Here is a 72089-nt window from a genome sequence, read left to right on the forward strand (position 1 = left end):
CTGTGCAGGACTGGGTGGGAGTTGCGTCCCTCTGTGCAGGACTGGGTGGGAGTTGCGTCACTCTTTATTGGACTGGGCTGGGCTGGAGTTGCGTCGCTCTGTGCTGGACTGGGTGGGAGTTGTGTTGCTCTTTATTGGACTGGGCTGGGTGGGAGTTGCGTCCCTCTGCGCTGGACTGGGTGGGAGTTGCGTCACTGTGTACTGGACTGGGTTGGGGTTGGAGTTGTGTCGCTCTTTATTGGATTGGGCTGGGTTGGAGTTGTGTCGCTCTGTGCTGGGCTGGGTGGGAGTTGTGTTAATCTTTATTGGACTGGGCTGGGTGGGAGTTGTGTTGCTCTGTTCTGGACTGCGTGGGAGTTGCGTTGCTCTGTTCTGGACTGCGTGGGAGTTGCGTCACTCTGTTCCGGGCCGGGTAGGAGTTGTGTCAAAATCTTGCAAATGCAAAAATCCCGCGAACGCAAATCTGGCTCTGTGCCAAATTCCCGCGAACGCAAAAATCCCGCGAACGCAAATCTGGCTCCGTGCCAAATTCCCGCGAACGCAAAAATCCCGCGAACGCAAAATCCCGCGAACGCAAATCTGGCTCTGTGCCAAATTCCCGCGAACGCAAAAATCCCGCGAACGCAAAATCCCGCGAACGCAAATCTGGCTCTGTGCCAAATTCCCGCGAACGCAAAAATCCCGCGAACGCAAAATCCCGCGAACGCAAATCTGGCTCTGTGCCAAATTCCCGCGAACGCAAAAATCCCGCGAACGCAAATCTGGCTCCGTGCCAAATTCCCGCGAACGCAAAAATCCCGCGAACGCAAATCTGGCTCCGTGCCAAATTCCCGCGAACGCAAAAATCCCGCGAACGCAAAATCCCGCGAACGCAAATCTGGCTCCGTGCCAAATTCCCGCGAACGCAAAAATCCCGCGAACGCAAAAATCCCGCGAACGAAAATCTGGCTCCGTGCCAAATTCCCGCGAACGCAAAAATCCCGCGAACGCAAATCTGGCCCCGTGCCAAATTCCCGCGAACGCAAAAATCCCGCGAACGCAAAATCCCGCGAACGCAAATCTGGCTCTGTGCCAAATTCCCGCGAACGCAAAAATCCCGCGAACGCAAAATCCCGCGAACGCAAATCTGGCTCCGTGCCAAATTCCCGCGAACGCAAAAATCCCGCGAACGCAAATCTGGCTCCGTGCCAAATTCCCGCGAACGCAAAAATCCCGCGAACGCAAAAATCCCGCGAACGCAAATCTGGCTCCGTGCCAAATTCCCGCGAACGCAAAAATCCCGCGAACGCAAATCTGGCTCCGTGCCAAATTCCCGTGAACGCAAAAATCCCGCGAACGCAAAATCCCGCGAACGCAAATCTGGCTCCGTGCCAAATTCCCGCGAACGCAAAAATCCCGCGAACGCAAAATCCCGCGAACGCAAATCTGGCTCCGTGCCAAATTCCCGCGAACGCAAAAATCCCGCGAACGCAAAATCCCGCGAACGCAAATCTGGCTCCGTGCCAAATTCCCGCGAACGCAAAAATCCCGCGAACGCAAAAATCCCGCGAACGAAAATCTGGCTCCGTGCCAAATTCCCGCGAACGCAAAAATCCCGCGAACGCAAATCTGGCCCCGTGCCAAATTCCCGCGAACGCAAAAATCCCGCGAACGCAAATCTGGCTCCGTGCCAAATTCCCGCGAACGCAAAAATCCCGCGAACGCAAATCTGGCTCCGTGCCAAATTCCCGCGAACGCAAAAATCCCGCGAACGCAAAATCCCGCGAACGCAAAATCCCGCGAACGCAAATCTGGCTCCGTGCCAAATTCCCGCGAACGCAAAAATACCGCGAACGCAAAATCCCGCGAACGCAAATCTGGCTCTGTGCCAAATTCCCGCGAACGCAAAAATCCCGCGAACGCAAAATCCCGCGAACGCAAATCTGGCTCTGTGCCAAATTCCCGCGAACGCAAAAATCCCGCGAACGCAAATCTGGCTCCGTGCCAAATTCCCGCGAACGCAAAAATCCCGCGAACGCAAAATCCCGCGAACGCAAATCTGGCTCCGTGCCAAATTCCCGCGAACGCAAAAATCCCGCGAACGCAAATCTGGCTCCGTGCCAAATTCCCGCGAACGCAAAAATCCCGCGAACGCAAATCTGGCTCCGTGCCAAATTCCAGCAAACGCAAACACAGTGACGCAACTCCCACCCAGCCCAGTCCAATAAAGAGCGACACAACTCCCACCCAGCCCAGTCCAATAAAGAGCGACACAACACCAACCCAGTCCAGCACAGAGCGACGCAACTCCAACCCAGCCCAGTCCAATAAAGAGCGACGCAACTCCAACCCAGTCCAGCACAGAGCGACGCAACTCCCACCCAGCCCAGTCCAATAAAGAGTGACGCAACTCCCACCCAGCCCAGTCCAATAAAGAGCGACACAACTCCCACCCAGCCCAGTCCAATAAAGAGCGACGCAACTCCAACCCAGCCCAGCACAGAGCGACGCAACTCCCACCCAGTCCAGCACAGAGCGACGCAACTCCAGCCCAGCCCAGTCCAATAAAGAGCGACACAACTCCCACCCAGTCCAGTCCAATAAAGAGCGACGCAACTCCCACCCAGTCCAGCACACAGTGACGCAACTCCAGCCCAGCCCAGTCCAATAAAGAGCGACGCAACTCCAGCCCAGCCCAGTCCAATAAAGAGCGACGCAACTCCCACCCAGCCCAGTCCAATAAAGAGCGACGCAACTCCAGCCCAGCCCAGTCCAATAAAGAGCGACGCAACTCCCACCCAGCCCAGTCCAATAAAGAGCGACGCAACTCCCGCCCAGCCCAGTCCAATAAAGAGCGACGCAACTCCCACCCAGTCCAGCACACAGTGACGCAACTCCCACCCAGCCCAGTCCAATAAAGAGCGACGCAACTCCCACCCAGTCCAGCACACAGTGACGCAACTCCCACCCAGCCCAGTCCAATAAAGAGCGACACAACTCCCACCCAGCCCAGTCCAATAAAGAGCAACACAACTCCCACCCAGTCCAGCACAGAGCGACGCAACTCCAACCCAGCCCAGTCCAATAAAGAGCGACACAACTCCCACCCAGTCCAGCACAGAGTGACGCAACTCCCACCCAGCCCAGTCCAATAAAGAGCGACACAACTCCAACCCAGTCCAGCACAGAGTGACGCAACTCCCACCCAGCCCAGTCCAATAAAGAGCGACGCAACTCCAGCCCAGTCCAGCACAGAGTGACGCAACTCCCACCCAGCCCAGTCCAATAAAGAGCAACACAACTCCCACCCAGTCCAGCACAGAGCGACGCAACTCCAACCCAGCCCAGTCCAATAAAGAGCGACACAACTCCCACCCAGTCCAGCACAGAGTGACGCAACTCCCACCCAGCCCAGTCCAATAAAGAGCGACACAACTCCAACCCAGTCCAGCACAGAGTGACGCAACTCCCACCCAGCCCAGTCCAATAAAGAGCAACACAACTCCCACCCAGTCCAGCACAGAGCGACGCAACTCCAACCCAGCCCAGTCCAATAAAGAGCGACGCAACTCCAGCCCAGCCCAGTCCAATAAAGAGCGACGCAACTCCCACCCAGCCCAGTCCAATAAAGAGCGACGCAACTCCAACCCAGTCCAGCACAGAGCGACGCAACTCCAACCCAGCCCAGTCCAATAAAGAGCGACACAACTCCCACCCAGTCCAGTCCAATAAAGAGCAACACAACTCCCACCCAGTCCAGCACAGAGCGACGCAACTCCAACCCAGCCCAGTCCAATAAAGAGCGACACAACTCCCACCCAGTCCAGCACAGAGTGACGCAACTCCCACCCAGCCCAGTCCAATAAAGAGCGACACAACTCCAACCCAGTCCAGCACAGAGTGACGCAACTCCCACCCAGCCCAGTCCAATAAAGAGCGACGCAACTCCAGCCCAGCCCAGTCCAATAAAGAGCGACGCAACTCCAACCCAGTCCCGCACACAGTGACGCAACACCAACCCTGCCCAGTCCAATAAAGAGCGATGCAACTCCAGCCCAGCCCAGTCCAATAAAGAGCAACACAACTCCCTCCCAGCCCAGTCCAATAAAGAGCAACACAACTCCAACCCAGTCCAGCACAGAGTGACGAAACTCCAACCCAGTCCAGCACAGAGCGACGCAACTCCAACCCAGCCCAGTCCAATAAAGAGCGACACAACTCCCACCCAGTCCAGTCCAATAAAGAGCAACACAACTCCCACCCAGTCCAGCACAGAGCGACGCAACTCCAACCCAGCCCAGTCCAATAAAGAGCGACACAACTCCCACCCAGTCCAGCACAGAGTGACGCAACTCCCACCCAGCCCAGTCCAATAAAGAGCGACACAACTCCAACCCAGTCCAGCACAGAGTGACGCAACTCCCACCCAGTCCAGTCCAATAAAGAGCGACGCAACTCCAGCCCAGCCCAGTCCAATAAAGAGCGACGCAACTCCAACCCAGTCCCGCACACAGTGACGCAACACCAACCCTGCCCAGTCCAATAAAGAGCGATGCAACTCCAGCCCAGCCCAGTCCAATAAAGAGCAACACAACTCCCTCCCAGCCCAGTCCAATAAAGAGCAACACAACTCCAACCCAGTCCAGCACAGAGTGACGAAACTCCAACCCATTCCAGCACAGAGTGACGCAACTCCAACCCAGCCCAGTCCAATAAAGAGCGACGCAACTCCAGCCCAGCCCAGCCCAGCGTGACGCAACTCCAACCCAGTCCAGCACACAGTGACGCAACACCAACCCAGTCCCGCACACAGTGACGTAACACCAACCCTGCCCATTCCAAGAAACAGCAACACAACTCCAACCCAGTCCAGCACAGTGACGCAACACCAACCCAGTCCAGCATAGAGTGACGCAACACCAACCCAGCCCAGTACACAGTGACGCAACACCAACCCTGCCCAGTCCAATAAAGAGCGACGCAACTCCCACCCAGCCACGCAACTCCCACCCAGCCCAGTCCAATAAAGAGCGACGCAACTCCCACCCAGCCCAGTCCAATAAAGAGCGACGCAACTCCCACCCAGCCACGCAACTCCCACCCAGCCCAGTCCAATAAAGAGCGATGCAACTCCTACCCAGCCCAGTCCAATAAAGAGCAACACAACTCCCACCCAGCCCAGTCCAATAAAGAGCAACACAACTCCCACCCAGTCCAGCACACAGTGACGCAACTCCAACCCAGTCCAGCACAGAGTGACGCAACTCCCACCCAGCCCAGGCCAATAAAGAGCAACACAACTCCCACCCAGCCCAGTCCAATAAAGAGCAACACAACTCCAACCCAGCCCAGCCCAGAGTGACGCAACTCCCACCCAGCCCAGCACAGAGTGACGCAACTCCCACCCAGCCCAGTCCAATAAAGAGCGACGCAACTCCCACCCAGCCCAGCCCAGAGTGACGCAACTCCAACCCAGTCCAGCACAGAGTGACGCAACTCCCACCCAGCCCAGCCCAGAGTGACGCAACTCCCACCCAGTCCAGCACACAGTGACGCAACTCCAACCCAGTCCAGCACAGAGTGACGCAACTCCTACCCAGCCCAGTCCAATAAAGAGCGACACAACTCCCACCCAGCCCAGTCCAATAAAGAGCAACACAACTCCCACCCAGTCCAGCACACAGTGACGCAACTCCAACCCAGTCCCGTCCAATAAAGAGCGACGCAACCCCAGCCCAGCACAGTGACGCAACTCCAACCCAGTCCAGCCCAGAGTGACGCAACTCCAACCCAGTCCAGCACAGAGTGACGCAACTCCCACCCAGCCCAGCCCAGAGTGACGCAACTCCCACCCAGTCCAGCACACAGTGACGCAACTCCAACCCAGTCCAGCACAGAGTGACGCAACTCCTACCCAGCCCAGTCCAATAAAGAGCGACACAACTCCCACCCAGCCCAGTCCAATAAAGAGCGACACAACTCCCACCCAGCCCAGTCCAATAAAGAGCAACACAACTCCCACCCAGTCCAGCACAGAGTGACGCAACTCCAACCCAGCCCAGGCCAATAAAGAGAAACACAACTCCAACCCAGCCCAGTCCAATAAAGTGCAACACAACTCCAACCCAGTCCAGCACACAGTGACGCAACACCAACCCTGCCCAGTCAAATAAAGAGCGACGCTACTCCCACCCAGCCCAGCCCAGCCCAGAGTGACGCAACTCCAACCCAACCCAGCCCAGCGTGACGCAACTCCAACCCAGTCCAGCACAGAGTGACGCAACTCCAACCCAGCCCAGGCCAATAAAGAGAAACACAACTCCAACCCAGTCCAGTCCAATAAAGAGCGACGCAACCCCAACCCAGTCCAGCACACAGTGACGCAACACCAACCCTGCCCAGTCAAATAAAGAGCGACGCTACTCCCACCCAGCCCAGTCCAATAAAGAGCGACACAACTCCAACCCAGCCCAGTCCAATAAAGAGCGACGCAACTCCCACCCAGCCCAGTCCAATAAAGAGCGACGCAACTCCAACCCAGTCAAGCACACAGTGACGCAACACCAACCCTGCCCAGTCCAATAAAGAGCGATGCAACTCCAACCCAGCCCAGTCCAATAAATAGCGACGCAACTCCAACCCAGTCCAGCACACAGTGACGCAACACCAACCCTGCCCAGTCCAATAAAGAGCAACACAACTCCAACCCAGCCCAGTCCAATAAAGAGCGACGCAACTCCAACCCAGCCCAGTCCAATAAAGAGTGACACAACTCCAACCCAGTCCAATGCAACTCCAGCCCAGTCCAGTCCAACACACAGTGACGCAACTCCCACCCAGTCCAGTCCAATAAAGAGCGACACAACTCCCACCTAGCCCAGCACAGAGCGACGCAACTCCAACCCAGTCCAGCACAGAGTGACACAACTCCAACCCAGTCCAGCACAGAGTGACGCAACTCCCACCCAGTCCAGCACACAGTGACGCAACTCCCGCCCAGCCCAGTCCAATAAAGAGCGACACAACTCCCACCCAGCCCAGTCCAATAAAGAGCGACGCAACTCCCACCCAGTCCAGCACACAGTGACGCAACTCCAACCCAGCCCAGTCCAATAAAGAGCGACGCAACCCCAACCCAGCCCAGCACAGAGTGACGCAACTCCAACCCAGCCCAGTCCAATAAAGTGCAACACAACTCCAACCCAGCCCAGCACAGAGTGACACAACTCCAACCCAGCCCAGTCCACTAAAGAGCAACACAACTCCAACCCAGCCCAGCACACAGTGACACAACTCCAACCCAGTCCAGTCCAATAAAGAGCGACGCAACTCCCACCCAGCCCAGTCCAGCACAGAGTGACGCAACTCCAGCTCAGCCCAGAGTGACGCAACTCCAACCCAGCCCAGCCCAGCAAAGAGCGACACAAATTCAACCCAGCCCAGCACACAGTGACGCAACTCCAACCCAGCCCAATAAAGAGCGACGCAACTCCCACCCAGCCCAGCATATCATGATGCAACTCCAACCCAGCCCAGTCCAATAAACAGTGACGGAACTCCAGCCCAGCACAGAGTGACGCAATCCAGCCCAGCCCTGCACACAGTGACGCAACTCCAACCCAGCCCAGTCCAATAAACAGTGACGCAACTCCAACCCAGTCCAGTCCAATAAAGAGCGACGCAACTCCAACCCAGTCCAGCACACAGTGACTCAACACCAACCCAGCCCAGTCCAAGAAACAGCAACACAACTCCAACCCAGTCCAGCACACAGTGACGCAACACCAACCCTGCCCATTCCAAGAAACAGCAACACAAATCCAACCCAGTCCAGCACACAGTGACGCAACACCAACCCTGCCCAGTCCAATAAAGAGCGATGCAACTCCTACCCAGCCCAGTACACAGTGACGCAACTCCAACCCAGCCCAGTCCAATAAAGAGCGATGCAACTCCAACCCAGCCCAGCACACAGTGATGCAATCCAACCCAGTCCAGCACAGAGTGACGCAACACCAACCCAGTCCAGCATAGAGCGACGCAACTCCAACCCAGTCCCGCACACAGTGACGCAACACCAACCCTGCCCAGTCCAATAAAGAGCGATGCAACTCCTACCCAGCCCAGTACACAGTGACGCAACTCCAACCCAGCCCAGTCAAATAAAGAGCGATGCAACTCCAACCCAGCCCAGCACACAGTGATGCAATCCAACCCCGTCCAGCACAGAGTGACGCAACACCAACCCAGTCCAGTCCAATAAAGAGTGATGCAACTCCAACCAAGTCCAGTTCAGTCCAATAAAGAGCGACACAACTCCAACCCAGTCCAGCACACAGTGACTCAACACCAACCCAGTCCAAGAAACAGTAACACAACTCCAACCCAGCCCAGCACACAGTGATGCAATCCAACCCAGCCCAGCACAGAGTGAAGCAACACCAACCCAGCCCAGTACACAGCCACACAACTCCAACCCAGCCCAGCACACAGTGTCTCACCTCCAACCCAGCCCAGTCCAATAAAGAGTGACGCAACTCCAACCCACCCCAGCACACAGTGATGCAATCCAACCCAGTCCAGCACAGAGTGACGCAGCACCAACCCAGCCCAGTACACAGCCACACAACTCCAACCCAGCCCAGCACAGACTGACGCAACTCCAACCCAGCCCAGTCCAATAAAGAGCAACACAACTCCAAACCAGCCCAGTCCAATAAACAGCGGCACAACTCCAACGCAGTCCAGCACACAGTGTCTCAACTCCAACCCAGCCCAGTCCAATAAAGAGCGACATAACTCCAATGGAGTCCAGCACACAGTGTCTCAACACCAACCCAGCCCAGCTCACAGTGACCCAACTCCAACCAACCCCAACTCAAGTACTCACAGCACCCAGGGGCAGGAGGCACAGCACCCAGGCTGGCAGTCCTCAGCAGCAGGGTGAGAAAGAACCCCAGCAGAAAGCTGCCCCTCCCCAGCAAACTTCCCCCTTTATACTGCTTGTGGTGCAACAAGCACCACCTGTAGCCAACTGCAGTCACCTGTGCTGCCTGAGTCACAGCTGCTCATGGGGTCTGAAGAGCAGGGCTGGGCCCAGCCAAGCAGGACACTTAGCTGAAATCCCTACTCCTGCTTTCAGCATCTGGTGGTGGGTCCATGGCACATTGACAAGGTCAGGTTGGAGGAGGCCTTGAGCAGTCCTAGAAGGGAGTTGGAGTAGATGATGTCTGAGGTCCTTTCCAACCCAAACCGCTCTGTGATTCCAACTGCATTTGGGGGCAGATGCAGAGAACAAGAACTGAGCGTCAGGTCTATGGCTGCAGAACTTTTCAACCGTTATTGGAAGTCCAGAACCTAGAGCACCTCCTCAGCAGCAGTGCTCACTGCAGGACACTCCTGTTCAGGAGACACACCTCCCTTCCTCTGGGCTTGTGGCTCTCTGCTTCTGAGGAGACCATCAGTGATTTATATTAGGTTTTCTGCCACACGTGGAAAATGAGCCTCATGGTCAAGCACACTGAGGTGCGAAAAGGGGACAGGAGACTCCCGTGGCTATGCAACAAAACAGAAACACCAAAATGCTATCCCCAGTCCTCCTTGGCCGAATGGGAGTCGGTGCAACATGGCCCCGGTTCAAACCACTGCTTGCTTTCGGCTGCTAGCCAGAGCTCAGATGTTGTTATTGCCATCCTTCAAAAGAATGCTTCTTATTTTTCCTCTGCTTTTCTGAGCTCCTGTTCCTCTGTCTCAGGTTGCCTCTGAGATCTGCCTTCTGTGCAGTAGGAAACCAATCAATGCTTTGCCAGGATTTCCCCCCCCTAGTAAATTCAGAGTTCATTGGGTGTCACTGCCTTTCCTACACCAAAGTGTGCAGTGCAAGTCCACCGGTGTCTCTAGACTCAGTGTCTGAAGGTCTTTTACCTGGGCATAGATGGATTAAATTTTGACTTAAATGTTAGATAAATATTAAAATGTAAATATGTGGCCGTATTCAAAGTTTTCCAAAGAAAGTAAATGTTAAGTGGGAGCTGTTTTGTTCCTTAGGTGCTTTCTCACAGCGCTCTCTGTTCTGACTCCGTTCTTTCGCACTGACTCTATTCAGTAGAAAACAGAAGACTTTAATTTACTGTTTTGATATTTTTCTCCTTAAAAATGGCTTTGCGCTTTAAAATTAACTTTAGCTGAAAACAGTATGTTGCAGAGTAAACTTTATGTCCGGCGTGCGTGCATACACAATATCCAGAAACATCATTGTAATTGTTCATACAGAATTGAGGCCCTTCCACCCCATGTAAAAAAAAGGAATTCATTTTGTAGGTACTGTATGTTTATTATTGAGTTTTTTAGTAGGCGAGTTAGTCCACAGATGCTTTATTGATGATTACAAAGAAGCGTACGCAAATCCGCGCATTCGGAAAGGTGCTCGCATGCAAATTACCTCTTCCCCGAAGTTGTACGTAAGCGAACGTGATCCCTCACCTATAGTAGCTCTTAAAATTGATAATGCTTATGAACGATGGCAAAATAAACTATTACAAAGATGTATGATTGAGTGGCTCTGTCCCTATAATCATGATTAAACCTTCCTGATAAGCTAACTTATTTTTAAAAAAGAACCTTGACATCTGAGGCATCAAGATTATTTTTCTATATGAGAAGAAAGGTGTCTCTCAGCTATTAGGCACTGACAATAATGACTTGCTCATGATGGCACTGCTTTGCTAAGAGTTTTTATTCTTCAATTGGGCAACTAAGACTATAGAAAATGTTAGCTATCTTCCACTCCCTCCTCCAACTATCTCCAACTATCAGATTTAGTTTTTCCTTCTATTTACTGAATGGAAACGCTGCAGGATGCCTCTAGATACGTTAAAAGGACAATTGCATACATTTTGAAGGGGCATTATGGAATCATAACACACTGCTTGCCAGCCTGTGTTTAACTGATGTCCTAAGATCCCATGGCCTAAATATATAGGAAAAGAGTAGTCAGGACAGTATTTTGGACAGAAACACAAGCACAGCATGCTCTTCATATTACACATACGCTGATGTTTCATCTACTTAACCCATAGGCCCTTCTGAAGGTAATAACATGCTACCTCAAGAGGCTAAGGTTTCATTACATTTTTAAGGACTAACAGGTGTGCCCCTATGGCTTGCCAAAATACCTCATGATGAACTGCAAAACTAATCCTTAAAGTTGCTGCTCACCCCCTGGCTCGCACTGCACCTGGCCAGTGAAATGGCAATTGCAGAGTTTACCTGTGGTCATCCTTATTCCACCAAACAGCACCAAGGCAGGTGGCTAATTGACACATCACTAGTATAATAAAAAGGGGGGAAAAAAGTTACATGCTCTTGAATATGTATGCTATCTAAAAGTACACAATAAAGCTCCTTATCACCCTAACAGCAGTTCAGCAGGAACTGTGAAGAGCACCAGAGCAGTTGTGCTCAAGTAATGGATTAAAGTCACTATTTCAAATGTCTGTTTGACCCCTTTTATATACTGGCCCTTGCAGACCCTTTACTTTCTTATGTGCCTCGAAGGTGCCAATCAGAGCCTCCTGCCACCTGCCTACTCTCAGGTCTCTTGCCAACCTTTAATCTTGAACCCGTGCACCTGGTGACGCTGAAACATAATCTCCTTTACAAACACCTACAACATGAAAAGGGTGGCCCTGTCTTTCCTGTTCAATCCTAGTTTGCTTGCCATAGGGCACTTCTAAGCCTGGGGTCTGTAAATACGCTTTGCTAATGAGAAACAGCATTAGAAGTGGCAGCTTTTCCGGTCTAGAGTAAGGAGGCCCGCTCCTAGAGGCAGCAGCCACGGTCCAACGGCTGCACGCCGAAGCACTGAAAGCAAGCCGCAGCACCCTTCCGGCCTGGCGCCGAGCGCTCGGGGCGGTCTCTGCGCCGGCGCGGTGTCCGCGCTAGCGTCGGAGGCAGGCCGGGAGGAGCAGAGCGGAATACGGCATGGCGGTGCCCGCCTCGCTGCAAAGGAGCGTGGTGTCCCCCGCAGGCAGGCACACCGCCTCCCTCATCTTTCTGCACGGCTCAGGTGGCTGCTTTTCCCCCTCTCACTCCCCCATTCTCTCCCCTGCTACCCCGCGGCGGGGTCGGGGCTCGGCGGGACTTGCTTCCTGCTGGGGAAGGGTGCAGGGGTGCGGAAGAGACTGCCCTCTGACCGCCGGGCTGGGGTGCCTGTGGCCGCCTCCTTGTCTCTGCGCGGCGGGGCTCTCCCCGGTGCAGCGTCGGTCCCCTCAATTTCCGCGGTGCTCCGGTGCTGTGCGAGGGTGTCAGCAGGACCGGCTCGCTGCCACGGCAGTCCCCAGGCTCCGTGCGCCAGCAGAGCGAGGAGGAACGGACCCAAGATGTCCCGGTCCCGGTGGCTGTAGCCTCCCCTGGGCTGTGCGGCGCCGGCCGGGAAGGAGGAGCGTTCGTGGGCGAATCAGCGTTCGTGTGCCTAGCGTGGCTCCAGCCTTCGGGCTTCCAGGAGCCTGAGGTGTGACCCTGGAGCGTGTTTTACGGGCCCCAACCTGATGCTCTTGGCCCTGAAAATAAACGTGTTCGAGAACATACTGTAACTATTATCCCACTCGAAGCGTAGCCACCTGGAAAGCAGAGTTTTCATAATTAAAGTGGCTCTGGGAGTATTTAGAACCAGCCTGAGAAGACGCTGTGAGTAGATTGACCTCTGTTCAGTAGGTCCCAGCCCTGTCCAAACAATCTTCGTGTCGGAGGTCCCATCCGACCCAGACCATTCTATGATCTGCAGAAGATAGTTGGCTACCTGGATGAGTCTGAGGGCCAGAGGGGAGGATGCATTTTTCTGTTTGTGGTGGTTTAGGTTTTTTGTTGTTTGTGGTTTGTTGTGGGATTTTTGTTTGTTTTAATTTGTTTACTTAAAGCTTATTTCTCGTCTGTTAAATAAAATCAAAACCGTCCCTATCTCTTTCAAAAAGCCCAAATTCAAACAAAAAAACCCGACAACCAAACCCCAACCCTAAAACCTAGTAATCATAGCTCTTGGAATTAAATTCTTTTAAGGTGTCCATGTGCATGTGGCAATGTGCTCAATTCCTTCAAAGTCTTGGTCTTAGTTTTGCTTTCAGTCGATGCTGCTGTTTAATTTAACAAAGATGCACAAGCTTATTAAATTGGTTTCATTTTTATGAACTACTTTGATTTTGCTTTCCTCCAGTTCCGTGGGTTGAATGAAAGAGAGTTTGTAAGCTGTGTCCAGCTCTTCTGTTAGCACTAATGCTTTAATGCTTGAGGAAATAATTTTCTCTCATGTTGGAGGAGTAAGGGAAGATTATGGTTAGAGGCTGATTCCACATGTGGTTAAAGTACTCTACAATTTTTCATTTTTGGTATGATTTCATTCATAATGTTTGCAATGGGGAGGTATAAAGGGTATTTTTATTTGATTTTGTGTAGCAATGCAACAGAATAGCATGTAAAACAGAAGTAGCTGCAGTGCTCCAGCTGTAGACCGGCCTGTAAACCCGAATTGTGAGCTTTCTGTGCAGTGCTTGTGATGGAAAGTGGCACACAAATGATTTGAATCCATTTTGGTTTGTGCCAGACAAATTATAAGTGGAGAATGTAAATACATAATGGTATAGAAAAATACTAGAAAATGCCCAGTGCTGTCCTTCTAATACAGGTAGAGAATCAAATTTGGTAGCTCAGCAGGAAGGCAAATGAACATAACAAATGCACAATAGTTATTTAGGCCTAGGTTTACAATTTCACATGTAGTAGCATGCATAGAATCGTTTATGTTGGAAGAGACCTTTAAGACCATAGACTCCAACCATTAACCCAGCACTGCCCCAAGTCAACCACTAGACAATGTCCCTGAGCAACACAGTTACTCATCTACTACATCTTTTATGTACCTCCAGGGATAGTGACTCAGCCACTTCCCTGGGATGCCTGTTTGAATGCCTGACAACATTGTTTAAACTTTGCACAGAAAGATAATTTGGAAACTCAAACTGTATTTAAAAGGAAAATAATTCACATTTTGCTTGAGGAAGAAGGAAGAAATATTTCAGGTCTTTGAACAAGCTCAAAGCAGAATTGTCTGTGCACTGTGTACTTCTTTTTAGTAGTGTCCATATATATATGTTGTATATAGATTGTTGCAAAAATCTAACAAAACCTGACAGACAAACCTTTCAGAGGGTTGTTGGGTTTTGTTTGGTGTCTTAGTCTCCTCTCTCTCTTCTTCCCCTATGAATTCTGTTCTTACCAAATCAAAATGCATTACCTCTGCATGCAGGGGTTCACAGCCGTTGCAGGGCATTTGTACTATGGGGACTCTCGACACGCAGAAGAGCATAGCTAATTTTTTTCTTACTTAATGAATTTTCTGCGAACCTTTCATGGGCAAAGTAGTTCCATTAGCTGTAAATGTTTCTGCTGATCTTGGCAAAGCTGAAGATGTGAATAAGTTAAAAAAAAAGATGAGTCCTGCACCAGTAAGGAGTCTGTAAAGGAGTGAGTTGACCTACCTGAGGGTTTTCCTGTGCAAGTATTTGCAAAGCCTAGGCTTTTCCTTTCTAACTGGAAAAAAATAAAAAAGAAAAAAGAAAAGAAAAAAAAAGAGGAGTGTATAGAAAATAAATAAAAATTAATGTTTATTCAAGCCTCCTTAAGATGCATTGTTCATAAATTGTCAGCAACTATGAGGAAACCCTTGCTCAGGGGTGACCTCATTGCCCTCTACAACTACCTGAAAGGTGGTTGTAGCCAGGAAGCGGTTGGCCTCTTCTCCCAGGCCACCAGCACCAGAACAAGAGGACACAGTCTCAAGCTGCGCCAGGGGAGGTTTAGACTCGAGGTGAGGAGGAAGTTCTTCACCGAGCGAGTCATTCGTCACTGGAATGGGTTGCCCAGGGAGGTGGTTGAGTCATCGACCCTGGAGGCGTTCAAGAGGAGATTGGACGTGGCACTTGGTGCCATGGTCTAGTCATGGGGTCTGTGTTGATAGGTTGGACTCAATGATCCTCGAGGTCCTTTCCAACCTAAGTTATACTGTGATACTGTGATGTCAAGAGTGTCTAGTAATAACCGGAGGTGTGTTTGGACTTCGGACCGTGCTGCTCACGTAGGCAAAGTGCTTGTTGGAGATACAACTGTGATTATACTGTTTAATGGAGTGTAGGATAAGATTTTTGTCACTTTTGCAGCCTTACGGCTTACTTGTCACTGGGAGTATTTAGGGCAGAGAACTTAATGGTTATACTGTGCTCAACAGCAAAAACACAACCAAAACCAAACCTGGGTTTGGACCATTCGTGCCTTCTAATTCTGAAGATGCCTTAGTTGTATGTGTAAATTAAGATCACTGAATTTTGTTTGAGTGATAGAACAAGAACAAATCTCCATGGGGAATAATAATAATTTTACCAGTAAATTGGTATACTTATGTGATGTTGTTCAGATAAACCCGTGTGATGTGGCAGTAAGCCTGGCTTCGGGCAGTGATAATTTTTTCTTGTGGTTTGACCATTTTCTTTTTTTATAAAAAACCCCAAAACCATTCTGTAGCCTTTTCCAAAGGGAGCAGCAGGTAGTTTTTCTTACTGTTTAAGATGGCAATCAGTATTTTATTTGTCACTGTTGCCAGCAAGTAAGGTAAGGTGTGAGTAAGAGGTGCCTGATTAGGAGATGCTTAAGCTATTGGATGTAATGAAGTATTTATTAAACTTATGCTGTGGAGGTGTTCAGGGGGAGACTTGATGGGGTACTTGGTGCCATGGGTTAGCTGTTTGGGTGGGTTGGATTGGTTGATGGGTTGGACACGATGATCTTGAAGGTCTCTCCCAACCTGGTTTGGTTTATTCTAACAAAGGTTTATTCTAAAAAATAGCCTATTTGTAGGAAGTTTTGTGTCTGCCTTCACTGGAACAGGAATTAAGATTATTCTACAAACTTAGTTAGCATTTTAGAGGATTAACTTTGTAATGTAGACATTTGTGTCAATCTGAGATAGATACCGATGACTGACATTTTAGTTTTCTTTCTAAATGTGTGAAATAATTCTTCTTGTACTCTCTCTGTGGTGCAGGTGATACTGGCCTAGGAGCAAGAACATGGATCAAACAAATTTTGAATCAAGACATGTCTTTCCAACATATAAAAGTAATTTACCCAACGGCTCCTTCCAGGTATTGTTTAATATACTTCAACTGTAGGATTCATTTACTCTTTTCCAGTACTTCAAAATATGCTTGTGAATATTGGTGCAGACTGGCTTAACACTTCCTCCTCTTTTCTTATCTATATGATTTTTGGCATGACGAGCTCAGCAGTGCGTCGCTGTCCAGGATCTCTAACTTTAAGTGGTTAAGACTCTACATGCTGAAGACTTCACACAAGTTCCAGTCTCTAATTCAAATCCATCTCCTTGATATAAACATAGGATACTCCAATGTATGTTGTAATGACATTACAGAGCCACATTCGGAATCACAGTCCTACTTATATTAACTTCCATAAACTAGCTACTAAAGTATTCTATTATATTTAATGCTAGGTTTCAGTTCTGAAGGTGGTCAGTGTTCCTGGCAAGTAGAATGTGAAAGATCTTCATCCACCAGAGAAAAGACTGGGAGTTTAAAAACATGCGTTTCTCCTATGAACCCTAATCCAGCTGTTTCAAAGAGAAGTGAGTTCAACATTCACTGCAAGCAAAAAATCTCATTATTAGATCACACTGTGTGACCAGTCCTGGGGCTCCCAGCATAAGGAGGACATTGAACTGTGAGAGGCAGGTCCGCAGGTCCACAAAGATGATCAGAGCGCTGGAGTGCCTCCTTTATGGAGACAGGCTGCAAGAGTTCAGCTTGGAGAAAAGAAATCTTCAGGGAGACCTTGTAACATCCTTCCGGTGCCTCAAGGGAGCATACAAGAAAGCTGGGGAGGGACTTTTTATAAGGGCTTGTAGCGATAGGACACAGGGGAATGGATTTAAGCTTGAAGAAGGTAGCTTTAGACTGGATATTAGGAGCAAACTCTTTGAGAGTGAGAGTGATGAGAGACTGGAACAAGTTACCCAGGGAAGTTGTGAGTGGCACCTCCCAGGAAGTGTTCAAGGCCAGGTTGGACAGGGCCAAGGTGTCTCCCCATGGCAGACATTTAGAGTCCCTTCCAACACAAGCCATTCTACGATTGTATGATCAGTGGTAGACTGGAAGAGCTCATGAGGTCAAACCTAAAGGCTAAAAGTTGGACACCTACCTTCACATAAAGACATGGCCTTATATTTCAGAGATGTTTAATTTTTCTTATTTATTTTTAAGGTGTCTGCACCTCTTAAGTTAGAAAAATGCTTCCTTTCTTTCTGAGTTTGCATGTAAGTGTGGATGCATGCTGAAAGGATAAGGAAATTGTGACATTCTACGCTGACTTTCGAGGTACAGAGGTTTGAAAGTCAGAAAAAAGATTTCTTGGAGGGTATAAACAAGTATTATAGCACATTTTGTCTGGCAGTCACTAGTGTGTAAAAAACCCAAAACTTTCCTTGACCATGTATTTTTATGATCTACTTAGGCAGGAAAAGCAATTGAGAGATCGGAGTGTGAATGTGCTCACTGTGTTACAGAAAAATCAGGCTGTGAGTGGAAGTCTTTGAAGCAGTGTGTTTTGGGTTAGTAGGTGGTGAATATGATTTTCTGTAAATAATATGTTCATTACTTCACTGATGACAGGCTAAACCGATGCTAGAGTTATCAGTGGCACACCTTATATACTGATGGCCTCTATTCCTTCTCTGTCAGTGCAGCAGGTACTGGAGAAGTGCAGAGATTTTGCTTCTCTGTGAAATGATCTGTCCTCCCATGTTACATGCAGCCAGAGCACCTCAGCCCGTATCTGTTAGGCCAGTGCTTCACTTTCCTGTCCCACTGCACTTCTGGAGTCCAATCCTTTTCTTCATTCACTTTGGTGTCTTTGGATAATTAGAGATGTAAACTATGTGTGAACCATTAGCCGACTAGATCTGACTCAAATGAGTCAAGTGTGTGGCACTTACAGGGAATTTGTTGTTGTCTTCCGTATTTGGATTTCAGTACTTGGTAAACAGATACGAGAAAAGGATACTGTTGCAATTAAAAGATACAAACAAACAGCTAATTCTGCTCTTTTTAAGCTGAGTTCTCTAGAGCACGAGTTGCTTCAGAAATATTTTTTAGCAAAGCTGTGGCAAGTTATATATTCCAGAGTATAAAAAAATCCCTACCCTATTAGTCTTTGGCAATATGAAGTACGCTTGGGAATATCAGTGTACAGCCCTCTGTTGCTGATAAGCATCATTAGCTGACACAGTGAAGTAAAGCAGCTGCCCTTAACTGTAAAAACGTTTGCCACTGTTTGCAGCAATGCTGAAGTGAGGTTTGTGAAGATAGATACTGGTTGAAACAGAAATAACAGAAGCCTTTACAGCCCCATTTCACACTTTCCTATTCGTGTCCAAAACACACTGTGCTTTTTGAAACATTTGTTTTAGTTGCTCTCCATTATTCCACAGAAGAGAAAAACAAAGCCTAGAACTTCCAGACTGGGATGGCAGACATTGAATTATCTGCATTAGGAACTTCAATATATGGTTTGGTTTTATGTATGTGTGTATATGCGTGCGTTTTGATCTCCCCAGTAGCTCAATAGGATGAGAGGACATGGGCTTGTGCCAGGGGAGGTTTAGATTGGATATTGGGAAAAATTTCCTTGCTGAAAGAGTGGTCAGGCATTGGAACAGACTGCCCAGGGAGGCAGTGGAGTCACCATGCCTGGAGGTATTCAAGAAACAAGTAGATACGGCTTTTCAGGATATAATTTAGTGAGTCCTGGTAGCTGGGTTACAGTTGGACTCGATGACCTTAAAAGTCTTTTCCAACCTCAATGATTCTATAAGAATTCCAAATGCTTCTGGCACCAACAGTAGAATTTACCATCCTTGATAATGAGACGTAGAGGTGCATGGTTGTGGGTGTGCAGATAGGGTGAAGAAGGTTCTGTACCGGTATTTGGTCATATAGAGACAGAGCAAGGTGCAGGTGTAAAGCTATGTTGATGTGAGAGTCTCTGAGTGATGCGACCTGCCGCTGCCTTGTCACAGTATCACAGTATCACTTAGGTTGGAAAGGACCTCGAGGATCATCGAGTCCAACCTATCAACAAAGACCCCACGACTAGACCATGGCACCAAGTGCCACGTCCAATCTCCCCTTGAACGCCTCCAGGGTCGATGACTCAACCACCTCCCTGGGCAGCCCGTTCCAATGATGAATGACTCGCTCGGTGAAGAACTTCCTCCTCACCTCGAGTCTAAACCTCCCCTGGCGCAGCTTGAGACTGTGTCCCCTTGTTCTGGTGCTGGTTGCCTGGGAGAAGAGGCCAACCCCTTCCTGGCTACAACCACCCTTCAGGTAGTTGTAGAAGGCAATGAGGTCACCCCTGAGCCTCCTCTTCTCCAGGCTAAACAATCCCAGCTCCCTCAGCCTCTCCTTGTAGGGCTTGTGTTCAAGGCCTCTCACCAGCCTTGTTGCCCTTCTCTGGACACGCTCAAGTGTTTCGATGTCCTTCTTAAACTGAGGGGCCCAGAACTGGACACAGTACTCAAGGTGCAGCCTAACCAAAGCAGAGTACAGGGGCACAATGACCTCCCTGCTCCTGCTGGCCACACTATTCCTAATGCAGGCCAGGATGCTATTGGCCCTCCTGGCCACCTGGGCACAGTTGTCAGTTACAGGAGCAAAGTGCAAAGCTTACCAGCAGGCTTTTACACTGATGATGAAATCAAAGAAAAGCCTGAAGCTAGGCAAGACCATATCAGGATCGCTTGGCTAACATGCTCCTCTGGCAAAAGGCTGTTAATGTGGATGTAGTTCGTACTCTATAAACTTCTGTCTTTTCCAAGGAAATTTACTACATATGCATTGAACCCTCTTCATCAAAGTAGTAATGCCAGTAAAAGCAGGTTTGATGATACAACTGCAGTGCCAGAGGCTTTAGCAGGATAAACTGCAAGTCAGGAATACCTCTTCATGTTTTTGATGGCTATAATTCCACAGCTAGATCTATAGACTTGGTGCTAGGCATTCTTCACCTCTATTAAACAAGAGTGCTAAAAAGCAGCAGAATTCACGGTTTTCAACAAAACACTGAAAATTGTAATGTTTTCCTTGTAGAGGATGGATTGAATTTATGTTTTGCTAAGATTTTATCCCGGGCACTGAAACATATGCATTTTTCATTTACCAGAATGTGAGACATGTTTTCATTCAAGAGTCAGTAGGCTGGAAAATTTTGGAAAAGTAGCATGTCTTATAATCTGGAAGAATTGTAAAACATGTTCTCATCAGCGTTAATTTCAGCAAACACAAGAAAGGATGCTTCCATTCTGTGAGTAAAACCAATAGAATATTGCTGAACTACATCCTATAAAATTGTTTTTTACTATTCTCTATAGGCCTCTGTAAAAAGCGACACTTTTGTAAAGAGATTTACTTTCCTTTAGTTTTTTTGTTTGTTTGCTTTTTGTAATGTGCAGGATCTGGGTGGAGAATGATTACCAGGTAAAGTGCTGGCAGTGTTTTGTCACACTCATCCCCCCATCACTTTGGAAACTCCTATGGGTTTGTTTCCTGAGTGAGAATAGCAAAATGTAGATAATGCATTGTACTATTAAAAAAAACATAAATCCTTGCAACCTTTCTAATTAAAAAGCATAATTACATAAAAAAGGGAGAAATACAACGTGTCCAGAGAAGGACAACGAGGCTGGGGAGAAGCCTCGAGGATGAGCCCTATGAGGAGAGGCTGAGGGAGCTGGGATTGTTTAGCCTGGAAAAGAGGACGCTCAGGGGAGACCGTATTGCTCTCTACAACTACTTGAAGGGTGGTTGTAGCCAGGTGGGGGTTGGTCTCTTCTCCCAGGCAACCAGCACCAGAACAAGAGGACACAGTCTCAAGCTGTGCCAGGGGAAGTTTAGGCTCAAGGTGAGGAGAAAGTTCTTCACTGAGAGAGTTGTTAGCTGTTGGAATGGGCTGTCCAGGCATCACCGTCCTTGGAGGTGTTCAAGAGGGGACTGAATGTGGCACTTGGTGCCATGGTCTAGTGGTCATGAGGGCTTGGGTGACAGGTTGAACTTGATGATCTTTGAGGTCTTTTCCAACCTTGTTGATTCTATGATTTGAAGTCCAAATGTTCAATACGATGTAGTGAGAGGAAGTGGCACCTGAATTTGATGTGTTTGGAGATTAAGTACATGTTGCCGGTGCATGTAAATTCACTTGTAAAGTCAAACATTTCTAGATGTTGCTTAGAGAGATTTTGAGGTTTTGTGTGTAATGTAGGGCAACTGAGCTACTAAAAAATGAGCAGAGAACTTGTTTCAGTAAGTTGCTCTTTTAATGTCATATAGCTTGCTTTCAGGATCAGTGCTTCTGTGCATAGATTAAACTTGCTAAATGCAGCAGAGTTCCATCTCCCATCCCTTGTAATTCTAATACAGAACTTTAATTATTGAGGGGGAAAAAAAAAAAAGCTCAAATTGTAGTGCTAGCAGCTGATGCAATCCCTACAGCCACGTCTACATTAATAAAGGAAAGGGTTTCCTTTTTTTTTTCCTTTTTTTATTATTATTTGGGTCAGGATGGCTACAGCTTTAAATACCGTTTCAGCTGCTACAACTGTGACTTAAACATTCGGTTTCTATTGAGTTTCTAAATCAGAACTGAATACTACCCAATTTAACCTTCCCTTTTTTTTTTTTTAATAGAAAGTGATAGTTTAAATTGGCATTGCAGGAGCTAACGTGGTGAAGTTAAAACCATTTAGGCTTTACTTGTTTTAATAAGTATACCTTACCTTCTATAATTCCCTTTAAAAATCTAGGTCAAAGATTCTTTGCGTTGTCTAGCATTCCATTCTGACAGTCCTTCTGTTTTGCAAGTTAGAAAGTAAACTATAAATACTTCTCATGCTATTTTGTAGATCTTTTTGACGCTCACTCAACATACCTTTCCGTGGCCAATAAGTCTTTGTGTTGTTTGTTGGATTTTTCCCCCCCCCAATTTATTCTAATTTCCCTTGTCTCTGAGTATGTGGCTGGTAGGAACTGTTCAGCATTGTATGGCCTGGTATTCCATCCCTTCACCTAAGTTCACATCTTTCCTCAGCTCATGGGTGGAAATGAGTTTCATCTCATCGTAGTCCCCATTTGGCTATATCGCAAAACCACCAGACAGTTTGGCACCATTCAGCTGCATTGGCAGTCTCTACTTGTGAGAGGCCTCAGATTGGAAAAGCAGCAGGGGTACTGCAGGTCAGACTTGAAATGGATTGGCGGAGCTGTGTAGGGGAGCATGCAGGGTGCCTATCATACTATTTTTGGCTCAAGTAAATGTTATTAATCCTTCACTTTTGTAAGCCCTAACCTCATTCATAAATTTAGCACAAAGAAGTCTTTTTAGAGGTGGAAGTTTGAGGGACAAATGGAAAGGGTTTTCATTGGTATCGTGGGGTGGTTCTTTCATCTGCTTCTGTAAGTAGAAATGTAACATTCTGCATAATAATGATGGAAGCATGCTTGGATAAACTTCCTATTTTCCTCTTGTTTCTTCTCTTCCATCAGATGAAGGAAACATGAACACACATACATGTAATTCTTACATCATATACGAAATACCATGTGGAATGCAAGACACATTTCTCAGAGTTACTTTAGTCATACTTGGGGAAAACAGAGTGGAACATGACAGTAATAATCTTGGATTTCTAATCCGTTTAACTACATTGCTCTCTTAAGACATCCTTTCTCTTGTTTTGCTTCTCTCAACCATGTAGAGGAATTGGAGACAACGAATTTTGTATGGCCTCCCCAGCAAGCATTTGTGGGATTCTAAGCTGTGTGTCATTCTGTGCTCTTGCTTTACAATCTTTTTAGGGGTTTCTGTGCTTAGCTAGTGTCATTCATCTATCTTCAGTGTTATTTGCCACCAGCTTGTGAAAGATACCACTCTGAATCTCGGAGCATCTTTCACACCACATAATGGAAAAACAACTCAGTTCGGACCCTGTCTTGTGTCCTGCCACTTCTTTTAGTGAATTCCTAAAGCAGCCACTATAGGCGGGTTGCTGAGTGTGTAGAAAAGGTCATAGATGGTTTTCTCAACTGTAATTTTGTTACTGTTTCCTCTGATCCCTTCAAATCTCTACAATTTACACCCCTGAAAAAAAAACCCAACAATCCAACCCAGCATTATCAAAGAAATGGAAACAAACTCAGAATTCTGCTGAGCGTTATGCCAGTTTCTATTGTGGCTTCCTTTATCTTGAATTAATAAGATTTGTCCTAAGTGAAAAAAAGCTGTCAGCATCTTCAGGCAACCGTTCTATACTGGCTCAGTTAGCTCTCTGGCAACATGCATCCAGAGCAACCTTATCAAAAGGATTTGCATGTGGTTGAGTGAATAGGCACAGCCTTGTCTGAGGAACAGCTGAAACTGTTCCTCACGGAGATGACTCTCTAGGTTTTAATATTTTGATATTTTTTTTTTTAAGTTTTCTTTAGAATTTGAACTTCTCAAATTCCTGACCCATTTTCTGCTCTGTCACAGTGCTGCCAAGCTTCCTTGTTAAGATGTTGAACCTCAGTTTTGATGTAAGCTATATCTTGGACTAGAACATTGCGCTTCTGCTTTTTAGGTAGGCGGACATTGTACCTTCTCCCTCCTTGCTTCAAGCAGACAGTGGGAATTAAAAAGCAGAAGTATGAACTACTTTTTCTACTGTGATGTGCTAATACCAGCAGTGAGATCATGTTAGGAGAGAATTTGAGACTTTTAAGTAATTTGGCCTTTACTGGAAAAACTTTTCATCAGCATTAGGACAGTCAAGACTTGCTTCTAGAATCATAGCATAGTTTGGATTGGAAGGGTCCTTTGAAGGTCATGTAGTTCAGCCAGTCTGCAGTGAGCAGGAACATCTTTAATTAGATCCGTTTGCTTGGAGTCCTGTTGAATGTGACCTTTAATCTTTCTGTGAATGGGACATCTACCACTTCTCTGGGCAACCTGTTCTGTGTTTTATCACTCTCATGGTTCAAAATGTCTTCATTAGATCTAATCTAATCAAAATCTCCTGCTTCTTTAACCTCAAATCATTACCCCTTGTCATGTTGCAACAGGCCCTGCTAAAAAGACTGTCCCCATCTTTCTTACAAACACCCTTTAAGTATTGAAAGACCACAGTGAGGTCTCTTTGGAGCCTTATGTTTATGTTTTCATCATGAGGACATAACTCAAATTAGCAGAAGCTAAACTATCTAGAGTTTGTGAAAATTGGAATGATCTACATTACATCAAAACCTTGATGTCACTGCAATGAAAATGACTTCTGTTTGAAGATGTTTAACAGATTAAATACAAATACATACAGAGATAATGCAGGTTTTAGTTTCCTTTTAAGACATTCAAATATTAGGTGTGTAGAATCTTTGTGAAACTTCAGTCTCATGCAGGAAGTGTATGCACAAGGAAACAATTCTAGATCAATTCATACCATTACCAAATAAGAACAAAGTAATCAGGAAATGTGGTGTAGAGTGATTTCAGGCTGTTGAGAAGCATTTTAAGGATTCTTTTCCTCAGAGTACCGGCGGTTTCTTAAGTGCTTGATATTAGCCATATCTCAGAATCACAGATTGCATTGGATTGGAAGGGCCTCTCAAAAGGTCATCTTGTCCAACCCCCTCCGGTGAGCAGGGACATCTCCCATTAGATCAAGTTGCTCAGGGCTCTGTTATGTTTGACCTTGAATGTCTCCAGGCGTGGGGCCTCCACCACATCTCTGGGCAACCTGTTTCAGGGGTTTACCTCTCTCATTGTGAAGAACTTCTTCTTGATGTCCAATGAAGAACTTCCTCTTGATGGCCAATCTAAATCCATTACATCCTTTACATCTTCTTTTCTCTTATAGTTGAATTTCTAGGAAACTTTGTTTCATATGTCTCTTAAAAATTGGTACAGATTTGGAATTTGGGTATGCCCAGAGAGAGGGACTTAAGCTTTGATTCAACTTGAGGAAAGAAAAAATCCAAACTTGAGGCTAACCATTTGGTCTGACACTGTCCTTAACTGACCGTGCCAATGGTAATGGACGGAGTTTTCACTCCCCTCCATATTTCTTTGCTTTTGTGTATTGCAGACCAGCCTCTCATGTCACTGTAACACAGGGATTTTTCTTTTTTTTTTTTCTTTTGTGGTTTAATTGTATGAAAAAAATTTTGTGCTGTATCCTTGGACCTGTACAGATGGTTCCACGCCAAACATATTTGTTTACCGTGGTAATGTCTGAGCTGTAGTGTGCCAGCTAATAAAGGGATTTATTTAAGGAACAAGGTGAATGACTAAAACAGATGTGCCAGTTGGGTGAACCATTAAAGAATCTTGCTTCTCAGCTTTATGTAAAGGTTATTTTTAATGCATTTCTGAGAAATCAAGAGTGGTTGCAAGAATGTTTTTGAGACAGCTGAAAGCATCTTCTCCATTTCCTTGGGAGTCTTTTCCCTATGAGCATAAGATAGGCTTTATCTTACTGAAGAACTGGCAAAGGCAGCATCTAAAAGTTCTGAGTTTTGTCATCTGATCAAGTAATATCATCTCATCATGGAGTTTGTCCTGTTTATAAGTTGTATGAGTCCATTTTTTCAGTTGTGGGGAAACCTGCTTTAATATTTCTATAATGTAAATGCAAAGTTCTGTAACGTAACACAAATATGTATCTGCATTCCGTGCAACTCCTGGGTCAGTCTGCTCTATTAATACTAAAACCTTACATAGTTGTTCTCACACAAATATAGAAAACTAAGCACTCTGGCTGGCAAGCATTTTAACCAGGATTGATGCATTTGAGGAAAAAGCTAAACCTGTGAATTGAATTCTGTTTGCCCAAGTGCTTAGTCTGTTGTACATCGCATAGTCAAAGTGAATTCCATAAACTCCACTGATTCTGCTGTTGATCTTTTTGACTCCTTAGAAACTGACTTTTTTGAATTTCTAATCTTTTTTCTTAGGTGTTGATCAATTCGTTTGGGAAGAATCCTGGAGACAGTGGTAATGCTAAAGAGGAGTTAAAATCAAAACCAACACCAACCAACCAACCAAACCCCATGAAGCTCAGTTTTTAAACTTAGCTTTAGATTATTGGGTGTACAATGTATTTCCATTGAATGTCCTTTAATTTAGGAGTTACCTTATTGTAATAGATAACAAGGACATATATAAGGATAACAGATAATTAGGACAAGGAGCAATGGATGTAAGCTGCAGCAGAGGAGGTTCCATCTTGACACAAGGGGGAACTTCTTTACAGTAAGGGTCACAGACCACTGGAACAGGGTCCCCAGACAGGTTGTGGAGTCTTCTCTGGAGACTTTCAAGACCCATCTGGATACGTTCCTCTGGGACCTGAGCTAGATTGTACGGTCCTGCTCTGGCAGGGGGGTTGGACTCAATGATCTCTTTGGGTCCCTTCCAACCCCTGACATCCTGTGATCCTGTGAATAACCTGTACAATATAGTTAACGTGTTCATTCTGGTGCTTAAGTATATGGTTTGTTTTGAACTAAGCAAATGAGAGGCTACTTAAGGCAAACGCTGTACTCAACTATATACTTAGATACTGTTTTTAATAACAGAAGGTTTTAGGTGCTTGTTCCTGAATCTGTGGCTCGGGAAAACTACACCCTTTCATGTGTCTTTATACATCTGTTGCTGTTTATTACCTCTTTCTTCATATTTGGCTTCCTAGCTTTTAAGTCATGGACTTTATTTCATGTTCATGGCACCGGGCAGAACAAAACTCTGTGTTCTCTCTCATTCTTTACTTCTGAGACTGAGTAATGGAAATACTGTACTACCTCTTGTATGCTTATACTAGTGGCAGTATGTCTGGATTAGGAATAGCTATTTACATCTATGAAACTTCTCTGGTATTAATAAAGGTAGAATTTGTTCCTTCATTAAGAATAATTGAAATAGTGGCTTTCTTAGGTTAGTTGTGGTTTTATTTAATCCTAGCACTGAAAAAAACCCCAAAACCAACAAAGAGCACAGAAGTCAGTCTTAACATTTTCAGTGGGTTCACATCCAGCCGAATTTATCAAAGGCTGGCTGTTTGTAGGCAATGATTGTAAACTGATCTGAGCTCATCTGAGCCTAAGTAAAAATGAAAAATGAGTCCCTCGATTAAACATTGCAATTAAGTATTTTAGGGGGACTTGGTTTTGAGATGAAGCATTGATCTCATAACTGTACCTTTGGTATTACATTGTAGAGCCATTGCAAGGCAATTAGATCACCTTTCTGGGGATTTCAGAGCTCTATTCATCATCTTTAGTTAAAAACAAAGAAAAGGCTGCTTTGAATTGTAGCTTCCTTAATTATCTGAGATTTGGGCAGCATGTTAAAGCACTTAAAATACTAATCTGACAACACACTGTTATGGTGGAGGGGGAGTATCATGTCTCACAATCTGGCAAATGCATGGCATTTCCTTCACTTACTTTTATGAGATACCTGCTCCATTAAGGTGAGGATGGCTATATTTATTAAAGAAAAATTGACAGAGGGAAGAAGTCTTTGTGAATACCTAGAGGTTCATAATACCTCCTTTCAATTTCAAGATAGACAACTGAATCCCATACAGTTAGCTCCAGCAAGCTGTCTTGTTTCGCAGTTACTTCAGTTTGTCCTATTCCACAGTGGATTTCAGCCCTGACTTTGTTTAGGATTAAGCAGCTCTTGAATGAGTTGATTTAAAGTGTTTAGCTGACCTAATCAACCTTGACGTTAAACTGACTGAAACTTGTATTTTAACATAGCTTCCAAATGCTCTCTTCATTCTTGAAAGACCGTGTTTTGAATGCAGGGAAGTGCAGTGTGACTGGAGTTAGACCTGCAAGAGGTTCCTTCTGTCCTTTGCTGGAGAGATACTGAATTGGTTTTACTTATCATGTATGCTGAAGACTTTGCCTCTTCTGCTTGGGTAGTCATTAATTTTCTTTCCTTCCACCACTCCAGGCCATATACACCTCTGAGAGGAGCCCTTTCCACTGTGTGGTTTGACAGATACAAGATCTCTAATGACGTTCCGGAACACATTGAAAGTATTGATTCTATGTGCCAGAGCCTTACACACTTGATCAATGATGAGATTAAAAATGGCATTGCAAAGAACAGGATATTGATAGGTAAGAGAAACTTACTTTCAGTTTTTGTGGGTTTTAATTATTAAGCATCCTTGAAAGCTCTCAAGCTCAGCTGCATGCCTTGCAACTGCTGAGCCGCCTCTTCAGCAGCCAGTCCTCAGGAACCCTGTATCAGGTGAGAAGCATGGCTAACTTTAAGCAGTGTCCTCAGCAGTGTAACTTAAAACTATTTTTGTTTTCAATAGTAATTTGTAATTATTATTTGAAACACAGAGTGGGCAGTGATTTACTCTTAAAAGTACCTGGTTTGAATGTTTCCTTTTAGCCTTTTTCAGGAATGGAAAAGTAAACTTTCCCAAAACGACTTGTACTTTGGAGAGTGGAGGGATAGCTTGTGAATAACCATGAGCTTTTCCTTATTGTTCTGATAATTTGGGGTCAAGTTAATTCATGGGGGGAAAATTTGCATGTTGCACATCACTAAAGGTTAACATTTGATAATGAGTAAAGTATTAGCTGTCATAGCTCATAGGTGTCAATCCTCTTGTCCTTCTTAATTTCCCTGAATTTCCAGGAACTCTCACATTGCTTCTGTGAATTAGTGGGATATTTGGTCACAGGATTTGAGGGCAATGGGGTAGCCTGGGTTAGAAGGGGAATGAGAATTCATGAGTCCTTGGCTCCCTGTCTCATCCCTAGACCACAAACTATTTCAGGTTGGGGAAAAAACTCTTAATGTGGGAATTTATAATTTATGGCCAGCTGAGTCATGCCATCAAAATCCTGCATGGTGGAGTCACTACCATTCAGCCTACACGTTTTCTTGACCCAGCCCCACGCTGCTCTTTGAAGGTCTCTGTTTACTTTCCCTTTTTGGCTCATTGCCCTGGCTGCAGAATGCATTGTTTTGGATGGGTGTCAGCACAGTCTTTTTGATCTGTTTCCTGTAATATACCTGTTGGCTTGGAAACAGCTGAAGGAGTGCAGGTGCTTTTCTCTAGGGTGAGCTGGGAGATGTTCTGTGTACAGATCCAACTTGCTACTATAGTTTTTTCTTTCCTCTGTAGCCTTCAAAGTTAGAACTAGTGAAACTGTGGAGTATGACAGTTGTTTAACAAGTCATAGGCAGAGTAAGGAAGTTGGTATGCACTGATTGTTTCAGCCCATAGATTGTTTGGGTGTCTTCATCTCTGTATGTTTGTATTCCTCATCTGTAAGTCAGAGTAATTATATTTACTTCCTCTAGAGAGCTTTGATTTCAGGCTCCTAGAGTAAGGCACTGTTTTCTTGCCTCTCTCACAGAGACTACATGTATGCATCTTCACACTTGTAACAAAAATTCATAGAACAAGCAGAATGAGGCAACCCTAAGTTAGCTCCATCCGGAGTGGATGTGTGGCTGTTCAAGATTAAGTGTTCTTCCATGAGAACTTTATGCCTTCTCTCTGTGCTGGTTTTGGTGTTTAAACAGTGTGTGATGCAGTGGAGAATGAAGCTTAGAGATCCTGTAAGGTTTTTGTGCATAAAGCCTGGGTGTATTGTCAGTCCCAGTCAGCTGAATGTGACATTCTTAGTTGGTTTAGATGGAACTTCATGGAAATAATTGCCCATCTTCTGGCATGGATTCTTAGAGGAAATTAGGAATTCTATAAAGGTACCTGGCAGCTTTACAACAGTTTTGGTCAAAAGAGAATATGAGGCCGAGGTTTGGTAATGAAGATACAGTCAGTATTTCTGCACTGACCTGTAATGTTCACTGGAAAAGATGAAATGAATGGCCTGAAATTTTCCTGAGTTTGGGAAAAATTTATGTACAGGAACTAATGGTCACTTGCTTAGAACGTCAGACACCTAAGTCCTGTCATGTCTCTTCTGATTTCTCTTGGAAAAAGTCAGGAATATCTATCCAGTACAAGAAGAGGAGGCTAGAGGTAACAGCTGGGGAGCAGACAGTGGATTTGTGACTGCTAGTGCCATGGAGTTGGAGGAGGCAGCCTTCTTGAGGTGAAGTGAATAAAACAATTGTAGCAAAGGAATCCAGGTGAAAATTTGCTATGGCTGTTTTCTCAGTGCACTCAATGATACTGGGTCATGTTGGAGGTCCATAATGGAAATACTGGTACATATTTTGTTATGTAAAGTAGAGACAGAATAGTTGAGAGAAGAGGCTGGAGGACTAGGGAGTCTGAAGATCAGTGGGAACCTTTTCAGATAGGTCACAGAAGCCAAGAGAGCGGAGCAGTTGCACGAAGAGGTAGTGACAGGGCATGCAATAGGTTGTTAAAGGGTTAAGGAGAACTGGGTTGTAGGACTGTCTGTTTTGTAATGAGTGGGAGTTTTAATGAGTGGAAAGAAAACAAAATGAGTATGAGGAGGGTAACAACACTGAAGGTTATGGTTTTATATGGAATAACAGACTAGAAATTAGAGGCTGAGGATGAGTGTCAGATATTGTTAGATGAGGGTGAGTGAGGTGTTAGGCAAGCAGGAAGGTGGGTAGCTGCTGACAGCTCAGAGGTGTGGGCTAAGCAGGCAAGATCTGAGGGAGCACTGTGCAAAGGAGAGCGAGTGGGAAGAGAGGGGAAGCAGGAGCTGACTCTCAAGCAGTGGAAAATGAGAAGCCCAACACCTGGTGTTCTGAGGTATGATTATCCTAGAACCATTCAAACTTTCCACAAGGCTCAAGATTGTGGGTACAGTAAGATCATTTGTTCTGAAAGAAATTATAACCTGTGCTGTTTGTTTTGGTAGCACAGTTAGCACTAAAATTCACAAGTGGGTGCTTCGAGGGCAGAAGTCTAAAGGTGAGGCTGGAGTTCAGGTTTTCTGATGCCACTCCTCTTTTCTCTGTATCCCCACGACCTTGGAGGAGGAGGGAATAGAGACTTGCCTGCAATATATAATTATTAAAAAAAATAATTCTGTCATCTCTAGAATTTGATAATGAAAGCCACTTTTTAGCCAAACATTCTTGTTCAGTTACTCTTCCTAGTCTTCCTGGCTACAGCACTCCTTGCAAATAATCCTGTAAGGAGGTTCATATTGACTTTGGAGATAAAAGAGGATGATAAAATTAGTCAAATTCTCAGACTCAGAGCTTTGATAGTATCCTTTTTTTGAAAACTGTGTGTATCCCTTCTCCATAAATGCCTGGATTCATTGCTAAATTAGTTAAGCAAATAACCACCTTTTGAAACAGGGAACAGTATTTTCTTTTCTGATTGAAAACGGAGTTGGTTTTTCAAGTGGTGGTTGTTTGTTTGCTTTTTTTGTTTTGTAGGGTTTTTTGTGTAGTGTGCTATCCATATGGAAGCAGGTAAAATAACTCTGCTTAGGTGGAAATCCTGGCCTGCATTAGGAATAGTGTGGCCAGCAGGAGCAGGGAGGTCATAGTGCCCCTGTACTCTGCTTTGGTTAGGCCGCACCTTGAGTACTGTGTCCACTTCTGGGCCCCTCAGTTTAAGAAGGACATTGAAACACTTGAGCGTGTCCAGAGAAGGGCAACAAGGCTGGGGAGAGGCCTTGAACACAAGCCCTATGAGGAGAGGCTGAGGGAGCTGGGATTGTTTAGCCTGGAGAAGAGGAGGCTCAGGGGTGACCTCATTGCCATCTACAACTACCTGAAGGGTGGTTGTAGCCAGGAAGGGGTTGGCCTCTTCTGCCAGGCAACCAGCACCAGAACAAGGGGACACAGTCTCAAGCTGCGCCAGGGGAGGTTTAGACTCGAGGTGAGGAGGAAGTTCTTCACCGAGCGAGTCATTTGGCATTGGAACGGGCTGCCCAGGGAGGTGGTTGAGTCATCGACCCTGGAGGCGTTGAAGGGGAGATTGGACGTGGCACTTGGTGCCATGGTCTAGTCGTGGGGTCTGTGTTGATAGGTTGGACTCGATGATCCTCGAGGTCCTTTCCAACCTAAGTGATACTGTGATACTGTGAAATAGTCAAAGATTTCAACAGTCTTGTCCAAGAGTACGTTTGAGCCTCTTGAACAAAATGGCAAACACATTTAGAGCATTCTGATAGTGCTCACTTCAGTCAGCTACACATGAGTGAAAGGCAGTCGTCTTGTTCTCTTTTTTTGTTGTTCTTAATTTAGTGCTGCTTGCCTCCTTTTACAGGTCACTTTTTGTGTAGTGCAGAAATGCTGATCCAAGCACGTTTGTCTCTGCCACCTGTTGTCACTCGTGTATGCAGCCAGTGAAAATAAGCTTTCCATAACAGCCCTGCGGATTTGACTGTATGCCAGAGAACACATGCATGATTCCTGACCCCTTCTACTGTAACAATAACACAAAACTCACAACCGCTTTTTGTTTATTGCGAGACTTCTTACGTAGCTACTGAACCATGGTGGAAGTAACATGAAAGCTCTGTGCTTCTTGTAAATATTAGCATTTTCATCTCTCTCAGCGTGTGTGAGGATGGGATGGGGAGGAAATACTTTGGCTTCAACATCGCAGAGAAAGAGGATGCTGTAAATACGGGAAGATAAGAGAACAAGCCAGGCGAACTACTGCACTTACAGCCTTGGCGTGTTATGTCTTTTGGCTTCTAAGCCTTTTGCTGTCACTCATCCGACCTTGTATCTTCTGTCTTTCTCAGGCAAATGTTGTCTTTCATTTAGAGACACGCCCCCTTGCTCCTGCAGAGTAAATTCGTGGGTTTATATTGCCCTTTGGCACTGGAATTAAAAAGAGATTTGTTTTTTTTCCTTCCGTACCATGCATATCTTTGTGGTTTATCTAAATAATGCTCATGAGATTCTGGGCTCAAAGCAGTAGTGTTAGTCCATCTGCCCTATAATCCCAGCAAACATTTCATTCATTTTCAGTGCCCCAGTGTAAACTTGCATTGCATTTGTACTTCAGGGAAAATGTTTACTCCTGTTTGTTTGCACCCGAGCTGACCATTTGTTTTTGTTTTAGATCTCTACTACTCCTTTTACTTCTTCATGCACAAGCAAGATGTATTCATAGAATGTTTTGGGTTGGAAGTGACCTCCAATGGTCATCTAGTCCAACCCCCTCTGCAGTAATCAGGGACATCCTCAGCTAGATCTGGTTACGCAGAGCCCTGTTGAGCCTTACCTTGAATATCTCCAGGGATAGGGTCTCAACCACCTTCCTGAGCAATCTGTTCCAGTGTTCACCAACCTCTTGGTAAAGAACATTAACAAATGAATGTTTCTGTTTCCTTCATAAATCATTCAGGAGGTGGATACACCACTTGTTATTTTATTTCCCAGCTCTTCACCCAATTGGAGAATGTTAGGGTTTGGAAGCAAGCTCAAAATATCATCTAGCCCACCTTGTCCTATCATTGCCCTTGTCCTATCATTGGACATTGATTAGAAGAGCCTGGCTCCATCCTCCTGGCACTTATGCTTTACATATTTGTAAGTATTACTGAGGTTCACTCCTCAATCTTCTCTTCTCCAAGCTAAAGAGCCCCAGCTCCTACTGCTTTTCTTCATACAAGAGATGTTCCACTCCCTTAATCATCCAGGCGGCTCTGCGCTGGACTCTTTCAAGCAGCTCTCTTGGTTCTTGAACTGAGGGGCCCAGAACTGGACACAATATTCCAGATGCTCCCTCACCAGGGCGGAGTAGAGAGACAGGAGAACCTCTGTCAACCTACTAACCACACTCCTTCCAATAAACCCCAGGATACCATTTGCCTTCTTGGCCACAAGGGCACATTGCTGGCTCTTGGTTATCCTTCTGTTTACCAGCACCACCAGGTCCCTTTACCCTGGTCTGCTATCCAGCAGGTCAGTCCCCAGCCTATACATGGGGCTGTGCTTTCCCAGATGCAAGACTCTACACTTGCCCTTCTTGTATTCCATTAGATTTTTCCCTGCCCAACACTCCAGTCTGTCCAGGTCTCACTGAAGGGCAGCACAGCCTTATGGAGCATCAGCCACTCCTCCCAGATTTGGGGCATCAGCAAACTTGTTGACAGTGCCTCTGTTCCCTCATCCATGTTGTGGTGTCTTGAAGGTGTCCATATTAACATATTTAGAAATAAGGGTCTTTGGAAGGGGGCACATTCTCAGTTTCCATCTGCATGGTGAATGTCAGGCTTAGCAAACAAGAGTGATGATGAGGAATATATAAGGCTCACAGCAGTAAAACCAAAAATCATTCAACCATGATATTATCAGCATGTTATCATCAGATGGTGGCTTTGGGAAGAAAAGTAGTAAATCAAATTCTGATCTTTTCAGCCTCAGTAGAAGCTCTACTGAAAACATATGCTTACTCATCTTTAATAAATCCCTGTGTTCAGTGCAAAATTAAATGGATGGATGGGCTTTTAGCATGCCTGAGAGTTGTGTGTAGGCATGCCACAAGGTGCACATTAACCTGTACTTTCTTCAGCCTTCCCTACAGGAATGATTCATAGAAGAGTGAGGCTTAACAACATATTCTAATCCTTCTTCATCTGTCAGCTCTATTTAGGCCAATCCTTACCATTGCTTTTCTGTTGTCTTCAAAAGACCTCTATTAATTGTAGGCTTACAGCTTTCCAAGGAAGCCTGGTCGTATGCATCCCCATTCTTCATGTTAGCCTATTTTCTAGTTTCTTTTTGTGATTCAGTTTGAAATGATGAATACCATGAATAGAAAGAACAGGTTATTCTCTTTCTTCTTCCATGCTGTGCAGTTGTGCAGACAGGTAGGCACTGCAGCAGAGCTGTGCTGTCATCCTCAGAAACAAACAAGAAAGCACACTAGGTGAGTAACCTCTTAGTAAAAAGTGATTTGAGGCTTGTCATGAATTTTATCTTCCTTCTAGTACTCAGAATTATGATTCCTTAAGTACACATGTTGGGTTCCTTGCTATTACCAAAAAAAAAAACCTCAAAACAACCAAAAAACCCAACACCCAACCAACTGCTTCTGGTTTTACTGCAAGTTGATACATTAGAAACTATTGTATACTTATTTTTACAAGGAAGTGGTAAAACCTGTACCACGTAAATGTGCATTTCAAAATGTGTTCTGGCTGGTGAGAAAGTTGGATAGCAAACTGGTTCATGTTCCTAAGAAGAAGTGGTGGCTGAGCCAGACAGTGGAAGGTGCCTTTGTTCTTGTAAAGACACTCAGCTACTGAATAACAGAATAAAAAGACTATCAGAGGTGTAAACCAGTCACTGCAGTTCTGCTAGTCCCTAAGTTTAGCATTAGTGAAGTTTCATGAATAGATTAAAAGGGGAAAATCACTGCTGTGAGGAAACTTACTTGAAACAAAGTACATGTTTGACCAGTTTACACAGGAGCAGCGTTCAGGGAGTTCCATGGAGAAGAGAATTTGCTGTTGTGCTGGCATTTGTACTCTTTGCTGATGTTCATACATGAGCACTGTTACATGTATATAGTATTTCCATTCATGGACATAAAAGGAAGGTAAAAACAAAGTCAGCTTAGTTGCAGATGATGTGTAGAACAAGGTTTTGCTGTTACCATTAATAGAAGGTAAATCACAGAGGGTCCCTAGGAAGAGTGGTAAGTAAACTGAAAGCCTCAGGGGAAAATTTCTGATAACAAACTGATTAAAGTAACTCTTAGGTTGAAATGTTTAAAGAGAGGAGAAATTGAGAATGCAGTATGCTGGGAGGATGGAAAGAAAATGAGGCAAGAGTCTGTAGTGTATTGTGATGATAACAGAATATACAAAGACAATTTCTCCCTGTGCTGGTGTAGCTTTGTGCAACAGAAGAGCATTTGTCTCTCCTTGCACTGCTAGTGCAGGATTTGGCTCTTGCTATTTTGTTGTTGAAGCTGTACTGACAAATTTGAAGAAATACTGTTAAGATGAAGAGCAACTGCTAGAGAGAAACTAGTGAAGAAGTACTGCTTAAAATAAACCTCCAGTCTGAATCCTTTTCTCATCAAAGTCTGGGGTGTAGCTTCTCTTCTTCTCTTGGTTCTGTGCTGTAATGAAGCAGTTTCTACCTCTGCCACTCAAATTCATGAGAGTGCCATGGTTTAGTAGTCATGAGGTCTTGGGTGACAGGTTGGACTTGATCTTTGAGGTCTTTTCCAACCTTATTGAATCTATGATTCTATGAAGATCCCTTTCTGGAAGGAGCAGACCTATACTCCAAGCAGATGGCAGAATTAATACAATAAATGTGACAAATAAAAAATTGCTTCCTACATCTGTGATTTCTGTTGTGGAAAACGATTCTGATCACCTTTTAAAGTTATACTGTAATGACTAAAACAGGTGATCTGGTTTGTTGTTTTCTAAGTCCATTATCTGGAACAAACTAAGGTATTTTTCACAGTTAGATCTGTATGACTCAGGAAGCAATTGGCAATGTGAAGCCTCTGTTTGTTAGAGAGGCTTTGTTGGTTGGTCTGTTTTGCTTTGTGTTTTTTCTGTAAAGAAGAATGAAAAGCTGAAGAGCTTTCTTTGAGGTCTCTTCCAACCTTGGTGATTCTGTGATTCTGAACTCAGGGTGATTGCAGGCACTAAAAGGGAGCATTGGGGCAATGGTAGAGTTTCTAACATTCTCTCATGTATACAGAACACGAGGGAGAGAGAGACTAAGTAAAGAAACCATTGTAATCATAAAATCAGTCATTTTGGGAGATACAAATGAAAATATTATTAGACCAAATGCAAAGAAATTAATGAAACTGAAGTTTGACAGTAGGTAAATATTTGGTTTCCTTAGCTTAATATAATGTTGACGTGTCATCATGGACCAGATTATCATTTTGGTCAGATACAGATGAGGAGTGAGTTAATATAAATTGAGAACTTCAGCAGAAGTGAGATCAAGGTTTTATACAAACACTTGGATGTTTAAAAGGCTCTTAAGGCCATTTACAAGCTCTGGAAAGAGGGGTTTATCACTGAAAAATGGCAGCTGTGGTGAAGGTTTCTCTTTTATTCAAGATGGAATAAATTACATGGGAGAAATTCAGTCCCTGTTTACTCTGTGTTACATCATTATATGGCTGGGGTTACTTTAATGTAGTCGCTGATGATATTCCAGAAACCATATTTTGGTTTTAGTTAAGTATTGAATGCGAGTTTCTTTCCAATTCAGATTCCTTAATTTGAAAGTGTGTTGATCCTGTGACTTATGAAGGTCTTCCTCAAGTAGCAAAGCAAGTTACAAGCAACTTTCTTCTCACTGCTATTTCTAGGCTATTGCCTAGAAATCAGAACTACACAAGCAGATTTGAGGTCATAAATGTGTACTTAAGTGAAGCTTTCTTCAACTTAAAGAAAAGTGCTTTACTTATCTGAGTCTGTTTTGTGTGTGCTGACCTTTTAGCCTGCACTTAAACCTCCTTTGTAAGGCAGGAAAGTTAATGCAAATAGAGCTTTCTTGAACTGGTAGCTACTGAGCATTTTAGAACCGTTCTTTTTTTAACTGTTTGAAGCAATAATCATAGATCTCTTTAAAAACAGCTATGAGGGAAAATGAAAAATGAATGTACTTTTTATGTGAAACTCCTGGCAAATTCTGAACTTCTGTGCATGCCCTTTGTACTTCATGGAGATCACAGAATTGTCAGGGTTGGAAGGGACCGAGTTCCAAGCCCCCTGCCATGGGCAGGGACACCTCACACTAGAGCAGGTTGCCCAGAGCCCCATCCAGCCTGGCTTGAAAAACCTCCAGGGATGAGGCTTCCACCACCTCCCTGGGCAACCTGTGCCAGTGTCTCACCACCCCATGAGGAGGAACTTCTTCCTCACATCCAATCTGAATCTACCCATTTTTTTTTTTGCTCCATCCCCCACAGTCCTATCACTCCCTGACACCCTGAAAAGTCCCTCCCCAGCTTTCTTGTAGGCTCCCTTCAGATATTGGAAGGCCACAATAAGGTCTTCACAGAGCCTTCTCCTCTCCAAGCTGCACAACCCCAACACTCTCAGCCTGACCTTGTAGGAATCATAGAATCAGCCAGGTTGGAAGAGACCTCCAAGATCATCCAGTCCAACCTATCACCCAACCCTATCCAATCAACAAGACCATTAAGATCACTAAGTGCCTCATCCAGTCTTTTTGTGAAGATCTCCAGGGACAGCGACTCCACCATCTCAGCCCATTCCAATGGCAAATCACTCTCTCTGTGAAGAACTTCTTCCTAATATCCAGCCTGAACCTCCCCTGGCACAGCCCTATGTCACCTCATTCTGTTGCTGGTTGTCTGGGAGAACAGATGGACCCCCACCTGGCTACAACCTCCCTTCAGGTAGAAGGTCTCCCCTGAGCCTCCTCTTCTCCAGGCTAAACACCCCCAGCTCCCTCAGCCTTTCCTCATAGGGCTGTGCTCCAAACCCCTCCCCAGTTTCATCACCCTTCTCTAGACACGTTCCAGAATCTCAACATCTCTCTTGAATTGAGGGGCTCAGAACAGGACACAGTACTCAAGGTGTGGCCTAACCATTGCTGAGTACAGGGGAAGCATAATCTCCCTTGTCCTGCTGGCCACACTATTCCTGATACTGGCCAGGGTGCCATTGGCCTTGTTGGCCACCTGGGCACACTGCTGGTTCATGTTCAGCCTACTATCAACCAGCCACCCCAGGTCCCTTTCTTCCGGGCTGCTCCCCAGCCACTCTGTCCCCAGCCTGTAGCTCTGCTTGGGGTTGTTGTGGCCAAAGTGTAGAACCCTGCGCTTAGCCACTGAGGATGTCTTTATGTTATGTCACATTTGATTTACTCTGAAATACTTTTTGTAATCAGGAAAAAAAAATTTCTCCAACTACAAATGCTTATTCACATTGTTGTTTCTGAAGCACTTACTGTATGTTATTTATTCAGAGATTGTATCAAGTGATAAACTTCAGGTTTTCCCCTGGAAAACCCGATTCAAAGAGCTAGTCCTTTGTATTGCATTTTCTCATAGTAGTATGAGCCACATAAAAGAACCATTACCTAATATTCTTCTAAACAGAAGGTGACTGCATTGTCAAAGACTGCTGGTGAGTAATTGGAGACACTGTTGCCAGAATGTGACTAACTGGGTACAAAATTTTAGATTAAATCATTTACAAACTAGTAATGAGTTTTCAATGCAGCTTTTTTCCCCCCCCCTGTATTCTGAAATACTTAAAATAGACTTAATTTTGTATGTAGCCAGAGTATATCTGTATTTATGTAGGCAAATGCAAAATGTTGTCTTAGAATATAAATGCTACTTTTGGGGTTTGGGAGTGAAAGTATCATTCATAGAATCATAGAATCAATAAGGTTCAGAATGATCAAAGGGACATGAAGAAACAACTTATCAGATTCCACTGAAGAGAGTAAAAGAAACTTCAGCACAAGATGATCTTTGTACAGTAACTTTATGTAGCCCTTTTATATACTTTCTCAGAAGGCTCTGTTTTTATCCCTGTGATTATGGGGTCACTGATAAGTTCTTGAGATTACTATGCCACTTGTGCAATCTGTTCTTTTGGGGCTTTTTTCATTACAGAATTCTTTTGCATGTGACAAAGGAATGTGTCTGGTAGGAAATAGTGATGCAGATGAAAGGTTTGCAGTAGCATTTTCAATGTTTTTATGTTTGTGACAAGAAGTTTATTGGAAATTTCAGGTGATGTGAACTGTGGGAACTTTCAAAAGGTGTTCACTCACCTTCATTCCTACTTGTCCTTAGCTGCCTTTGTTTCTGAAGTTCCTCTGGGCACTTCAACACACTACATTTAACTTTGAACTGGTTAAAGATTGATTTGGAGAGTAAATAGCAGGGTCTGGCTTTATTTACCAAAGATAAATCAGGGTGTTATCACCCCCTTGGGTGCATAGCATAGGGATCCCAGCTATATCTCCTAGTTTGAGGGCATAGTTCTCTTAATTCAGTGAAGAGCTGTGTTTGAAGAAGTAAAACAAGACTCCAGTCTTCCACACTGTGTGGTCTTGGTGCTTCTGCCTAAAGTCCTACACACACAGAATCAAACAGGTTGGAAGAGGCCTCCAAGATGATCAAGTCCAACCAATCACCCAACCCTATCTAATCAACTAGAGCAAGGCACTAAGTGCCTCATCCAGTCTCTTCTTAAAACCCAAGTAAGTCAGGAACCTGCAGTTACCACTTTTGGCCATAATTGTGTCTTAAGACTACAAGGAAAAAAAATTTTTATAGAAGAGTAGTCAGATATTGGAATAGGCTGCCCAGGGAGGTGATTGAGTCACCATCCCTGGATGTGTTTAAAGGTCATTTAGATGTGCTGCTTAGGGATATGGTTTAGGGGTGAACTTTGTAAGGGTGAACTTTGCTGACCATAGGGTTCTTTTCCAGCCTGAATGAGCCTGTGAATTTCTATGAATAAGGCAACAGTAAGTAAGAAAGAATCATGAACTCATTAGAAAATCTGATCAGAAGCTTACCAGAAATCAAAAGATAATGTTGTGTGGGAGACAGAAAGAGGACACTTTGTGTCTGGATTAGTCTAGTGTTTTCAGGAAAAATTCCTGCACAAATCCAGCCAAATCTTTCAGTGGTAACATGGGATGGAGTGTGAGCTAGAAGGGCTTCAGCCCTGCTGGGCCTTGTAGATAAACATGCTGAAAAAGGATTCCCCATTAGGAATAGTCCATGAAGTACAGTGTTTTCTGCCTCTGAGCTTGTGTATGGCAGAGATTTCCTGTGTGGTCCCAGAATCCAGAGAGGTACCAAAGCTGAAGAGGGCTTAGTTGTGGTGCTGCAGTGGCACTGCTTCCTGGCAGGGTTTTATTTAGCATCCATGTCAAACTCTTTTGCATAGCATGGAATCAACCCCGAAGGGCTTATGTAGCCCTTGCAAATGAGCTCTTCCCATTCTGGAGCTTCATTTTAATCACTTGCAAAAGATAACAAACTGAAATGGTTTGTCTACTATTTTTGCCTTTCTTTTTAAATTCCTAATTTCATGTCTCGTGTGTGAAAACGTCTGGGCACAGAATTTTGCAACTAATTAACACCAGTTAACTACTTGGCACAAACCAATTGCATCACCAGTATTCTGGAAGCTGACACCAGTCTAAGTAGAGCTTTCAGTTCTTAACCTTTCTTCTGGTAGCCATCTCTGTGCTAGAAGAGATTTCAGCAGCCTGTCATTCTTCACCCTAGTCATTATGCTTTGGTGAGACCTCATCACCTGGAGTGCTGTGTCCAGCTCTGGGGCCCCCAACCCAGAGGAGGGCCACAAAGATTATCATGGAGCTGGAGAACCTGCTTTGTGAAGACAGGCTGAAGAATTGGGGCTGTTCATCCTGGAGAGGAGAAGGCTCTGAGCAGACCTTATAACTGCTATTCAATATCTGGAGGGTACCCTACAGGGAGGTCGGGGAAGGACTGTTTGGAGGGGCTTGTAGCAAAAGAGTGAATGGCACTGGTTTTAAACTAGAGCAAGGCAGATTTAGGTAAGACCTAAGCAGGACTTTTGTTTTTACAATGAGAGTGGTAAAATACTGGAACAGGCTGCCAAGGGATATAGTTGAGACCCCATTCCTGGAGACATGCAAGATCAGACTTGATGTGGTCTTGGGCAGCCTGATCCAGTTGGAATTGTCCCTGCGCACTGCAGAGGGTCCCTTCCAACCCCAGTGCAATCTGTGCATAGAATAGCTTGTGTACTGTGTCCGTGTGAAGTAATGCAGTAGTCTGGATTTCTTTCTTGAGATCCTGTTAGAGCTTAGGTGGACTACATTGCAATATCTCCTGATTTATTATAGATCCTAACGTGTTAACAACAAAAAACCCACCCCACAGCCCCTGTATATTAGTCTAAAGTGGTGAATATTCATTGATGATGTACAGCTCATGTGCATGCTACTAGGCTAGGTGAAAAGTATGTTGAATAAAAAAGCAATGAGAATTCTCTGTTTAGAGAGTTCATGGGACTACACACAAATGGCTTCTAAAGTAATGGCATTTTGGCTGATTTTTGTTTAATTTAATTTTATTCTTTTTCTCCTTAGCAAGAATGAATCTTCAGCAGTACTCTAGCTTTCCACTTCCTTCATTTAATCATAGTTTAAGATCACTGTAACCTTTACATCAGGAAGTTTTTTTGGTTGCCTTGTCTATAAAACAAACAAATCTGAAAAGGAAAACAAAACAGATTCTGGGTTACAAAGGTGTATAGCAACATCCAATCTTTGTTTCTTTGGTTTTGTCCTAGGTGGCTTTTCAATGGGAGGTGGAATGGCAATGCATTTAGCATATAGGTTTCATCAAGATCTGGCGGGAGTCTTTGCCCTGTCTAGTTTTCTCAATAAGGACTCTGCTGTTTACCAGGTGAGTGTGTGACTGACCTAACAGGACTGCTTAGGTAAAAGAAAAATGATAATTAAATTTGAGTATAGCATGTCAGGGGTGACCTCATTGCCCTCTACAACTACCTGAGGGGTGGTTGTGGCCAGGAGGGGGTTGGCCTCTTCTCCCAGGCAACCAGCGCCAGCGCAGGGGGACACAGTCTCAAGCTGCACCAGGGGAGGTTTGGACTCCAGGTGAGGAGGAAGTTCTTCCCCGAGCGAGTCATTCGTCATTGGAACGGGTTGCCCGGGGGGGTGGTTGAGTCATCGTCCCTGGAGGCGTTCAAGAGGAGATTGGACGTGGCACTTGGTGCCATGGTCTAGTCATGGGGTCTGTGGTGATAGGTTGGACTCGATGATCCTCGAGGTCCTTTCCAACCTAAGTTATACTGTGATACTGTGTTTATTCATCTGAGGCAATTGACTAGTAGTCAAAACTTATGACATTCAAATCATAGAATCAACAAGGTTGGAAAAGACCTCAAAGATCATCAAGTCCAACCTGTCACCCAAGACCTCATGACTAAACCATGGCACCTCCAATGATGCCGACTCCACCACCTCCCCAGGCAGCCCATTCCAATGGGCAGTCGCTCTCTCTAGGAAGAATTTCTTCCTAACATCCAATCTAAACCTCCCCTGGTGCACCCTGAGACTGTGTCCTCTTGTTCTGGTGTTGGTTGCCTGGGAGAAGAGACCAGGCCCCATCTGTCTACAACCTCCCTTCAGGTAGTTGTAGAGAGCAATAATGTATAGATCTCACAGTAAACCCTATCATTTGTCAAGAGTTTAGCACACTGAAATTTGAAGTGCAGTTTTTTCCTAGTACTTCCTTGTTTGATTTTGTAGACATAATACAGTATGACCACTAGAACACAGGCTAGTAAATGAAATGCTATATAAACTGTCGCTGCAATTATAATTATTCTTGTAAAAGGTGTAATGATGTGTCTGACTGTGTTTCTTCACCATCTAGGCTTTGAAAAAAAAGCAGACTAGTCTTCCAGAATTATTTCAGTGTCATGGAACTGCTGATGACCTAGTTCTCTACTCATGGGGCGAAGAGACCAACAAGATGCTACAGTCACTGGGAGTAACAACATCACTCCACACTTTCCCAAACCTGTATCATGAGTTGAGCCGAGCTGAAATAGAAGAGCTAAAAACCTGGATTGCAAAGAAATTACCTGTTGAAGTGGCAGAGACAAACAAATGAAGGACACAGCTTCAGTGTACTTTCTGATTTTTGTGGGTTTGAGGTCATGTATGGCATGTATATGGGTGTTCTCTATATATGCTGTATAAGCATGGCTGCAGGTAGGCACCGCTAAAGTTCACTTCAATGTTTTTAACACACATCTATGTCAGTTTATGGAAAATAATGAGTGATAACATTAAAAATTAGAATAAACCCATGGCACCAAGTACCCCATCAAGTCTCCTCCTGAACACCTTCAAATATTCTTTTAAATCATGAAAACTGTATTCAGGAATTAATTTCTTTGAATTTCCCAGGTACCTTTGTGTGTGTGTGTATGCTCAATGATGGAAAAACAAAGAGGTTGTCTTTCTAATGGCATTGCAGCAGAAAAAGGCCAATTATTAAAACAATGGACTTGTAGAGATCCATGCATATATTCACATTAGCTCACTAAGAGGAACCTTGTTGGCTTCAGATGGATTCTCAGCATGAGGGAATGAACCTGCATCAAAGCAGAGCTGTACTCCCCCTCAAAATTGTTAACCGATGGTGTTACATTTCTAAAAGTCAGAAGTAGTTGTGCCTTACTATGCCACAGACTCTTGTTACTACCTCTTCTTACTGTTTTGTTACTCAGAGATCTAGCTTTATGTGAGTTGCTTGAGTCCCATGAGGTTCATAGTGTGGGGGTAAAAAAGAGAAATAAATAAGTACCATCATGATTGTTAAGTCCTATCCTGTTTTTGAAGAAATCATTCTTTGGGCACTGTTCCTGTAGAAACTTGTTTTTGCCAACAGCTTTATTTTGGCCTACAAGATCCCATTTTAAATTAAAGGACAAAGATGCTTGACTCCTCTGTGACTATTTGAGAGCTGTAAATAATGATTCTGATATAAAGACAATTTGTATCCCTTGATTTTACTGGTGGATGATTCATCTCTGTGTCACTTTGATAAATTAAATCAGTATAAATATCTGTTCTTATGCAATTTTAATGCTGCTTTTATTTTTTTCCCCTCTGCCCCATTTTCTCCTTCCCAAATTCAGTAATTTTATTAGCATGACAAGGTATTCAGCCTTCTGCCAAAGTCAATAGATCCAAGTCTCTTGCTTAATCTTCTCCTTCCTCCTTTTCTGAAGAGTGGATCTAGGACACCGTTGTTTGCTCTGTCATAGCAGATTGCCGCCAGTATTGGCTCCCACTCCACAAGTGTCGGCCAGCTCCAGGGGACTGAGTTTTGTTCAAATCCTCATGCACCAAGACCTAAGCCAGCTTTTACCTATCTTGAAGAATAAGCAAAGGGGAAAAAATGTCACTGTTCAAGTACAAGGCATGTAATTGGCAGTAGCAAGTAACAACTTCCTGCTGCTAAAAATATTTTGCTTTATTTCATTTTGCTAGCATTAGCAAGTCAGCAGTCTGCTCTGAAAAACAGGATTTTAAATGGCACATGAAAACTCAGCTATTTGAAAGAGTAACTGAGCAGCTTTTTTTTTCCTTGGTGCCCTAGGCTCCCTAATTACTACAAATTAAATTGAAACAGGTGCGTTCAGAGGCAGCTGAGCTAACATTGCCTTAGCCCGACTCTAATTACAGTCCTTGACAAGTGATGTTGTAGCATTTTAGTAATAATACATCATTTTGAGTTTTGCACCGTGTTCTTGTCTTCCTGCAGTTCCTATCAGGAGGCTGTTTGAACCACTAATGCAAGGTGGTAATTAATTTCGATGACAAGTGCGTTCAGATGGGAGAGTGGTGGGCTCCCGGCAAGGTGGCTTTTAATAAGGTCAGAGAATAGCACAAAACAGTTGCAATAAGATCATGGAGGGAACAGAAATTATTACCAGGCCAAAACCAGTTCTCTTGATTATTTTTACAGTCTCAAAAATTGCAAGTGCAGTGGATATAGAGTTTGGTTTTGTTCCCTCGATGTAGGCTGAGAAGCAATTTACAAGGTCTACATTTCACGGTGATCTTAGAAAACGAAGCCGCCAGCTTGCATCTGTCTTCTTCCGTCTTCCTTGGCTTGTGTGTGAAATGCCAACTAATCAGGAGATGCACTGTGATACAAGATTGGAAACCTGTCAAGTACATGCTGTGAAGAGGACCCAAATCTCAAGTTTTGAGGTCACTTTTTGGGGTGCTAGGAGAATTCTCAATAGAGGTTTCCTTCAGTGTACAGAGGTAGCTACTGTGAGGACAGTGTGACTCACCTAGCAGGTTGGCTTAGTATGGTGTGGGATCTGTGTCCCAGATGGTGCCTAGCTCAGGCTGGACAAACAGATTGAAGTTTAACCCAGGAAAAGTTGGACTGCTGGCTGGTATTGAGAAGCAGCCAGAGGCAATATTAGTCCTTGAAGACAGTGGGCCTGCTGTTAGATCTCTAGTCAAATAAAAACTTTAATAGTCAAAATTAGCCCTGCTGCTTGACAGCATGCTTCAGAAGTAATCGAGGTAGGATTTGTGACTAACTGGCCCTGTTGGGTTTTTTTTTTTGACCTGGCCCCTTTTTAATACACTTTAAAACATTAAATTTCAAATTGATACTGGAGGACAGGGCAGGAGGTCATTTGCCAAAAGGGGAACTCAGCAATGCTTATAGCACTGCAGCTCCAGGATCTACCTGTTGATTGCTAGGTGGAGCTTGAAGTACTTTGCGGCATCTTCAACTTCATTCCCTTTTAACTAACTTTTCACATGGTGATGGGACAGTTACAGTAGCAGGTGACAGGGCATACAGAGCCCTAAACTGGTATGTCCTGCATATTGTATCTAGATTTAGATGAAGAGAATGGAGAAGAATGCAACTTTTCATTCATCCCTAATATTTCATTCCTGATATCCTTAGGGGTGTTTGCATAGCATGTGAAGGTGTTAAGGTGATAGGTCCCATGTACTCTGATGAGAAGCAAACTCTGGGTCTTTTTGTTTGTTTGTTTTTGCCTTGTACATGGGCTTCCTCCTATTTTTCTCTTACACATTAAAGAGGAAAAATGTGTTTAAAGATACAATCCTGTACTTTGTTTTGAGCAATACATTGCAAAATTTCAGTCTGTTCAATCTGTTTCACTTGAGCTACCAAACATAAGAGAACATAAACTAGAAGGAAGGCAACACTGTGCTGTGCTGATCTAGAAGAGGCAGAAGCATTTAGCTGACACGGTTGATACTCCTACTGTAACTCTTTCAAGGTCTTCTTTCTTTCAAGCTTAGAGAAAGAGTTTGGCATTTAAGTAGAAAAATTTAATACCATTTAAAAGTATAACCAAACTAACTGAGTAAGTCCATCCAGACTGATAGTTTGTTGGAGCTTAGATACTGTTTTGGTGAAAAGCATAATTCCATCTAATTTAAATTTTACTCTCTTGGGTTCAGTTAGTGTGTTCCATACTGCTTCAGGAGCAAACAAGCAATGGTTGGATATTTTTTTTCTTTTCATTTCCTGTTGTCATACATTTGTATTTCAGATCTTTGAAATTTATCCCTGAGGAGAGAGACTTGGGGGTGCTGGTGGACAAGAAGCTCAACATGAGCTCTCAATGTGCACTTGCAGCCCGCAAAGCCAATCAGATCCTGGGCTGCATCAGGAGAAGTGTGGCTAGCAGGTCGAGGGAGGTGATCCTCCCCCTCTACTCAGCCCTGGTGAGACCCCACCTGGAGTACTGTCTCCAGTTCTGGAGCCCCTATTACAAGAGGGATGTGGAGGTGCTGGAAGGTGTCCAGAGAAGGGCCACAAGGATGATCAGAGGGCTGGAGCACCTCTCCTATGAGGACAGACTGAAGGAGTTGGGGCTGTTCAGTCTGCAGAAGAGAAGGCTCCCAGGTGACCTAATTGTGGCCTTCCAGTATCTGAAGGGGGCCTACAGGAAGGCTGGGGAAGGACTTCTCAGGATCTCAGGTAGTGATAGGACTAGGGGGAATGGAATGAAGCTGAAGGTGGGGAGATTCAGGCTAGATGTGAGGAGGAAGTTCTTCCCCATGAGAGTGGTGAGACCCTGGAATGGGTTGTCCAGGGAGGTGGTCGAGGCCCCATCCCTGGGGGTCTTTAAGACCAGGCTGGATGAGGCTCTGGCCAGGCTGATCTAGTGTGGGATGTCCCTGCCCATGGCAGGCGGGTTGGAACTAGATGATCCTTGTGGTCCCTTCCAACCCTGGATGATACTATGATACTATGATCATTGCTGTGAATTTGGGTGCCCCTCGAGTAATTAATGTGCTAGTGCAGACATACAGACCCAGAGAACAAACGTGAATAAGGTAGACATCAGCTGATCAATGTGGGAAGCCAGAAGGTATTGGTAATGTAATTTTGTCATTAAAGTAAGAAGTTCTCTGCTTAATCTCTTCCGATGTTAAATCTTTAGCTTTTTTTAATTAATCATCTTTAAAGCCATTTAACAAGTCTCTACAGATGAAGTGAGCCAAGTGGGCACGTGTAACTTGTGCTTCTAAAGATCAGATGCAGATGGCAAAACATGGAAATGGTAACCCAGTGGGCAAGGTTGGAATGAAATTTGTTAAGATATAGATGGAGGCGAGCAATGGGAGCTTATTTTCCAATTGACACATGTTCTTGGACAGCTGAGAAGACTGTTTGGACTTGATGATCTTTGAGGCCTTTTCCAACCTTATCGATTCTATGATCTTAGAAGAAAAACCTATTCCACGTGTTCTTCAACTTGAATCAACCTTCAGTTGTGATGCAGCTAGATAAAGGTGCTCTAGAGAAAGGAAGTAACACAATTACCAATTCATGTAGTTTCCTGCTTTTTTTTCTTCTTGTTTTCCAAACCCCCTTCCATTGTGAGAAGCTGGTATCATTAGTCAGAAGAAACATCAGTTGGCAGTTCTGTTTCAAGTAGCAGATTCTCTGTGCAGTGGGACTTAACAGCATCCTGTTCATGTCTTAGTTACCAAGTGATCAGTAGCACTCGCTCAGCATGTGGGAGACAAGTGCTTTTCCTGTACAGAGCTGTGAGTGAGAATATTTGTCTTTGCAAATGACAGCCAGAAGGAAAAGGCAGTGGTTTCCCCAGCCCCATTCTGTACTTCAGTGGCTAGCATCAGCTAAAGACATGAGACACCTGGTTTTAATTCCTCTGCCCATCTGAACATGTTCCCTTGTGTTGCAAGCCTTAAAATGCTGCTTATATAGTCCATTTATTTTACATCTTTTAGTACAGACCGTATCACCATTCAAAAGAACAGAGAAGGTAGTCCAGATTTTCCTCTCCTTAGGTGAGGGCCTGCAAAGGAGGGCCTGTTCTCCATCTCTCTAAGAAGTTTCTGACTATTGTAGTTGTGAAGACAGGATATCCTAAATTAGTCTACTGCTCACTAGCTTGAGTAATTTCCTGCAAGTGTGCAATATAACCTGCACCCTCTCAGGCAGAGGTGAGAAATTACTTTGTCTGCTGTGTCTTGGGTGAACACTGTATTTACTGAACAGTTAGACTTGGGAAAAACAAATGTGGATCTAGGTCAAACCTTTTATTTGCCAGGACACAGTGGTGAGCTTGACTGCTTTAGCTAACCTGCCATAGTTGAGGTAGGTTTTGTGAGTGAAGAAATCCCACTCTTTTGTTAAGCACGCGAGGGCTGTGGACACTGGTGAGAGCTGTGTAAATCTATAAGCTGCTTTGAAAATACAAACAAGAGTTGATTGCTCCTTATTAACTTCTCTAAAAGAGAAGTAATTTCTCTAAAAGAGAAGTAACTTCTCTAAAAGAGAAGTAATGAGTTTCAAATATGATTCTTGGATCATTAATTGCTACTGACAAGGAAGTTGGAGTCCTGAGAACAAAGGCGATGAGGCTTTAAAGCCTGAGCCTTAAAACATAGTGAAAACAGTCAAAACAGACCAGAAAGTATACTTACTACTTTTTTTCACTACTTCACAGGGGCGGTATTTAGTGGTTGGTGGATATGTTACATGGGAGTCTTGAAACTGCTTATTGGTTTAAATTAAATGACACATGAAGAAGTAATAATCTAATTCTCTGAATCTCAAAATCTGCCTTGTGCTTTCTTGCTGTAATTAGAAGTGTTTGTCAGAATGTGTACTGGTAAATGTCAAGCACATCATATTGTAGTCTGCATTTAAAAAGCCACTGACAGATGTTACTGTCATGTCTACTGTAGAGAATTCATAGTAAACACGATTTCTGCTTTTTGGCCTTTAAAATGCACAGAACTAAATCAGAATGCAAGCTTACCTGCTGTCTTAGTCAATCTTACTGTAAAAATCCTTTCTGGAGTGAGTTTCAGCCAAATATTGCTGCCTTAAAGCCTATGGTTGACTTAATCCAGCCAAACCAATATTTTTCAGTATTTATGCAGAAGAAACACTGCTTAATAAATGCCCAGTGAGGCACTTGAGGTTTGGAAAGGGCATCAACCTTTTTTTTTCTTAATGCATCAGACTATTGTCCAGTTACTACCACTTTTCTCTCCCCACTAGTGTGGGGAAGGAGAGGAAGCTTGTTTAGAAATAGGTTCCCTCTCCTATTGGGCAATCAGCCTGTGGAGGAACGTTTGATCCCATGACACATCACATTGGGTTTGCACTTAGAACAATGCAGATTTGTCTTTAGAAGTAAAAGGGTGGGTTTTTTTTGCTGTGGACACCTGCAGCACGTACACAAGTGGAGCGCCGTGTGCTCATGTAAAGTGATTTCCTTGGTAATGAACTGGATCAGAAATGAGGGATGGTGCTGTCAGTATTTTGAATAACACATGGACATATTTTTTTGGCAACAGCATGGCCCGTGCTTCCGTTTGTATTTATAATTCAGCATGACTCATAATCAGAAGTCAGAACTGTCCTGGTGAAGAGAAAAGAATGGATATTAAGATTACAAGTGCCAAGGCAGACTTTGTATATCAAAAGCTGACAAAAGAGACAATTTGCAGAGGTTTCAGTAAGTGCATCGTTAAATCATCCTTGGCTCCCTCTCAATTATTTTTGTTTTAAACTGTGCTTCTCTAAGCAAAAATATAAACATGTGAAACACTTAAGGTGACTTTCTTGGAAGAACTATTTTTTTTCCCCACTGAGGAAATATATTTTTTTTCCTGAAGATGTCCAATTGATTAATGCCAGACCTCATAGAGCTGCAAAGTGAAATGCTCAAGATGTTCTATTGTTTTTATAGCACAACTCAGTCGCCAGTGTTTTTCTGTAGGTGAAAATATTTGGCAGATTTGTTGACCAGATAGGCAATGGTATATGAAATTCACATTTTTTTTATAAAGGCCCTTGGTCTTGCTTCTAGGGGGGTTGATGTTCAGGTAAAACAGTGGGTAAATGACTGCCTGTATAACTGCTGAAGAATTGTTGTGAGTAAGAAGATCACCTCGTCATGCTCCCTTCCACCAGAATTGGATGTGCATGTTTTCCTGAAAGTATTTTTGAACACAGCAAACTTTCAAGCCTGGAGTTGTATGTAATCCTCCTCACCTCAGCATCTCTCCCCATGGCCCACATGGAAACTTAGGTCTGCTCTTCCAGTGTCACAAGCAAGTTCCATCTTCACATAGTTTCATAGTTTCATTCAGGGTTGGAAGGGACCACAAGGATCATCTAGTTCCAACCCCCCTGCCATGGCCAGGGACACCCCACACTAGATCAGGCTGGCCAGAGCCTCATCCAGCCTGGGCTTAAACACCCCCCAGGGACGGGGCCTCGACCACCTCCCTGGACAACCCATTCCAGGGTTTCACCACTCTCATGGTGAAGAACCTCCTCCTCACACCCAGCCTGAATCTCCCCACCTCCAGCTTCATTCCATTCCCCCTAGTCCTATCACTACCTGACATCCTGAGAAGTCCTTCCCCAGCCTTCCTGTAGGCCCCCTTCAGATACTGGAAGGCCACAATTAGGTCACCTCGGAGCCTTCTCTTCTGCACACTGTACAGCCCCAACTCCTTCAGTCTGTCCTCACAGGAGAGGTGCTCCAGCCCTCTGATCATCCTCGTGGCCCTTCTCTGGACACATTCCAGCACCTCCAGGTCCCTCTTGTAATAGGGGCTCCAGAACTGGACACAGTACTCCAGGTGGGGTCTCACCAGGGCTGAGTAGAGGGGGAGAATCACCTTCCTCGACCTGCTAGCCACACTTCTCCTGATGCAGCCCAGGATCTGATTGGCTTTGCGGGCTGCAAGTGCACATTGAGAGCTCATGTTGAGCTTCTTGTCCACCAGCCCCCCCAAGTCTCTCTCCTCAGGGCTACTTTCCAGCCAGTCACTGCCCAGCCTGTATTTGTGCCTGGGATTGCCTCGACCCAGATGCAGGACCCTGCACTTGCTCTTATTGAACTTCATGAGGTTGGCTTGTGCCCACCTCTCCAGCCTGTCAAGGTCACACAGCAGAACCTCCTTACTATGTTTGGCATGAACAGCCCTGAGATACATACATATTGTATAAAATCCCTTCTTGAAGCACTACCAGTACTTTGGTTAAGCCACTGTAAAACTACTGGTATGCATTTGTTCATAGTTTGCAAAATGCTGTTTTCATTACAGTAAACCAACATAAACATCAGCAATATTCCTATCAAGCAAATTAGTGCTCATGTGAAATCTATGCTAAGTAAATTTTTGTGTAGCAGAATACAGTGTTATTTAATGGAATTTGATTTGCTGCCAGCCAAACATATGGATCTTTAAATGCATTCCCCTTGTGACTGTGTTGAAATCATCCACCAATAATGTGCTGAATTCTCTTCCAGACTTCAAGGCCGACTGCCCTTATTGTATAAGGTTTTGAAATGCAACAAATAGCGTTGGTGAGTGGGGGGGAGTACAACGCCACAATTTCTGTTTTGTTAGATATTTTTCAAAACAATTCTGCTTAACTGAATTTTCAATTCTCCCTTCCACCCCTCTTCCTTTCAGCCTGGAAAAGAGTTTTGGTTTCTCTTCAGAAGCCATAAAAGCTCATCATTCCTTTGATGATTTTTGTCTACGTTTCTCTTCTGTTTACTTCCTTTTTACCAAGGGAATGGATAAAAGGGGAGATAAATGGAAGATGGGGAAATAAGTATTTTTTTTTCCACCTTCCCCTTTTGGAATATTAAAATTATTACTATAAGAATATATTTTTATGAAAACAAAAAAAAAACCATCCAGAAAACACTGCCTATACTATTTATTTCTTAGCTGCAACCATCTGTGTTCTTTGACTGGAAGTTGCATTAGGAAAGTAACTTCAGCCATCACATTTTTAGCCACAGAACTTTAATGGGCTAGCACAATAAATTGCACTACTCTTGCAGCAGAAGTAATAGCATAGCTCATTGTCTATCAAATGCTTCCGTGTGCACTCCCATCAGTTGCTGTGTGTAGCGGTGTTTGAAATCAATGTGCTGTGCTTTAAAAACTACTCTGCTGTAATTACCTCAAGTCATTTAAATTTTAACTCATTGCAATTTCTTTAAAACCTTCCCTTTGTACTTAATCAAATGCTGAAGTGGTGCTAAGAAGGATGGGCCTCATTTCACTTTGCCAGATTCCCTCCAGGGCTATAACCACAAGTGAGTGTGTTATAATGATTTACATGGATAACATCTGCATGCACTGATGTCTCTCGTAGTCAAATTGTGTTTTGGCTTACTGAGAGTAAAGTGGTGCAAATTGTGTTTCCAGATTTGTGCCCAGTGTTATATCCAGAGCTTTCAATGCATTTAGCTTCTGGCAGCCTGGCCAAACTTGGTAAGGTTACCTGACAGTGGCACGCAAAACTTGCAGGCATTCAAAAACAGCTTAACATCCAGCTCCAGGCACTGGACCGAGACCACCTTGGAGGGACTTGGCTTTAGAAAGCGGTAGGAAAAGAAAATGTTCTTTCAATAAATAATTAGGAGGACCTGTTAATGCTATACAGAGTAGAGCAGAGTTGTCTGTGCCAGTTCCTTCTGTAAATTGGTGTAGCTCCTTTGGGACCAGTCAAACCGTGCCAATATACATCAACTGAGGACCTGACATGAGTGGAATTACTGGGGGTTTGACCCTGGGCCAGCTGAGGAGCTGCTTCTCCTGGATAGTACATCAAGTAGAAGAGGATGTCAAAGGGGCAATTCAGCAGAAAGATTTTTTCCCTTTCTTTTCTTTTTTTAAGCCTCACAAAAATGTAGGTAAGATTGTGGCACGATGCTGACAGCTACTAAGAGGACAGCAGAACTGCAATTAATACAGCCACCAGAGGCAAGCTGAAAGATGGTCTTACTCCCTCAAAAACAAAATTAGGGGCTAATTATAGATCTACTGATGTAATGGGAACATTCTGACCCACCATTATTGTCATAATCGTAGCTGTAAGTCTGGTAAATTAAAAGGTCTGCTTTCCTTGCTTTCTGCGGACAAATTCTGTTTCATAACATTTTGGACTATTTCAGGGAGGTTACAGGGTTCTGAAGGTGATTAAACTTAGTCATCAGCAGCTTGACTTGTAACCCACCCAAGGACTGCTTATAGTAGTATTGCTTCATTTTGTTATTGCTCTTGAAAATTTCTTAGCTGAGGGTGAGATGTGGTCTATGGAACTTCAAATGCCAGACTGAAAAATGAGAGTTCTGTGCAGCTAACGTAATCTACTGTCTATTTTGTTAACATCTTGACATTAGGGGGATAAGGAGAAGGGGAAGAAATCTAGGGGGAACTGAGTCTTGTGTGTTGTCCTGTTACAATGCAGCATGGAGCAGCGCGCGTATGGTAGCAGTGTGCACTGTGGGGCACCGTCCAGAGCAGGACCAAGAACAGAGGAGTCTGTGCAGCTCTGTGACATCACTGAGTAAACCCAAGCTCAGCCTTCACACATTTGCTGACACAGACTGTGCATTTTTTACCAGGTGAGTGCACCAAGTTTGTCTGTCACCTTATACTTAATCTCACATTTCTGTAACAAAACTGTGGCTCATGTCTTAGTCCATCTCTAGTGGCAATTGATTCTTGAACAATTTTCATGGCAAAACTTAATTTCCAGTGTAGTCTATACCATTACAGATTTGATGAACTTTGGCCTGAAATAGTTCTGAAATGCTCACCCTGTGTTCTGTGTGGTCTTATCTAGGCATAGATATCTGGTCCCTTCCCAAGGTATTTTCAGATTGGAGCCCAGCTCTCTCCATGTCTTTTTGGTGTGAGCAATGGTTTGGACTCAGAGTACAGCTCTGGAAGGGGCAGGAGGCAAATGCTGAAGAAGTTTCTTCAGTCTGCAAAGACATGTTTGGTGTATGGATGACAAGGGTATCATGTATCTAGTCAGCATCAAAGTAAAACAAGCCTGTCAACGTGCTGTTAGGTTGGTTGACTCTGCCCAGGTTATGCTCTTGCCCTTTCAGTTGCCAGATGCAGAGGTAAAACATCCAGATCTTGAGTGTGTTTGGATCTGATGTTGCAACCTGAGTGTACTGAGTGAGGTGTTGTCATAGTGGTGTGCATGGATGAGAAACACCTTCTATGAAGAAAAAATAGACATGCCCTACTGTTTTGGTTTATGGGAATTTGGTTTTGGGTTAGTTTCTTTTTTTTTTTAGGATAAATATCAATGTATAATATTGTGATCCAGGGTACTGTTTGAAGTTGATGGTGAAAACTTGAGAATCAAGTACCTCAGATATCAGAGGTACAAGCAGGATACAATCCAATGAGACGTGGTTGTAGAGGGTGAGGCAGGACACCAGGGATGGTGAATAACTTTTAGAGGAAAGACCCTAGGGGCTATAACCTCAAGTCAGAGAATACATAACACTTACAGGGGTCAAGAAGGGGGTAGGAAATGTCAGAAGCCTTTGAGAGGGGCAGCAGGTTATGATCTGTTCCCCAGCCACCACTTGGAGATAAGCTTCTCTTTAGGAAAGAATCAGCAATATTTAAAATTTATGGGATGTGCATAAAATAAAATGCTTTTGTCAGCTGATCCCTCAGCCAAGTGTAAAACAAAGTCAGAAGCTCTTCAAAGCTTCATAATCTTTCCAATTATAAATCAGTGTTTTTACACTGTGTTGAAATGACCATAAACTCCCAGCCTTTGTGATAAGCTACCACAGAGAGGACTGGAATCCAGCAAATATTTCTTGCTAAGAATCTCAGAAGACACCCGTAATTCTTTCCCAAATTCCATTCAAACTGATGTAGATAACTCTGGTACTTTGGTTGTATAGGGCAATAACTCTTTAAGTAAAGGTTAGAAGATTGCTAGTTAGAAGTCACACTGTGAAAACCAGTTATTATTCCCCTACACTTATCCTTGTTGAACTTCATTAGGTTTGACTTTACCCAGTTGTCCAGGTATTGCTGAATGGCAGCACAGACTTCTGGTGTGACAACCACCTCTCCCAGTTTTGAATCATAGAATCATAGAATGGTCCAGGCTGGAAGGGACCTCTAAAGGTCATCTAGTCCAACCTCCCTGCAGTCAACAGGGACATCCCCAACTAGACCAGGCTGCCCAGGGCCTCATCAAGTCTTACCTTGAATATCTCCAGGGAAGGGGCCTCAACTACCTCCCTGGGCAACATGTTCCAGTGTTCCACCACCCTCATAAGTAAAGAACTTGTTCTTGATATCCAATCTAAATCTGCCCTTCTCTAGTTTGAAGCCATTGCCCCTCTTCCTGTCACCACAAGCCCTTGTAAGCAGTCTCTCCTCATCCTTCCTGTAGACCCCCTTCAGGTACTGAAAGGCTGCTATCAGGTCTTCCCAGAACCTCCTCTTCTCCAGGCTGAACAATCCCAGCTCCCTCAGACTGTCGTCATAGCAGAGGTGCTCTAACCCTATGATCATTTTCATAGCCCTCCTCTGGACCCTCTCCATCATGTCCATGTCTTTCCTGTATCAGCAGATTTGCTGAGGGCACACTTCATCTGGGTCGTTGATGAATATATTGAAGACTGGACCCAACACTGACCCCTGAAGAACACCACTAGCTACAGGTCTCCAACTGGACTCCATGCCATTGATTGCAACCTTCTGGATTCTTGTTTAGCCAGTTCTCTGTTTAGCCATCTCACCATTGGCTCTTCTAAGCCACACTTCCTGAGCTTTTCCACCAGGCTATTATAGGAGGCAGTCTCAGAAGCCTTACCAAAGTCAAGGAAGACAACATCCACTGCTCTTCCTGTGTCCACCCATTCGGTCACACCATTATGTGTTATCAGATTAGTCAAACATGACTTTCCCTTGGTAAATCCATGTTGTCTTCTCCCAATAACCTTTTTTAATTCCATGTGCCTCCAGAATGAGCTGCTCCACCACCTTTCCAGGAATGGAGGTGAGGTTGATCTTCAGTAAAAAAAATTAAAGTGGGGTTTTTTTAAGCCGGTCATACAACTTCAGGGTATATATCTGAGTCCTTTATTTGAGTGAACTGTACTTGAGTGCTGTGTTCACCACCAACTTCAAAATGATTCTCCAGCTTCAAGAGAAATATTTGCTAATTAATATGACCGGCTCAGGATGAGGGTGATTCCATTGCACTACTTCACTGCCACATGAATGGAATGGAATGGAATGGAATGGAATGGAATGGAATGGAATGGAATGGAATGGAATGGAATGGAATGGAATGGAATGGAATGGAATAGAATAGAATGGAATAGAATAGACCAGACCAGACCAGACCCAACCCGTCATCCAACACCATCTAATCACTTAAACCATGCAACCAAGCACCCCATCAAGTCTCCTTCTAAACACCTCCAGTGATGGCAACTCCACCACCTCCCCGGGCAGCCCATTCCAATGGGCAATCACTCTATGAAGAATTTCTTCCTAACATCCTGTCTAAACCTCCCTGGTACAGCTTGAGAACTTACAAGACATGTAACTTCAAACTCCATTCTTGCAGATAAAGTCTTTTTTTTCCCCCCATACTCTTTATAATGTGAACCTGGAAAGCATCTGATCACTATCCTCCTTACGATTTTTTCTTCACATGGGAAAACTGTTGCCACCTATCCCTCCATATTCTGTTCCTAGATGAAACCTAAGTTCTTCAGTCTTGTGTCACATTTCTTTCAGGTCTGTACAATTTTTATTGTTCTCCTGTGGCTTACTCCTTTTTAACATGTGATACTCAGATTGGGTAGAGTCCTCTGGATGAGAACTTGCTATTGCAGAGCTGCACAGAATAACTGCTGCCCATCTCTTAGGAATCATTTTCACATTTCTTAATGTAAACCAAAAAGACCTTTGCCCTATTGCAGTGTAATGATATCGACATGTATTTGATATTTCATCTGCTGTAACCCCAGGTGCTTCTAAATGAATCTGTATTTTGTAGTAGTACAAAAAAGGACCCAAAATTATCATTTTCTGGACTGGCTTAAAATGAAGAAAATTCAATTTAAATCTCTTCCTAAAAGACAAAAAAATAGAAAGAAAGAGGGGGAGAGAATTAGGTTTTGGGTGGAGAGCTTTTATTTCTAGTTTCATCCCAAAGCAAATTTTTATGGCTGAGTTATAAACCCCTGAAAATTGCAGTTCATAATGGAAACATTGGCAGGCCCTGAACGGCGCCGCTGTAAAGTAGTATGAAGCTTTAAGTTTTTCCACTTTTAGACCCGAAATAAAACTAAATTACAACACTTTCCGTACAAGCATTTGATTTTTCCCCCCAGTAATTTCTGCTGGATCTGTCCAGTGTTTCCTGACTTCCTATGTTGCCGTTGGACTTTTTCCTATTGACTAGGCAGTTTGCTTCATTCAGTCGGTAGATTTACCAATGGAGATGCTCAAAGTGCTGTTTCCTGGGGCAGAGGATGCTAGGAAATGTAATGCTGGCCTCAGGAGAGTTACAGTGCGGATATATGGAGGGCATTTACAGCAAACAGGGCTGAAATGACTGTCAGGGGACTCACAAAACACGAAATGATAAGGGTTCCTACAAAAATGTTCTGCACAATAGAAATGTTCTTCCTGAATCCATCCAACACCATTGACAAAGTGGATGCTAAGGCACTCTCAGAAGAAAATATCAAGATTGTTTTCCTTGTCAAAGGCAGAAGAAATAGAGCAGTGATGTGATTTTAGACAGCACTGCAGTATACTAGGGTATTCCAATAGGAGCAATTTTGTTTAAAAGTGGATGTGAAGGCAAAAGGCAGAATGGATGGCAGCAAGTGGACAGGGCTTTTTTTTAATGGAATTATTCCTGAAGTCATTTCTCATAGTGGCACAGGCTGCAGGAAGCCAAAGGTCAGCATGTGGGTTATTTGTAGCCATTTGCTAAATGTCTTCAATGCAAATGTTCTGTTCAGGCCTTGGGGCAAGAGTTGCAATGCTACTTATTTGGCCCCCCATGGTATTCCTCTTACAAGTTATGGAACTAGAGCGTAAGTCAGTCATATATCTTGCTTTTCTGGTTTGGATCCCTCCTTGAAGATGCAATATTTTTTTTATTGTTCTTATTGGTTTGATTATTGTGTCTCCATGGACCTGTTATGGTTTGTGCTATGAACATCTGAGGGCTTTGATATATTCCTATCTGGTTTGTATACTGCTGCCTTTTCCAGGCAGTGTTGCCTTCAGACGTAGGACAAGTCCCCAGGTTGTCAAGGCAGCATGTAGGTGTGCTTGCTCTTTCTGGAGTTCTCCGTGGGCAGCAGGTAAATATTTTGGGGGGCCATAATGGGAATGAGTTTAACAAAAGATATGGGAGAAAGGGGCCTGAAAATTAGCCTTAAGATAATAGATAAAAAGCGATGTCTACATCCCCTGGGTGACTGAGAGTAATTTCTGAATAGTGAATTATCTTAGGATGGATTAGCATTGCTGCTGAAGATTTCATCTGTGTTGGTAGTATCTCTGTACTTGCCTTTGCCTGGATGTAGGAGCAAAACCTGCACCCCATTGTAGTGACAAACCCGACTGTTCTTTCCTAGTCTACCAGAAAACTTTGTGCATTTGTGAGGGAAGTCTAGTAATGCCACTGAGCAACTAAGAAACTGAGCAACTCTGCTTTGCTTTATTTTTGTCCTTCCTCTACTGCAAAATAAGTGAATTTCAGTATAAAGCATCTCCAAAACACAGACCCTTCTAAAAGGATTGTAGATCCATCAGAAAATGAACACCTTTACACAGATGTGGCTGAAAACTGTACCTGTCATTTGCCAGAAGTTACAGTACCTGTAGCCCTTTACTGAATGGAGGCATATGTGATGTCCACAATTTGCTGCAGCAAAAGTTAGTTCTTTAGCTTTGACTGAGGAGCTGAGCTTTTCCAGTTGACTTTGTAGGTGAATTCCAGTAGCTGTATCTGAATAACTCTGTGTAGTGTTGAGCCCCCAGCAAAGATAGTGATAAACTGGAGCAAGTCCAGAGGACAGCCACTGGGATGGTTAGGAAGCTAGAACTAGGAGGTGCTAAGGAAACAGGTATCTGAATAACTCTGTGTAGTGTTGGGCCCCCAGTAAAGATAGTGATAAACTGGAGCAAGTCCAGAGGACAGCCACTGGGATGGTTAGGAAGCTAGAACTAGGAGGTGCTAAGGAAACAGGGTCTATTTTGTCTGGAGACGGCTAGGGATGGTTGAGAGGATCCAGTTGCCATCTTCTACTATCCAAAGGGAGCTACTGGGGGAAACGAGATCAGGACATCATAGCAAAGGGACAAGAGGTGATGATCACAAATTGTGACAAGGCAAATAGCATCTGGATGTGAGGCATGTATTCCTCATCCTAAGAGTGGCTAAGCATCATGAAAAGTTCCTCCTTGGTGGTTTTCAAACCTCAGCTGAACTCACTTTGAACATTTTCAAGCTGGCACTGCTCTGAGGAGGTTGAAGCAGGTGTCCTGAGGTCCCTTCCAACCTATTTTTCCCATGAATCTGAATCCATTTCGTCAGAAGTAGTATCAGTATAGAAGAAAGAACAAAAGTTACAAGAACTGAGGATTTGAGGAGCAGCTATATTTCTGTATGACCAGCTAAGAAAAATAGGTTTTCCATTAGTGACTTGGTTTTCCTTGAGAACATAACATCAGGAATATTCTAGAGCCTGAAAGTGAGAAATCCAGTTACAATCAGAAGAGCTTAGTGTTTCTAGCTCCTGTTTTTCAGAAGTAAAGCATCATTGTAAAAGACTGTATTTCCACTGCAAATCAGATGACTGTAAGGTTTCTTAATATGCACCCACGTATGAAAGTGACATTCTCCAAATATGGTTTTGTATGTTTGTGTATATTAAAGCTACAGAGACTTTGGTTTACATTTCATGTGCATAGTTTTGCATTTTAAAAATCATGAGGATGAAGTTTTAATGTAGGAGGGTTTGGAAAACAGTACTCTCAAAAAATAGATGATGTTATGTTTTATACTTACTGCTGACTTTTTTAGTGCGTGTGTCATGTTTGTTTTGGGTTTTTTTTTTCTGTTGTTTGCTTGTTTGTTTCCTTCAGCAGAAGTACAATTATGGAAAGCAAGAAATGTGAAGGACTGGCCTTTTGCTAATATATCACCCTTACAGCAATCAAAGTCTGGCCACTTTTCACTAGCATTACTTTAAAGACTGCCACAAAGGTCACTGGCACAGTCTGACTTGAGCAGGGGATAAAGAAACCAGAGACATAGTAATTGGTGCCCCATAGTACTTGTGGAGCCTCTGTTGTGCAGGAAGCCAGGAGGCACATTTGGGCTATTCCAGCTTAGTTTTCTGTCCTGCATTTGTTGTTAATACAAGAACCAAAATCAGATAACCTTGTGTTGTAGGATCCTGATTGTTTTTAAACACTGATAAGGGCACTTTGTAAGATAAGCTTTTGATTTGTAGCTGTTTACATTTGGAAGAGACTGAGACATGCTAATGTCCTTTCTGGCATTTGTAGCTATTTTGCCTTCTGATGATTTGTGGGGGGTTTACATGGCATAAGATCAAGCAATAACAAAGATGTGACATGCAAGATTGCTGTTGAGGTACAGAATGAGTCCTTTAGCTGCAAACATGTTGCTTACTTTGCAGGTCAGTGTCTGCTCAATCCAGTGACTCCTGTTGCATAAGGGTCATCACTTTACCTGTAAATTGGGTTGCATATGTGAGTGAATGAAAGAAGGCTCTGAGCTGGGATTTCTTTTCTACTCAGGTAGGCTTTCTCCTGTGCCATAGATGTCCTCACAAGACAAGCAAACACAATCTCTGTTATGAAGCCAAAAAGGAGCAGATAAATCTGACAAATTTTGCTTTTCTGCTGTTTTTTTCTCTTCTTGGTTTATAAAAGGTCACAGTGTGAACCACTTCAATGCCTTCCACTGTTTTCTTTTCATTTTATAGAGCTTGCATGATCCCAGTGAGGGAGCATATTTATTGTGCATGCCTTTCAGTTTAGATTCAACTGCAGCACATGATTACAGCAACTTAGAGGGGAAAAAAAAACCCTAGAAAATAAGTCCCTGATGTAAAACTGGTAACTGAGCCAAAACAGTAGTGCCAGTTATTTCAATGCCTCACACAGTGATTTACGAAGTCACTACAAACACATTTAACGATTTGTTGGGACAACTGTGCATATTAACCAGCTCTCTCTTGGATGCAAACTTCTTTTGATGATAAGCTTGCCCTTTATTATTTTAAAGAGAGGCATTAGAAGGTGACATTAGGGAAAGCTTGTGTTTGCATCATGCTTTTCGGTGCCACCCATGAGTTTATCCCTCCAGTCTCCACTGTATTCTTTTATGTGGGAAAATATGTGCAATGTCTCATGGAAGAATTAATACCTACATGACTGATCTGAATCCTATAGATCTTTAATAAGCTGATGTATAACCCACTGGGTTTTTTCCACACGTGTATAGCACGTGCATGTGCCTGTGTGGCTCTTTAAGCTGCTGAAGAGAGCGAGAAGCAATTTGTAGCTGGCACCACTGGTTGTCTTCCAGCTTTTGCCTGCACTTTCCTAATTTGCCCAGGTTAAATTGGCAGGATTTACAAGGAAGGACACAGCTGAATGGAGGATGGGGGGCTGCAAGTAAGGGCAAAATAATTTTTAGGGAATCTCTGCCAACTTCCTGACCTTATAGCAGCTCACACACAGATAGGTTCCTTTTACTTTAGACAGGCTTTTACTTAGCTTGATAATATCTCCTGTCACAAGCTTCTTGTCCAAGCAACATACTTCTAAATCACACTATGGTCATGCTAAATGCAGAAGCTTTGTGAAACCTTTCAAAGCATATATAAGACGCCAAAATAACTTTTTAGTAGGGAAGGTTACAGCTGCCATCTTCCTTCTAAACCTGCAGTGAGGAATGACTAAATGCCACCTCCAAAAATTCTTATAGGTAAATTGAATTAATGAATGCTCCAGATTATTTCTTTATGCTCAGCTTGAAGCCTGAGACATGCAATCATAGAATCAATAAGGTTGGAAAAGACCTCAAAGATCATCAAGTCCAACCTGTCACCCAAGACCTCATGACTACTAAAGCATGGCACCAAGTGCCACGTCCAGTGCCCTCTTGAACACCTCCAGGGATGGTGACTCCTGATCTTTTTGATCCAATAAGGTCCCAACCCACAACCTTAGCTACATGATAGTGAGGTAACACAGAAGATAGCCAGTACCAGAACAAGAGGACACAGTCTCAGGCTGCACCAGGGGAGGTTCAGGCTGGGGGTCAGGAAGAAGTTTTACACAGAGAGAGTGATTGCCCATTGGAATGGGCTGCCCGAGGAGGTGGTGGAGTTGCCATCGCTGGAGGTGTTCAGGAGGAGACTTGACAGGGTGCTTGGTTGCATGGTTTAGTTGGTTGGGTGGTGTGGGATGATAGTTTGGACACGATGATCTTGAAGGTCTCTTCCAACCTGGTTTATTCTGTTCTATAGTGCCAGGACAAAGTAGATAGTAAGAGCAGTCAGAGGGTTGTGGGAAGAAGTTGGAAGATTTGCTTTTCACAGCGTGAAAACTTGATCTTTGTCATCCCATCTGGCTGGTTACCTGCAAATAAGGTAGATACCATTACAAAAACTTTGGAAGATGGTTTTTAAAAGGTTCAATGAGGCTTGGGTAGTGACCACAGCAGAAAAGATCTTTTTGCTCTCACTGCATCCATACTGCATATGTCTAGGCATCAAATATCTCAGTCCTGTTGCATATCTATTTTTAAAAGCTATATATATATTTTTATAGCTTACATACAGAGTCTCCAATGCATGTTTACATGCTGCAATGAGGTCATTTTTCTGGATAATTGGGAAAGTTAAGTAATTGCTTGAAAAAGTAAACATTTCTTTTAACATCAATGAAGCAAGTCTTTAGAGCTGTTTGATACCTGTGCTCCTGAAATTCAACAGTGGTTTATGTCAACATGAAATCCATCTTGAGCTATCCTATGATGTCATGTGGCACCGCCAGGGCACGTGCAGGCTACTTCAATGCCCTTCATTCATGATGGGGAGCCTCATTGTGATTTCATTTTTCCCTTAGACAGTGAAAGGCAGTATATAAAGTGCGGTATGCATACAATTTGTGTGTATTTGTAGCATACTTGTTGACAGCTTAAGACACCAGTGGGACAGATTGGCAGAGTTTTCTACTTTTCATTGCCTTTATGCTCTCCAAAGCATGACCTTGTGGCTTTAAAGTAATTTACCTGTTGGCATACTCATGTGGCAGCAAGATACTTTGAAACAACCCCTCTGTTTTGTGTGTGAGGTTGCTCTATTTATCCAGGACCAAATAGAAGAGTCTTGGTCTACATCAAGGCTTTCTAATTTTATGTGAGTCATAATTTCCCACTTGAGCCCCTGGTGGTGATTGCAGCTCCTATGCTGATATGCCTTGCTGAAGCACTTTTGTACCTTCTACAGTACAATTTCCCATAAAAGTTTCCTAATTCATCAGTCTCTGGATATGCTTTAACTATATGATCAGGATTTGACTTTACAGTTCAGAAATGTCAATTCTGGGAGTATTGCTTTTATTGAAGCACTACAATCTAATTTCTGCTTTGCTTCCAACTATTCTTTGTAGTTCTTAGTACCTGTCGTGGGGTTGGAAGGGTAAGGCCAAGAAGCCTCCTCCCTTCCCCCTTGTAAGGTAAAGGGAAAGAAAATTGAAGGGAAATGGAAAAAAACCCTCACAGCTGAATTAGCAAAGCAGTGGAGCTGTATATTTACAAAGCAATGTGGGATATGCAGGGGAATATATACAAATTTACAATATGTACAATATATACAAAGATATACAATAAAGTAACACAGAAATGAGAGTTCCCCCCCCCCCTTGCTGAGGGGGTTCCCCACCTCCGCTCTCCCCCTCTCTCCCCCTATTCCCCAGATTGGTTAGAAAAGAGAGAGAAAGAGAAAAAAGGTTAGAAGCAGTTTGTGTTAATTGGAAAGGAGTTAATACAGGCCTTTATCAGTTCTCAAGGCCGAAGCCTTGGCAGAAAGCCCAGGAGCTGCAAGATGCTGCCTGAAGGAAAAGCGGAAGCAAGACTGAAGATAGAAGTGCTGGAGTGCCCAGGATACTCCTCCTGGACTCCCAGTTCAGAAGGTGCTTCCTCCCACTTCACCAATGAGATTAGTTTAGATAGTTCTTTTCATTTACCAACTTCCGTCCACCATATTCCCTTTCTTAAAGGCACAGGCTCAAATGGTCACAGTACCTTATATAATTTGCCAAACTCTTAGACTCACTCTTCATCCGACAAGACTCCCAAGACTCCTCTTCATCATCTCATGGTTCGATGAATGGAATGGTGTGGAACAGAATGGAATGGAATAGAATAGAATTAACCAGGTTGGAAAAGACCTTCAAATCATCAAGTCCAACCTATTACCCAACACCATCTAATCAACTAAACCATGGCACAAAGCACCCCATCCAGTCTCTTCTTAAACACTTATAGCAATAAAGATGTGTGTACTACGTAAGGACAACAGGAAACAATCCGGCCTCAGAGGCTGAGGTTCTGCATAGTAGAGAAGAAAGTGGAGCTCTGAGTTACAGTATGAAGGCTGTGAAAGACATTCTAACAGTGTGGAAAAATAAGAAATACAGGATGTCTTACCCCAAAGAGCAGTGAAGGCCAACCACAGCAGCTGAGCTTGAGTAGTTGTTCTTGATAATAGGTGCAAAATGCTTTAGAGAAAACAGAAAGCAGAACACAGAATTAACCAGGTTGGAAAAGACCTTCGAGATCATCAAGTCCAACCTATCACCCAACACCATCTAATCAACTAAACCATGGCACCAAGCACCCCATCCAGTCTCTTTTTAAACACCTCCAGTGATGGTGACTCCACCACCTCCCTGGGCAGCACATTCCAATGGTCACTCACACTTTCTGTGAAGAACTTCTTCCTAACATTCAGCCTGAACCTCCCCTGGTGCAGCTTTAGACTGTGTCCTCTTGTTCTGGTGCTAGTTGCCTGGGAGAAGAGATCAACCCCCACCTGACTACAACCTCCCTTCAGGTAGTTGTAGACAGCACCAAGGTCAACAAGTGCCAAATGTGGATCCTCAGCAGAAGTCACTGATAAACCCAGTCCTCTGATGGGTGGTTAGATATCCTGTAATACTTCAGAGGATACTGACATGTCCATCAGTTCCTTATTCTCATTGATCACTTCTGAATATTTCTTAGGTCAATATTTGGAACTTTTACTTCATTTGAATTCTTATTGAAAAGCCTGGATGTAACAGACAGTTGTTGGTTTCTATGTGTGATGTAGCCTCAATTACTTTCTCCAAGTGAATCAGAACCTCCCAGAATTTCAAGAAGTCTGGGTGGATCTCTTTCACAGATCACGGGATGTTAGGATCACAGTATCACAGTATCACAGTATCGCTTAGGTTGGAAAGGACCTCGAGGATCATCGAGTCCAACCTATCAACACAGACCCCATGACTAGACCATGGCACCAAGTGCCACGTCCAATCTCCCCTTGAACGCCTCCAGTGATATTAGGTGTTGGAAGGGACCTCTGGAGATCATCGAGTCCAACCTCCCTGCCAGAGCAGGACCATAGCATAGGCTGTACAGGAATGCATCCAGATGGGTCTTGAAAGTTTCCAGAGAAGGAAACTCCATAACCTCTCTGGGGAGCCTGTTCCAGTGCTCTGTCACCCTCACAGTGAAGAAGTTTCTCTTCATGCTGAGGTGGAACCTCCTGTGCTGTAGTTTATATTCATTAGCCCTTGTCCTATCACAGTGTGCAACTGAGCAGAGCCTGTCCCCCCCCTCTTGACCCACAGCCCTCAGACATTTACAAACATTTATTAAATCCCCTCTTTGCTGGTGTTACAAGTTTTTCACCTTCATTTTGTTTTTCTGAAATATCATAAGTATCTGCAGTAGGCTAAATAAGCTTCTACTACCCTCAGAGCTACCTTATACCTGTCTGTAGTTTCTATTTCTATGCCTGTAAAAGTATGTTCATAATTCATGTGTTCATTCAGACACCAATCAAACCTGACTCACATACTGACCAAGCAGTTTTCATAAAACCTGTGCTCATGTGCACCAGAGAACCAAACTGAACACTTAGTTTGTTTTTAATAGAGGAGGGCTTTTTCTTACAGCCATTTCTAGCGGGCTAGCAAAATACTTATTGTTCCATTTAGAATAAACCAGGTTGGAAGAGACCTTCAAGATCATCGTGTCCAACCTATCACCCAACACCACCCAATCAACTAACCCATGTAACCAAGAACCCTGTCAAGTCTCCTCCTGAACACCTCCAGTGACGGCGACTCCACCACCTCCCCGGGCAGTCCATTCCAATGGGCAATCACTCTCTCTGTGTAAAACTTCCTCCTGACCTCCAGCCTGAACTTCCCCTGGCACAGCCTGAGACTGTGTCCTCTTGTTCTGGTGCTGGCTGCCTGGGAGAAGAGACCAACCTCTGCCTGTTTACAACCCCCCTTCAGGTAGTTGAAGAGTCTCCTCCTCTCCAGGCTAAGCAGCCCCAGCTCCCTCAGTCTCTCCTCATAGGGCTTGAGGACAATGTATATATTTTTTCATAAGAAGTCACACAACATATTATCTACTGGATGATGTTCTAGCTAATTTCTAATCAGATCCCTCCAAGTATTTTTACACTTCATTTGAAGACCCAGAATTAACCAAATCTTGAGACAAACTGTGTCTCCAGTTTGCTCAACAGTTACAGGCTTTGGGGCTTGGAAGAACAGCCATGTGCATGACTCATAGTAGTCAGTTCACAGATCAAAATATACATGTTTTTCCCATGCTTTCTGAGTAACCTCCCAGATATGGAGGCTGCCTGCAGAAAAAGCTGCCTCAGGTACTTTGCAAACTCCTCCAGCTGCAGAGATCTTAGTACAGGAGGGAAGTGCCTGAAGTCAAGTGCAGAATTCCAGTCACTCCCTTGGAGTTTGGTTTCTTTGCTTCACCCTCATTCTAGGTGAGCAATTGTTTGGTTTTTGTTGTGTTTAGTTTTTTTCTTGCAGGGTTGGGCTTTTTAGTTTGGTTGGTTTTGTGTGTTTGTTGTTTGCTTTGTTGTAGGTTTTGGGGGGGGTTGTGTCTTTTTCATTTCCCCCCCACACACACACACACTTTTGATCCCAAAGAGGGTAGGAATGACGCAGAAAGCATCCAAGTACTTCACTATGAACGATTTTAACTGCAGGATTCCCTTTCTGAAATGCCTTTGGTTTTCTTTCACTTTTTGAAGGGCAGGTTATTTTCACATTCTTTTTTTAATTGGCTAGCTACTTTTCAGGACTAAGCCATTATCAAGGTTCAGTTAAAATTTACCTCAGCTCTAAGCGAAAAATAATGTCTCCAAACTTAGCCAAAGCATGAATCAATGCACCTTGATTTTTGTGTGCACACAATGTTCTCAGCTGAACTTGGATTATTTTTATGAATTTTTAATTCTATTTAAGAAAAAAAAAAAAGTAAGAATAATATTAATGTTTTCTTGGAAACTGTTTGCCTTTTAACTCTTGTTTTCGTTCAGTTCAGCTGCTGACCTAAGAAGAGAGCTGGATGCAGAAAGGATTCTTGACTATTATTGTGCAACTGTCTTAACTTGGATGAACTCTGAACTTGTTGCAAACAATGCTGCTGTTGAAGCACTGCAGGATCACTCAGCAAATCTTGCCTTCCAACTCCTGGCCCCAGCAAGATGATGGGTAAAACTAGAAGTGAGTAGTAAATTACTTAGGGTGGAAGTAGTTAATCAGTTAAATATAGGTCTTCCTGGGACTATGCCTCTTTCATCTTACACAAATGGTTTTCAATAAAGTAGGGATTCATATTTCTAAACTTCCCTGGAATATAAGGGACTGCTTAGTATCCTTGTTGATAAATCCCTGGGGAAAGCTTTCAACCATACTTTTGTCACTATATTTCAATAAGAGTAGGAACAACACTCTTGTGTAGGGTGTTGGTGAGATACATCAAAACTGCAAGACACAGCTCTGGTCATCTGTGCTCTGGAAAGATTAACTAAATCAAAGCTTGCGTCTCCTGTGAAAGGAGGGCAAAATCCTGGCTGTCCAGCACAGAAAAATGAGAAAGATAACTGATCTATGTGAGCCAGTGCTGGGGATTATGGGCAAAAGAAATAAGTACTTAAAGAATACTCTTGGCCCATGAACAAATGATCTTGGACAATTCATGAATAAATGAACCTTTCAGAGGAGGCTTAAGTACAGGGTTGGGAACAGCCTTGTAGTCAGGAGCCATGGGTGAAACGCTGACCTACTTTCAGTTGGAGCATGGTTAGTTACGAAAGGAGCTTGTATAATGGAGTTATTGAGTGGCCCAGTTGAGGACCCCACGAAGCCCCTCCCCAGCCTGTAGTCCTGTATTGCAGGGAGCACAATCACAATAGCAGCATCTTAACTGGGATGTTGATGACTTATCACTTTTCTCAGTGTTTTCATTACTTTTCATAGGTATCTTTAGTCTTCTTTGATGGAACAAAGATACAAAATCCACACAGCTATCTTTCTTAAAGGCACAGCCTGAAACTGTCACACCTTCAAATATTTTTGACTCTAAAATACTTGAATCAGGAAGCAAGAAACAAAACTATCTGTTGAAAGAAGGAAAAAAAAAATACAGTAGAGGTCTCTTTCTTTTCCCCCTGAATTTTTCTATTTCTTGGGCATGTTTATCAGACCAAGAGCTTGCATTGTGGCCAAGTGTTCTCAGTTCTTAATATAGTGAAATTAAAGGAAAACAAGGAGGCAAAGATATTTGCATGAACTATCTTTTTGTAGAGATCCTGGGAATGTGAAATTAAATCTGTCTGATTTCATTATGATTGACTAATAATCAAATTTGCATTGTGGATGACAAGTATTTCCATTTATTATTGCAGGCACATTCTGCCTAAAGACCCTAATCCACTTTTTCATTGGACAAATGGCAGGATCACAAATTCACTTATCTGCAAAATGCTAATTAACACCCTTCAAAGCAATTTTAGCTGAAGCCAAGCATTATTTGGGCACAGGCAAAGATTAATAGGCACAGCTTTTTGTCTATAGTAATAAGGTCATTCAGGGGAGATCAGAAGTACAGTAGATTAGTGTCTCCATTATGTGGTTGCCTCCTGTCTGAAAAAAGCTCTGGTCAAGGCAATAAAGCGGGCTTCAGTCCCCATCTCTGCTCTGCTGAAGGCCATGTCAGGGCACATATATCAGTTCTCCAATGCAGTAACAACACATTAGCTCATTAGTAGCTTCATACAAAACAGATCTGGAGGCCCCTCAGTGAATAGTACATAGCTGCCTTTGTGTAGTTGCGATTTTGACAAAGCGCTGCAGAGTGTTTCTTAAACTCTAAGGACGAGGGAGACAGAGGCAAAAAAAAAAGAGACAATAAAACATGTGGCATATCCAGTTAGGTTCTTGCAATAAAACTTCTGGTTAAATCTCTAAAGAAAGATCCATAATGCCTGAAGAGAGGCACCCATATACTTAGTTCAATCATTTAAAGGGAAAAAAGAAATTAAAAGCATCACATCTCACTTTTCCAATTCTCTTAGACACTAGGGACTGAAATCCCATGAGCTTTCTGTGAGACTGAGGTGAAGTGTCCCTCTCCTTTTTTTTTTTTTCTCTCCTTTTTTCTCCTTTTTTTTTTTTTTTTTTGTAATAGTTAATGTAAAACAAATAAGAGCAAACATTATTTCCAGCCCAAAACTTTACCTTGCTGTCCAGAGAAGGTAGAAAATTTTGGATGAAGCAGAAGTGCAGGATATTTTGCCTATTACAAAATATCTTGAATACTTATAGATGAAGATCCAGTGGGTCCAGATTATATGGATTAAATTATGTGCTTAATCCCTGAAAGAGACAGAATTAGTGGGATCCTAATGAAACTTTCAGAGAAGTCATTCATGTATGGCTAAGCACTACTGAAAAACCTACTCAGACACATCTGCATCTTTAGAAAAAGCATCTAAACCCCTTTGAAATTTAGCTGTAATTTATTAAAAGTCTAGTTCCTAGTTTCTGTTTCCATGAAAATGTAGCATTAATTTTATGTATTACTAGAAAGCCAGATGCTTGCCATTTTCCTCTGAAGGTATACCTAAATTTGGAATAGAATAGAATAGAATAGAATAGAATAGAATAGAATAGAATAGAATAGAATAGACCAGACCAGACCAGACCAGACCAGACCAGGTTGGAAGAGACCTTTGAGATCATCACGTCCAACCCATCATCCAACAACATCTAATCAACTAAACCATGGCACCAAGCACCCCATCCATTCCCTTCCTAAACACCCCCATTGATGGTGACTCCACCACCTCCCCAGGCAGCCCATTCCAATAGCCAAGACATTTGGCACAAAACACATTTGCTGCAAGTGTGTATTTAATGCTGCAAACATAGTAGCTCTTGCAAAGCCTGTTAAAATAATGCAGCTTCACTTCCATGTAAATCTGATAGACTTGGCAGGAGTTTAGTTCTAAAATGATCTGGATGAGGGGAATGAGACCACTGTTAGTAAGTTTGTAGATGACACCATGTTGGGGTCAGGTATAGATCTCTTAGAGAGTAGGAGGGCTCTCCAGAGGGACCTTGACAGGCTGGACAGATGGGCAGAGTCCAACATGATGACGTTCAACAAGTCCAAGTGCCAGGTGCTGCACTTCAGCCACAACAATCCCATGCAGGGCTACAGGCTGGGGACTGAGTGGTTGGAGAGCAGCCAGGCAGAAAGGAACCTGGGGTTACTGGTTGACAGTAGGCTGAACATGAGGCAGCAGTGTGCCCAGGTGACCAAGAAGGCCAATGGCATCCTGGCCTGCATCAGGAATAGTGTGGCCAGCAGGAGCAGGGAAGTCATTCTGCCCTGTGCTCAGCACTGGTTAGGCCACACCTTGAGTATGGTGTCCAGTTCTGGGCCCCTCAGTTTCACAGAAAGAGTAATTTGCTATTGGAATGTGCTGCCCATGGAGGTGGTGGAGTCACTGTCC

At 43.9% G+C, this 72089-nt stretch overlaps 1 protein-coding gene across 1 annotated transcript; it reads left to right on the plus strand.

Moving 5' to 3' along the window:
- The first annotated feature begins 11906 nt into the window (after window positions 1–11906).
- Window positions 11907–45254, plus strand: LYPLAL1 (lysophospholipase like 1). Its single transcript, XM_068153494.1, has 5 exons — window positions 11907–12046; window positions 16070–16169; window positions 28087–28256; window positions 42354–42469; window positions 43463–45254. Exons 1-5 carry the CDS (start codon window positions 11962–11964, stop codon window positions 43700–43702), a joined length of 711 nt encoding a protein of 236 aa, XP_068009595.1. The 5' UTR covers window positions 11907–11961; the 3' UTR covers window positions 43703–45254.
- Window positions 45255–72089: the final 26835 nt, after the last annotated feature.

The sequence above is a fragment of the Melanerpes formicivorus genome, unplaced genomic scaffold (genome assembly GCF_026170545.1).
Source record: "Melanerpes formicivorus ecotype bairdi unplaced genomic scaffold, bMelFor1.0.p_v2 SCAF_26, whole genome shotgun sequence".
Classification (NCBI taxonomy): Eukaryota; Metazoa; Chordata; class Aves; order Piciformes; family Picidae; genus Melanerpes; species Melanerpes formicivorus.

What these genes read in the sequence shown, in the direction of transcription:
- LYPLAL1 (XM_068153494.1), top strand. Translation starts at nt 11,962, where the DNA reads ATGGCGGTGCCCGCCTCGCTGCAAAGGAGCGTGGTGTCCCCCGCAGGC. An exon ending in CATCTTTCTGCACGGCTCAG is followed by an intron (nt 12,047 to 16,069) that starts GTGGCTGCTTTT and finishes TCTGTGGTGCAG; the next exon opens with GTGATACTGGCCTAGGAGCA. An exon ending in TACCCAACGGCTCCTTCCAG is followed by an intron (nt 16,170 to 28,086) that starts GTATTGTTTAAT and finishes CCACCACTCCAG; the next exon opens with GCCATATACACCTCTGAGAG.